This window comes from Pygocentrus nattereri, chromosome 12 (genome assembly GCF_015220715.1).
Source record: "Pygocentrus nattereri isolate fPygNat1 chromosome 12, fPygNat1.pri, whole genome shotgun sequence".
In the NCBI taxonomy this organism is placed as follows: domain Eukaryota; kingdom Metazoa; phylum Chordata; class Actinopteri; order Characiformes; family Serrasalmidae; genus Pygocentrus; species Pygocentrus nattereri.
The window spans coordinates 34,097,867-34,169,955 of NC_051222.1; the positions used below are offsets into that span (position 1 = coordinate 34,097,867).

General features: G+C 39.2%; 5 protein-coding genes across 6 annotated transcripts in view; 2 read left to right on the forward strand and 3 right to left on the reverse strand.

Annotated features, from left to right (window-relative positions):
• The window catches only part of LOC119264673 (GTPase IMAP family member 4-like), a 3,977-nt gene extending 1,528 nt beyond the window's left edge, over positions 1-2,449 (reverse strand). The window contains exon 1 of the mRNA XM_037543296.1: positions 1,634-2,449. Coding sequence (XP_037399193.1) covers positions 1,634-2,449 — 816 coding nt within the window. The remainder of the gene's footprint in view (positions 1-1,633) is intronic.
• A 1,163-nt stretch (positions 2,450-3,612) lies between these two features.
• LOC108416174 (GTPase IMAP family member 9-like) lies at positions 3,613-14,198 on the reverse strand. Its single transcript, XM_017689207.1, has 4 exons — positions 14,135-14,198; positions 11,493-11,540; positions 7,110-7,148; positions 3,613-4,775 (listed from the first exon to the last, which is right to left on the reverse strand). Exons 1-4 carry the CDS (start codon positions 14,163-14,165, stop codon positions 3,961-3,963), a joined length of 933 nt encoding a protein of 310 aa, XP_017544696.1. The 5' UTR covers positions 14,166-14,198; the 3' UTR covers positions 3,613-3,960.
• A 7,668-nt stretch (positions 14,199-21,866) lies between these two features.
• On the forward strand, positions 21,867-32,039 carry LOC108414724 (GTPase IMAP family member 8-like). The gene is made up of 3 exons (XM_017687622.1): positions 21,867-21,969; positions 26,362-27,558; positions 30,589-32,039. The coding sequence occupies exons 1-3, from the start codon at positions 21,951-21,953 to the stop codon at positions 31,197-31,199; spliced, it is 1,827 nt and encodes a 608-aa protein (XP_017543111.1). The 5' UTR covers positions 21,867-21,950; the 3' UTR covers positions 31,200-32,039.
• Positions 32,040-34,498: 2,459 nt separating this feature from the next.
• On the forward strand, positions 34,499-43,293 carry LOC108414725 (GTPase IMAP family member 4-like). 2 transcript variants are annotated; one of them, XM_017687623.2, is made up of 2 exons: positions 34,499-34,584; positions 41,564-43,293. In XM_017687623.2, exons 1-2 carry the CDS (start codon positions 34,551-34,553, stop codon positions 42,463-42,465), a joined length of 936 nt encoding a protein of 311 aa, XP_017543112.2. In that variant the 5' UTR covers positions 34,499-34,550; the 3' UTR covers positions 42,466-43,293. The 2 variants fall into 2 exon arrangements, with proteins under 2 accessions (XP_017543112.2, XP_017543113.2); XM_017687624.2 differs by lacking the exon at positions 34,499-34,584 and adding an exon at positions 39,101-39,137.
• Positions 43,294-44,632: 1,339 nt separating this feature from the next.
• LOC108414726 (subtilisin-like protease 1) lies at positions 44,633-49,926 on the reverse strand. The gene is made up of 5 exons (XM_017687625.2): positions 49,871-49,926; positions 45,650-45,839; positions 45,185-45,346; positions 44,971-45,037; positions 44,633-44,799 (listed from the first exon to the last, which is right to left on the reverse strand). The coding sequence occupies exons 2-4, from the start codon at positions 45,767-45,769 to the stop codon at positions 45,002-45,004; spliced, it is 318 nt and encodes a 105-aa protein (XP_017543114.2). The 5' UTR covers positions 45,770-45,839; positions 49,871-49,926; the 3' UTR covers positions 44,633-44,799; positions 44,971-45,001.
• Positions 49,927-72,089: the final 22,163 nt, after the last annotated feature.

Sequence of the window (72,089 nt, forward strand, 5' to 3'; positions counted from 1 at the left end):
AACATGCTCAATAACCCAGTAAACGGCAGCTACTCTGGCTTAGCCTGGATTGGACTGTATGATGATCTGGAGATGGTCTCTGGATGATGATAGTTTCTACATGGAGGGAGAGAGAGATTACAGAGGGTGGCCTCATCAGCCTGACAGCAAAGGTGGAAATGAGTTGTGTGTTGTCATGTTTGGAGCAGGGGCATAGCTTGATGTTTCCTGTGACAGCGCATGATGGTAAGATGGAACATGCCCACATTTCCCTCTAGTTATGAGATATATGATAGCCTGGGAAAGGGTCAATGGACACTGAAAACACACACACACACACACACACACACACACACACACACACACACACGCACACACACACACTTTCACTGAATAGGATGGTACATTTCTGCTAAGTTGTTCCAACTACACTACAAGGCTAAGCACTGATATAGAGAGCTGATTGTTAGCCTTTATGTTTACTATCTGATGTCTTTTCTTCGCAGTCTTTGCAATTCACCACTTCATGGTCTTAAATAGTCTTCAATTATCCCCTCCTTAGGTAAAGATAATACATATTTTAATGTCTTCACTGGAAAGAACTGGACAGAGGCTCAGAGCTTCTGTAGAACATATTACACTGATCTGGTCAGTGTGAGGAAGGAGACAGAACTACAAGAAATACAGAGAGTCTCAAATGGGCATTCAGTATGGATCGGTCTGTATAGACGCCGACTGTGGTCAGATCAGAGCAGCTCCACTCTCGCATACTGGAGACCCACTGTTCAGTCGGCATATGCACAACCTGACAATGGTAGATGGCAATCTGTAGAACAGCAATGTACAGCTGTGGATCGATGGGCCGACGAGGACTGCTTTGCCAGGTTCCCTTTCATCTGCTATAGTGGTAAGGCGGACACATAGAATTGATCCTGAGGTGTCTTTACACTCATCTTGTATTTGTTATTTCATTTTATACGTAAAGTCAGATTCTCTATTTTTGTGTGTGCTCTGTTGAAGGCCTCATTCCTCCGTATGAAAGGGAGTGAATCTATATAATGGTGTGCCGGGGATACCTGATAGCCTTTCCAGATGTTTCCTTATGGCAAGCGCACACTCAGCTTAAAAAGCTAAGCCACTTCAGACAGGGAGAGATCCCACATTGGCCTTAGGGACTCTCACAGGTCTTCAGCGCTATCTTTTAATTTGAAATAAAGTTGTTCATGTTTAAATCCAGATAGTGTCTACAGAGATTTCGTCTCCACACCTACACAGCTGAGAATAAACAACAATCCCCCTGTTACTGAAATAGATAATTACTGTCTTACCGATTCATTTTTACTGTCATTGATCCATATTAGTCCAGTTCAACGAGAATATTTTGGAAGGGGTTTATATTCATTGAAAAACTAAGGAGGATGAAGGAGGAACAAAAGACTAGACTAGACACAGAAGTAAAGCAGGAGAGATAAGGGAGAGGAGAGGGAGACAGTGCGACGGCCTTCGTTTACATTGATAGATCTTTACATTGACTAACATTAGAAGTAAAGAACGTCGTCTATTTTGGAGATATTTGTGTTACGTTGGACAGTAAATAGTCTGACTGGTGTGAAACACACTTTCACTGTCTTCCCATTCTTTGATAAAATCTCACAGCACATGTTACTAATGCCATTAAAAAAAGGATATACCCTGCTGTCCCTGCTAATAGTAACCCTAGTGCTGCAGTTCCTAACCCCACTCCAGCAAGAGCTGAACATACTCTATCTTCAAGAAACTGCTTTGGATTCTCCATTATTCTTCTAATCCACCCAGTGATACCAGACTTTTCCTCTTCTTCTTTCTTTCTTCTCTCCTCCATCTCTCTGAGATCCTTCTGGGCCTGCTGGTAGAGCTCATTGTTGTAGAAATGTTCCCCATTCCTCTCTAACAGCAGATCAATCTTCTCCAGTAGCTCTGTGACCTGAGAGCCATTTTCCCTGTCTTCATTATTTAATACATGAAATCTCCCACCACAGCTGTTTATGACTTTATTAAGCTCTATACTTTCTGTAATGTAATCCTCCACTCTTTTACCCTTCAGCTGATCAGCATGGGTGAGCAGAACGATGGAGCAGATTGAAGCATATTCTCCAAAGTTCTCCAGAATCCACTTCACAGTGTTCCTCTCCTCCTCTGAGAATCTAGTGGCCAAACTGATGACCAGTAGGAAGACGCAGGGTCCAGGACCACCCATACTGATACATTTCTCTACTTCAGCTTTCAGCTCTTCTTTAGTCATTGAGGTGTCAAAGATCCCAGGAGTGTCGATCACTGAGATACATGTTCCTTCCCTCTCAACCACATGCTCCTTGCACTGTGCTGTGACAGATTTTGGTGAAACGTCTTCTACGAACACTTTGCTGCCGAGGATGGTGTTTCCTGCTGAACTCTTTCCTGATCCAGTTTTACCCAGCAGCACAATCCTCATGTCCGAGCAAAGGAATCGACCTGTGGAAAAAAACACATGTACAAATACAAATACAAGCCTTGTTGCACTTTGCATCATCTAAAATACTGCCTTAACCTTCCACTGTTCCTGCAACTGAGCACATAGATCCTTTTACTATCCCAGTTTCAGGAAAGTGAAACTGATCCATGTTCTAGTGGATTTGAATACATTACTGCAGCTAACATGGGCAAAAATGTACATTTGGTGTAGAGCCAGCCTCAAGTATATGCTGTGTATATGCTTTATGATGTACTCTTTCACAAACAAATGAGACTAATGTGTAGTTTACCAATGTTTACCCATTCGGAAATGTCCAGCCACACTTATGCAGAGTCAATGGTAACTCTTGTGTTGTTGTTTTTGTGTTGCCATTAATCCAGTTATTGGAGGAATTTACATATTGTCTGCAATAAATGTGTGGTTGGTTAGTGTAGTGGTTAACACCTCTGCCTTCTACACTGTAGACTGGGCTTCAATCCCCCACCTGGGTAAGCTCCCTACATTATACCAATAAGAGTCCTTGGGCAAGACTCCCAACACCACCTTCGCCTACTTGTGTAAAATGATCAAACTGTAAGTTGCTCTGGATAAGGGCGTCAAATAAATGTAATGTAAATGATAAATAACAGACCAATTTAAAACAGCAAATTATTCTGATGTCACAGCTGACAACTTGTTTAGTAACAAAAATATACTATCAATTTGATTAACTTCGTGTTCTCATATATTTACGGTATTTGGCTGACGCTCTATATACTGACTCAGGTCACTGCATTGAAGTCTAATGCTAATGTTCATACCCATCCAAATAAAGCAACATTCATACCAAATAAGTTTTATGAAGTAAGCTATTAAACATAACAGGAATATTTGGTGAAAAAATGGCATAGATTTAAAATTCAATTAAATCATGTTCTTTTGGGGTTTACTTGAATTTTGGTCCCAAAATATTGAAAGTGGGTCATTTTCAGATTAATTACTGTGAAGCCTTTTCACTTTACAATAAACAATGCTGTTCAGAAAACAGAGCATTACGTGAACTTAGTTCAAGACAAATCAGTTTATTAATAGAATGTTCAGTGGACAAAGGTACAAGTTATAATTCATTAATATTATATATTAATATGATGCTACAAAACAGAATCACACTACTAAATTCGACTTAATGCATACTTTGTTTTATCTGGGAAAGAGATGGACAACAAGAATGAAACTTAAAACACAAGACCCAGACTCATCAATCAAAAGTAGTCACATGTTGGAAGCCTCCCCAGACATCACCAGCAGTGGGTAATATTGCTTTGTTTCAGGCAAAATTAAGAAAAAAAAACCTGTAATCATACATTATCATATATATTCTACTGGACAGAATAAACAGTTTGTAACAGCCTGGCAAAAATAGAAGCAATTGACCATAAAAGGATATTCAGTGAATGATTTTGTATTCGTCTTAATTGTTCTGCCTCCTTAAGTGATTCCACCTTCAATGTTCACTCTGTTGACTTTTTGACCTTATCATAAATAAACTTTGCTGCTGTTCCCACTATAAGTGTTCCTCCAGCTACAACTCCTACTACTGGCAGTGCAACAGCTCCTGTGACTCCCAAAGCCACTCCTCCTGCCACCACTCCTCCTACTCCTGCTGCTGTTCCTGCTCCCAATAGAGCTTCTTTCCATTTTCCGTTGTTTTTCCTTCTCTCCTCTTCCTGGGCTTTTAGAAACATCTCATTTGTATAATGACTTCCTCCATTTCTCTCCACCATTGCATCTATCTTCTTCAGCAGCTGTGGGACCTGATCTTGGTTCTCTTTACTGTCATTGCTGAATCCATGATATCTACCACCACAACGGTCAATAAGCTTCAGAAGATCTCTGCTTTCTTTGATATACTTTTCCAGAGGTTTGCCCTTCAGCTGATCAACATGAGTGAAGAGAACAATGGTGAAGAGTGAGGCATCTTCACCAAAGTTCTCCTGAATCCACTCCACAGCTTTTTTCTCCTCCTCTGTGAATCTCCCAATTTTGATCACTAGCAGGAACGCGTGAGGTCCAGGAAGTGACATGTGGACACAGTCTTTTATTTGTTTTTCCATGTCTTCTGGATTGAATGAACCAAATAACCCGGGTGTGTCAACCACACAGATTTTCCTGCTGTCATGGTTTGTAGACCCTGACTTGCATTCCTTTGTTATTGACACAGGTGAGGCTTCTTCTTCAAAGAAGCTCTTTCTGCCCAGGATGGTGTTTCCAGTTGCACTCTTTCCTGCTCCAGTTTTACCCACCAGAACAATTCTCACGTCAGACTCTGTGAACCAATAAATATCTTATAGTTTCAAATAGAAATACATCCGTTTAAAGCAGGGTAATGCAATTAAGTGGTGACTTTACCTTAAATTAAAAATAAAACCTGCACTTTGCAATAACAAAAACTACTGTCTTGTTTAGGCATTTGCAGACAGCAACACTTTGAAAGAGTCTGAAACTTTTTTGAAAAGCTTAATGATTATAAGGTACTGTTTAAAAGTGAGAAACTACTTATTATTTCTTTCATTTCCAGTCAAATGAGTCATTCTAACCTTAAGGCCATTTTGCCCAATTGTTTTGGTATTTTGGTCTATTACAATGAACAATATTTAGATGAGACAGTCACACATGCCACATGTCATTATGTTCAGGAGGATCTGTTTTACTCAGATATGTCATTATTTGACATCAATGCTAACAGAATTTTGATATTTTTGAGATTGCAATTTGTTGATTAAAATTGACCAAGCTACACCTAATTGTGTATAATCGTATTTAGTTCAGCTTCCTTCTCCTGGTCCACATCTTGGTTGCCATTCCTGCTACTTCTGCTCGCCATCAACCCCTCCCTCTATCATCCCATCAACTCCCTCCTGTGTCATCCTCCCTTATGGCCCACATCAATCTGGCCATATCAGTTCCTTGTTCACTCTCTCCACCACCACTGTCGAACTGTTCCAAAAGTAGAACATCTCTACTTATTAAAGTAGCCTGGACCTGGAAATGTACTGTCACATGCTTGAAGGTTGAATTGCTCTCTCTTGAATTGTGTTAGTGCCCCTCTCATCCCACTTCTTCCTGCTCCTTACTCCTCTTTTCTCTTCACACCAGCCTCTTGCTCCACACCTCCTGCAAGCATGCTTTGTGCCTGACCGCCCAAGGCTCCCGAGATGGCCAAGGCTGCCTTGATGACAAATTGAATTGGGCTAGTTGTTTCATTCCTTTGTGCAAATTGTTGAATGACTCTGTGAACTTTGTTTTTGGCTCCATCTCCTTCATCACCAGAATGGGATCTCTTGATTCTATGAGGATGTCATCTCTGATCAAAAGAATCTGTGGTTTTATCATCATGGGTGCTTTGGCAGCAGTCATTGACCTGCCTCATCCTGGCCTGCCAAACTCCTCAGTTGTTCATTTTGGTCTGATGAATCTTCCCAATCTATGAACTCCATCCCCTCATTTTGGGGGCAGAAATGGTCAGGAAAAGAAATGTAGCCATCCCAGAACTTCTGCCCAAGCAACTTTGGGAGAAGGACCACACCCAAACCTCCTCCTCCTCCTCTACCTTCTACAACCTAGACATTCTCCTCTCTCCCTTGTTATCTGTGACAAAAACTTAGCATCTCACCACCACCCCGTCTCCTCCAATTGTTCCATCACCGCTTTCTCTTGCTGAAGGTCAAGGGGTCCTATAGTTTCCTCGATCTCAGCAAGCTGCCCCAGTCAGTATATTGTACTGAGAACACTTATTGTTTGATTTCTTCTATTTTAACAATTTTCTTGTGTTTTTAGTTACAGCTACAAGCTACACATCCTTTCAGAGCCAGAGTACCGAGTCATCTTCTCACAGTAAAAGTAAGAATAGGTTTTTATTTTTTTTTTCCAGATCAGTGGCGCTTGATTGTCTCCTCACTCAAAGATGAAAACAGCAAATGCTGTTAATCTGATGGAGACAATCTTGGTGATCTACCAGGCCTTGCATGGTTGGGTGTTTTAATTTATTCTTCATTAATCCCTTCTCCTTCATTTCTTCCTTCCCATATTTATTCTCCCCAGAAATATCTCCTGACAAATGAGTATTTTGTACTTAATGGCCACTTAATGAGTGACTTGTACTTAATTTGACTGGAAATTATATAAAGGTTAGTCTTTTTTAAGCATTTCCATGTTTCTTGTTGTCTTGGCAGGCAAAAGCCCTTGACCATTTGCAGTCCTACAGAGACTCTATGGATGTAGTTCTCAAAATAGATGTGCATTCTCTTCTGTATTATTATTATTATTATTATTATTATTATAAATAATAAAACTAAATTAACTGGCTTTTTCAAGCCAACTTAAAGTTCGTTCACAAACTTTCCCTTTCTAGTTATTATTACTATTATATTTCATCATTTACATTGACTATATCTAAAAAATTGCTTTACATTTCTCATACATTTTGCATATACATATTATATGTTACAAATGGACAAAACAATAAAATGGATCAGAGGTATCTTATATGCTTACATGCTGCCTTCGTTGTTCCATTTGTGACAATGACCACAAAAAAACACACATATATCTTTAAAATTAATTTTTAACATTTCTTTTCAGAAAAATTCTCACAACTTACCAGAAGAGATAGGACGGAGCTCATGGGTCTCATAGGGGACTGCAAAGAAACAGCCATTTAGGTTAAGGTATTTGAGTAATTCTCAGGGTTTTTCTTTTACAACCTCACTTCCAAAAAATTGGGTTGCTATGCAGAATGCAAATAAAAATAGAATGCAATGATATGAAAATCATGTAAACCATATTTTTAAAGGAAAGTAGTACAAAGACAACATGCCAAATGTTGAAACTAAGAAATTGTCTTGTTTTTTGAAAAATATATGCCCATTTTGAATATGATGTCAGTAACACATTCCAAAAAAAAGTTGGGACGGGGGCATTTTTACCACTATGTTTCATCACCTCTTCTTTTAGCAACACTCTGTAAGAGTTTTGGAACTGAGGCGACCAACTGCTGTAGTTTTGGTATAGCAGTTCAGCTGCTTAACAGTTCCGGGGTATCCTTTGTCATATTTTTAATTTCATAACCCCTCAAATGTTATCAGTGGGTGACAGGTCTGGACTGCAGGCAGGTCAATTTAGTAGCCAGACTCTTTTACTATGGAGAAAAGCTGTTGTAATACATGCAGAAAGTCATTTGACATTGTCTTGCTGAAATGATGAAGGACTTCCCTGAAAAAGACGTCATCTGGATGGCAGCAAATGTTACCAAAATGTATATATTGTTCAGCATTAATGGTGTCTTCACAGATCACCATGTCACCCATGCTATGCACACTAATGCACCCCTATACCATCATGAATACTGGCTTTTGAACTGTTCACTGACAACAAGCTGAGTGGTACTTTAGCCTGGAGGACACAGTGTCCATGATTTCCTAAAACTATTTCAAATGTTGATTTTCACAGACAACAGGACACTTCACTATTTCAGTCCATTTTAAATGAGATTGGGTCCAGAGAAGGTGGCAGCATTTCTGGATCCTGTTTATGTACAATTTGTTCTTTGCATTTTAGAGAACTTGTGTTTGTGGATGCATTGACCAACTGTTTACACAGACAGCAGTTTTCAGAAGTGTTTCTAAGCGTACGCAGTGATTTCCACTGCAGAATTGTGTCTGTTTTTAATGCAGTGCCACCTAAAGGCCCAAAGCTAATGGCCAGCAAATACTGCTTTTCAGCCTTGTCCCTTGTGTACAGAGATTTCTTTAGATTCTCTGAAACGTTTAACACTAATCTTCCACGAGCTACGAAAATTTTCGTAAGGGAAACCAGCGACCATGTAGCCCACTCCCCTGCTGTGAAGCGATTAACGCCCATTGTCTTGGTAATGATATGGAGTGCGGTGGAAGTGGAAACCCCCCATGCCCACCTCGAGCTCATACAACTCCCAAAGCAACGAACATGATACAACTTCAAGGTAAACTTGAAGTTACAAGTGGACTGTATATGTTACCGATCCTACAACAAGCGGCAGAAAATTTGTAGACCCGTGTTTCAAAAGTTAAAATTCAAGCGCACGTAGCAGCAGACGTAGAGACGACTGTTTCACTAATGAATCCCGCTAAACAATAAAAAAACCTACAGTTTGAATCTCGCTCTTTGTACATTTCTTTTACTATAATATATAATGATATTTTTCGTCATCGAACACTTTCGGTTCTGCGTTTCAATTCGTGTAAGCGCTGTTTATTCTATTTTATGCTGTACTGCATCCAACAACAATTGTAAAGCTATTCTCGACAGAATCGCTGGTAATTTCATAAGTACAGGAGAGTTCCTCCCCCCCCATTGGACTCACAGCTGTCCACGTTGGTAAGGATAGCCAAAACCTCTTTAGCGGTGTACGTCCTCTGGCTTGCCATAGTGCTTTCAGTCTTCTCCACACAGGATAGTAGGGAAAATGTAATTCACCTGCATTTGTGTTTCTGCTTTTATCATAACTCTGAAGAACACGCCCACAGCAGCTCATACTAATGTAAATCCGTGGCGCTTCATACATAACGCCAATACTGCGCTAATGACATGCACATCCGGCAACAATATGAAAGGCAATAATATGGACCCGTGATAATGGTTCACTGATGTAAATGTGTGGCGCTAATGACATGCATAAACAAGAAAATCTGTGGCTCCATACCTCTAGCTGAAAAGAAAAATTGAATCTATCTATCTATCTATCTATCTATCTATCTATCTATCTATCTATCTATCTATCTATCTATCTATCTATCTATCTATCTAATTCAATTGCACGTAGCAGATGACGTACAGACGACTATTTTACTAATGAGTCCCACTAAATAACAAAATAAACTACAGTTTGAAGCTACTCTAGACAGAATATACTCAATAAAGGCAATAAGAGGATGAAACAAATACATGTAGTGCTAAACAACATTATTCTGATCAAATCAGATACAAAAAAAAATAATCTGATATACAACAAACATTTAGCAGAATATTATATATTTGCAGAGGATATTAGTAGTAGTATTAGACTTTCTGTGTGCACCACAGAGCTGCTGTCTCAGTCCTCCTCTGTGAATTAACATAATAAAGGGTGATGTATGGTCCTGCTAATTGCTGGCAAGAAGGAGGGGTGATGTCCTGAGGATCTTGAAATCTCAGGAGGGCTAGTGTTAATGATATAATGTAATGTAAATTCCTGTGCTATTTTACATTAAGAATGCTCAAAAAACACCTGTTTGGAACGTTCCACAGGTGAACAGGTTAATTGGAAACAGGTGAGTGTCATGATTGGGTATAAAGGGAGCATCCCTGAAAGGCTCAGTCGTTCACAAGCAAGGACGGGCGAGGTTCACCACTTTGTGAACAACTGCTTGAGCAAATAGTCCAACAGTTTAAGAACAACGTTTCTCAACGTGCAACTGCAAGGAATTTAGGGGATTTCATCATCTACAGTCCATAATATCATCAAAAGATTCAGAGAATCTGGAGAAATCTCTGCAAGTAAGCAGCAAGGCAGAAAACCAACATTGAATGCCCGTGACCGTCGATCCCTCAGGCGGCGCTGCATTAAAAACCAACATCATTCTGTAACGGATATTCCCACATGGGCTCAGGAACACTTCAGAAAACCACTGTCAGTGAACTCAGTTCGTCGCTCCATCTACAAGTGCAAGTTAAAACTCTGCCATGCAAAGCGAAGCCAGATATCAACACCACCCAGAAACGCCGCCGGCTTCTCTGGGCTTGAGCTCATCTGAGATGGACTGACGCAAAGTGGAAAAGTGTCCTGTGGCCTGATGCGTCCACATTTCACACTGTTTCTGGAAATCATGGACGTCGTGTCCTCCGGGCCAAAGAGGAAAAGGACTGTCTAGATTGTTTTCAGCGCAAAGTTCAAAAGCCAGCATCTCTGATGGTGTGGGGGTGTGTTAGTGCCCATGGCAGGGGTAACTTGCACATCTGTGAAGGCATCATTAATGCTGAAAGGTACATACAGGTTTTGGAGCAACATCTGCTGCCATCCAAGCAGCGTCTTTTTCAGGGACGTCCTGCTTATTTCAGCAAGACAACACCAAGCCACATTCTGCACGTGTTACAACAGCGTGGCTTCATAGTAAAAGGGTACGGGTACTAGACTGGCCTGCCTGCAGTCCAGACCGTCTCCCATTGAAAATGTGAAGCGCATTATGAAGCACAAAACACGACAGCGGAGACCCCGGACTGCTGAGCAACTGAAGCTGTACATCAAGCAAGAATGGGAAAGAATTCCACCTACAAAGCTTCAACAATCAGTGTCCTCAGTTCCCAAACTCTTATTGAGTGTTAAAAGGAAAGATGATGTAACACAGTGGGAAACACGCCCCTGTCCCAACTTCTTTGGAACGTGTTGCAGGCATCAAATTCAAAATGAGTGAATATTTGCAAAAAACAATAAAGTTTATCTGTTTGAACATTAAATATCTCGTCTTTGTAGTGTATTCAATTGAATGTAGGTTGAAAAGGATTGTATTCTGTTTTTATTTATGTTTTACACAATGTCCCAACTTCATTGGAATTGGGGTTGTACAAACAGTAAAATTGTTACATCTAAGGGTCATTTTTATTTAGATGGCAGGGGCACTGTCACCCTCAGTAATGGTCAGTGTAGGTCGCAGTTCCTTTTCCTTGCCAGTAGGTGGCAATTTTGCCATAAGCTTTTATTTAATATGCTGCACAGTAAGCAGGAATTTATAGTTTTGTGTTGTGCTGTGTGAGGGTAAGATGTTATGTGCAGCATTCAGATTAAACTGATATTGTTTTCAGAGTTTGACTAAAAATGCTGTGAAATGTAGTTTGACACACAAAGAGTATTTTGTTCCTTTTGAGAAAAAAAAATGTTATTTTCTCAGATGTAGTAAAATATACATCAGCAGAGGCAGTCACATTAACAAGCATGGTTATGAGGTATTTCGTTGTGTAGAATAAAACTCACCAGGAGAGGAAGGAGGGGACACCCCAGTCTTAAATCCAAGTAGGGGCGCTGTAAAGAAACAACCATTTAGTTGAAGGTTATTTGAGTCATTCTCAGGGTTTTGCTTTTAACAGTACGACACTACCAATTTACAAGGTACAGCTCTTCATCTTGCACTGGATTGCACTGTGTAATTGGAGAACACTCTACAGACCACTGCACATCTTAATGCACAGTCTGTTTATGTGTTTATTATGACATGCATGTCATAGGTGTGGTGTTGTAGAGGGACTGTCCTGAGTACAAAGTCAACAAAAGAAGTGTTTTACATGTTGAAATATTTAGAAAATATATCAATTAAAGAGCTATATTGCTAAGTAAGTAAAAGTAAAATTTATTTATACAGCTCTTTTCACAGGCACAATCCACAAAGTCTCATATATATTTTAAATATATATATATTTAAAAGTGTCTATTATGCATTGATTATTTACAAGGTAGTACACTGCCCTCACTAAACATTACAGACAGGCTAATTCTACTTGGTGGAATGGATGACTACTGAAATTAGTAGTGAGCACTCGAGTGATGCAGCGTGTGCACTTTCTCAAGAGCTTTTGGCCAATCACAGGATGACCATACGGGAAGCCCAGCGCCAACCACAAGCTTGAGGGTGAGGAAGTTGCTGAAAGCAGATCAGTCAATGCAACTATCACAACTCATGCTGCAGCTCTGAGCAGTTCAGTCCACATGATTTCTATCTGCCCCTTTCCAATTTCTGCTTGTTTTACATATTTTGCCACACCTGAATGTTTCAGATCATTGATAGACATAAAGACATAAAAGACAAAGAGAACAAGAAAACACAAAATTGTAACGTTCGTGAGCGATGATGAAGCGGACACATACGCTGAGATATGTGAGATTTATTCGGGGCAAATCCAGGGTCGTGGTCATACCAGTCCAGGGTCGTATAGCCAACACGGATCGAACGGGAATTAGACATAGTACACAATTAGACATAGTACATGGAAACAGACAAACACTATACGAGAATCTCGTAAATCAAACATACAACCTAAAAATACGGCATCAACACATCATAGAAACAAAGACCAGCAAACACAAGGGGCCAACACAGGGATAGTGACAGAAAACATGACACAGGTGGAAAACAGGTGTAACCAATTAGGGGCGCAGTCAAGAAAACAAGGGGGCATGACAAAGAACCCAAAACAAAGAAGCATGTGGATGATTGGGAAGTAAACACAAGCACATGGATGTCTGCGAATGGCCAATCGTGACAAATATGCTGTTTTTAAATGATGATTTCATGTACTGAAGGAAATATTAGCTACTAAATCAACCAGTTGACCAAATTCATGACCCTTTTGTTCAGTTTATTTACATAATTATAGCCAGTCCTGTTTAATCCAAACACCACTTCAATAGAACTTATCTGGGAAAGTGAAGCAGGCTAGCAGGTCTCATTGCTAAGATCCTAGGACTCGAGCAAACCATGGGTAAGGCCATTATCCAAAAACAGAACTTGGAACAGTGGTGAACCTTCCCAGGAGTGGTCAGCTTACCAAAATTTCACCGACAGCACACTGATGACACAGCCAGGAGGTCACCAATGAACCCAGATGAACATCTAAAGAACTGCAGGCCTCACATGCCTCAATTAAGGTCGACGTACATAATGCCATCCATGAGAAAGTTGCACAAATGACCAAAAATTACACAAAGGCTTGTCTTCAAACATCTAGATGGCCCCCAAGACTTTTAGAATAATATTCTGTGGGCTAATGAGTCGAAGGTTTAACTTTTTGGACGACATGGGTCCCGTTACATCTGCTGTAAAGCTAACATTGCATCCCACCATAAGAACATCATACAGTCGGCTTTTCACATGAGTGACATAGCTTTGGATACATCTTTACTTTCAGTAAATGTAATTACTCATCAAAGCTGTATTTGTGTTGTTGTCATCTCATTTTAAAATGAATTAGATGATCTCAAACATTAAAATGTGACAAACATCGCTTCAGTTCTAACAGTTCTAGTCCAATTTCCCATTTGAGTGGGAGGGAAACAGGATCTAATCTAACCGGGTGTTTGAGTGAGAGGAAGACCAATAAGCAGGCCTTGCAAATGCATCTCATTCAGTTCCGTTCATGTGAGAACAAGATACTTTTCTAGTAATGCATATTAGTTGCATCTTTTGTGATGCCCAATCCACGTTCTGGAGATCTACCACCCTGTGTAATTGAACTAAACTCTCCAGTGGGGTAGATCTCCAGGACCAGCATCAGGCACCTCTGTTTCAGGGCATTAAACAGAAGAAAGAAAACACACTTGGCCCTAAAAAAAAATAAATAAATAAACCAAAATGGCATTTTCAGCCAGCAGGCTGGAGAACACAGACAGAAATGCTGTTTATAAAAGATATTTTTGAAACAATATCATTAAATTTGTGCTTTTACATTGATCTAGTGTTTCAACATCTATGTCACATTATCATTATCTCTATATTTCACCCGCTACCAAAACTTCAAAACCTTATTTGTCAGTAAGAAACATTTGAATATGTTCCCCAAAGTCTGGATATTTTATGTAAATAAATGTACAACAGAACTGTGTATAAAATGTTATCTACTCACCACGATCACCTGTCTTCTTTTTCATTTTCATGCACAAATGTAATTCCTTCACCTTGTACCACCAGTTGTGCAGTTAAATCTCTAAGATGAAGCAACACTAGAGCTCAAGTCACACTGAAACCTGAAACAAAGCACAATTAGAGCTAAAGTCAGCTAAAATGTACTTCCCCAAAAGCTTTCAACCAATCAGAAGAGGTTGTGGGTGGCAGCGTTATTAAAATGGATGCATAGAACTGAAACCAAAACTGCTGCAGCCTCCAAGAAACTTAATTTTACACTTCAAATAATTCCATATTCATTGAAGTAAACATATTATATAAAACAATCCAGCACATACACTAGCCTGAACACGTTCTTAAGAACTTTAATTCTTCAAAATGTGCACATGCATAGACAATAATTCAGGAGAACGAGGAAACCTATATAGAAAACTTTTTATTTATTTATTTTTACAGTATCTGAAGTTTCATTTCTATTAGATGATAAATATGCGAGTGATTGGCATTAAGAAAAGATAATTGCAGAAAAAAATGCATCTAAGCTTATGGCTCAGAACCGGTGTCAAGGCAGAACATGGATAGGCTTAGAACACCCTTGGAACATGTTCTGAAAGTGCACGCTAGCCCAATTCAAGGGCCACTTTATTTCCTTAGTCTTCGACTCAACAATTAGCAACCATTGCTCAATCAGTCTTTCAGTTCATTAAAAGTCTGTAGCAGGATAGATGATCGATTTAGAGGCTATATTTCAGATTTGAAGCCAGAGATGTGGTAAGTTTAGTTTGTCATTAGTTCACAGCTTAATTATTTATTAACTGTGTACTAACCGCTGCTTATTAAACTGATAACAGACTGATGTGTGTGTGTGTGTGTGTGTGTGTGTGTGTGTGTGTTAACCCATATCATCTCAAGCTCAAGCTTGATCAGATGAGATGGAAAACAAATGAAAACTAAGTAAAAGAGCCAAGTAAGAAAACCAAAGATCTTAGAAATCTAATTATTTACTAAAGTAGCACAGAAAAAGAATTCAAAACAAAGCAGATTTTATTTTCCCATTTACATCTGTGGAGAAACATGAAGATGGCAGGTGTCAGGCATTCGGCCTCATCTGGAAAGGAAACAGACTTCATCTCCCAGAGTGCTCTGGGAGATCAGGTGACAGAACATCTACACTCAGACTTTATCTTAGGAGAGGACTTCAATACCCAGGATTCTGTACAATCCCACATGAATTCATGGCTCCTATCAGCGCTCACAATCACCTGACTACTAACAATCTCCACCTGTGTATGTCTGGTCATCTGACTGTAGTTTAGAGTACTTAAGCCCAGGCTTTTCAAGGATTCAAGGATTCAAGGAGATTTTATTGTCATTCGCATCACATGGTACATGAGGTGGAACGAAATTAAGATCTCATGGTCCAGTTTACACCCAAGAGCTGTTATTAAAATAGATAAATATAAGCAAATAGATACAAAAAAACACAAAATAGAAAAGTACACAAGAGAGGGAGAGTAGGAGAGTAGGCAGTTAGCAGCAATATGAAGTCCAGAGTGCAAGTTTGCTATAGCAGCATGATATTGAATTAGAGCAGTAGATAAAGTGTCTAGATAAAGTGTCTCAGTGCGGTTTAAAGTGACAGGGTTTGTAACAGTACTTGTTCTTGTAAGTGTCAGTTGGAATTTAAGAGCCTTACAGCGTCTGGTATGAAGCTGTTTCTGAGTCTGGTTGTTTTGCACTTGATGCTCCGCAGCCTCCTGCCTGAGGGGAGCGGGACAAAAAGTGCGTGTGCTGGGTGGGTGGGATCCTTCCTGATGCAGGTAGCCCTTTTCCTGCATCTGGAGGTGTAAATGTCTGTGGTGCTGGGGAGGCTGACCCCAACAATCCTCTGTGCAGCCTTCACCACCCTCTGCAGTGCTTTCCTATCTGCAGCAGAGCAGCTTCCATGCCACACGTTGATGCTGGAGCACACGACGCTCTCCACCACACATCTGTAGAAGGAGGTGAGGACTGCCCTTCCGAGTCCAGCTCGTCTCAGCCTCCTGAGGAAGTAGAGCCGCTGATGTGCCTTCCTGACCAGAGTGGAAGTGTTGTTGCTCCAGGTGAGGTTGCTGCTCAGGTGCACACCCAAGTACCTGTAGCTGTTGACCACTTCCACCTCAGAACCTCCAATGTGCAGAGGGAGGTGGTCATGATGGCCCCTTCTGAAGTCCACAATCATCTCCTTCGTCTTCTTTACGTTGATGCAGAGGTTGTTCTCTCTGCACCAACCCTCCAGGTGTTCCACCTCCTGCCTGTAGTTGGACTCATCCCTGTTTGTGATGCATCCAACCACTGCTGTGTCGTCCGCAAACTTCACAATATGACAGCCTGGATGGATAGTTGAGCAGTCATATGTGAGCAGTGTAAACAGGAGGGGGCTCAACACACAGCCCTGAGGGGAGCCAGTGCTGAGGGTTATGGTGGGGGAGGAGATGTTGTGGATCCTCACAGACTCCGGCCTGTTGGTCAGGAAGTCTAGGACCCAGTTGCACATGGAAGAGCTCAGTCCAAGTGAGGAGAGTTTTGTTATCAGGGTCTGAGGAGTCATGGTGTTGAAAGCAGATGTGAAGTCCACAAAGAGCATACGAACATAGGAATCCTTCTGCTCCAGGTGGGTGAGGGCGGTGTGGACCACAGAGGAGATGGCATCCTCTGTGGATCGATTCCTCCTGTACGCATACTGGTGTGGATCCACAGTGACGTTGATTGTGGCTTTGATGTGGGTCTGAACCAGTCTTTCAAAGCACTTTGTTACTATCGGCGTGAGGGCCACTGGCCGGTAGTCATTCAGACCCGTCACTGCAGAGCTCTTGGGGACCGGGATGATGGTGGCAGTCTTCATGCAAGTGGGGACTGCTGCCTGGATGAGGGAGGCGTTAAAGATGTCCGCCAGGACGTCCGAGAGCTGGTCGGCGCAGTCTCTTAGCACCCTTCCGGGGATGTTGTCCGGGCCAGCAGCTTTCCGGGGGTTGATCCTCCTCAGCGTCCTCCTTACTTCTGCTGGTGTCACGCTGAGGGGCTCCTCTCCTGGTGAGTGTGTGAGTTTGGTGCTGGGGGGGGTGTCAGGATTCTCAAAGCGGGCGTAGAACTTGTTGAGAGCCTCAGGCAGGGATGGGTCTTTGGAGCTTTGTGCAACGTTGGATTTGTAGTCCGTGATGCACTTGATGCCCCTCCACATACTCTGTGGATCCTGGGAGGAAAAGTGTCCCTGGATTTTCAGAGCATATGCTGCTTTTGCCCTCTTGACTCCAACAGTCAGCTCTCTTCTAGCCCTCCTGAGTTCACCTGAGTCCCCAGACCTGAAGGCAGCATCCCTGGCTTTCAGCAGAGAACGCACCTCTGCGTTCAGCCAGGGCTTCTGGTTCGGGTAGCAAGTCACAGTCTTGGTGGTAGTGACATCCTCCGTGCACTTGCTGATGTACCCGAGAACAGCAGATGTGTACTCCTCCAGGTCCAGCTCCCCCTCACACTCAGCAGCCTCCCTGAAGACCTGCCAGTCTGTGCAGCCGAAGCAGTCCTGCAGCACAGCGTCGCCGTCACTGGGCCACACAGTGATGGTCTTCTGTGTGGGTTTGGAGTGACGCAGTGGGGGGTGGTATGCAGGGGCCAGCATGATGGAGATGTGGTCGGAGAGCCCGAGGTGGGGGCAGGGGAAGGCTCTGTACGCATCCCTCACGTTGGTGTAAACACGGTCCAGCATGTTATTACCTTGCGTTGGGATGTTGACGTGTTGGTAAAACCTCGGCAGGGTGTTCTTCAGTTCTATGTGGTTAAAATCCCCCGCTACCACGTAGAACGCCTCCGGATGCTTGTTCTGAAGCGAGCTGATGTTGTCATAAAGCTCCTTCAGCGCGTTGTTAGCATTAGCATCCGGTGCTATGTAAACAGCAATCAAAAACACCGCCGAATACTCACGAGGCAGATAGTGAGGCTGACACTTCACAGTCAGCTGTTCTGTCGCCTCGGAGCAGTGGCTGTTTAACAACACGCAGTTTGTGCACCAACCTTTGTTTATGTAGACGCACAAGCCGCCCCCCCGGGCTTTCCTGGATAACCGGTTGCGGTCCGCTCGGAAGAGCTGCCGGCCGGCGAGCTGGAAGGCTGAGTCCGGCATGGTGTGGTTCAGCCAGGTTTCCGTGAGACAAATCACAGCGCAGTTCCTCATCTCCTCAGAAACACTCATCCTCAGCCGCAGCAGGTCCAGATTTTGATAGAGACTTTCTGAAGTATTGTCTCAATGAGGCTACTGAGCGTTTACTACTTCTTGTATTTGCTCACCGTGTATTTTGACCTTTTGCTACGTTTCTCCCATTTATGATTTCCGCTTCATCCCTCCGTACCTTCATCTGTTTGGTTTGATCTGTGTTTTGACCTTTTGGATTGGACGTTGACGGTTTGTGATTTGCCCCTTTTGACTGGTCAGTTGGTGTTTATTAAACAACCTTCTCAACGTCTCCAAGCATCTGGTACATTGTTGCCGCATTACAGCCGGTCGCAGATGTAAACGGGTAAATGAAATCAAACATGCCTCTAAAGCCTTCGTTACACTGCTCTATTTTATTTTCATTTAATTCACTTTTTATTGGAACTGCTTTGAGATCAATTCTTTTTCTATGCAATTTTAATAAATTGATTTCTAAGATCTTTAGTTTTCTTACTTGACTCTTTTACTTAGTTTCAGTTTAGCTTGAGCTTGAGATGATCTGCTCGGAAGAAAGGAATAAACTGGCCAAATCCAGGTGTGCAAATATTGTAGAGACATATTCAAGAAGCCTTGCAGATACAGGGAGTCTCTCCATCCGGCAACATTTTACAACTACATGTTAGATTTAAGTTGAAATCCAACGTTTTCAAAAATGATCTCTATTTGCCACTTTTGTCTTGTAACCACAATTAGTTTCAATGGGTTTCCTTGTACTCAGATAGAAATAGAAGAGACAATGACTTAAGTCTTGCTTGTAGTAGAAGTCACTGGCCAGGTGCTGAGCTTTACAAGGGAACATTTTAAATACCTGACTATATAGTGTGAATTTAAAACTAAATCCATTAAAATGAGTGTAGAAAATGTCAATACCGGACCAAAGTAATACCAATCTGATCTTACAACAGTTTATTATACGTTCCAACACTGCAGCAACAGAGGATATAGTTTCAGTTTCACTTTCCATTTCCTGGTAGCCACATAGATCAGACAGAAACTGTGCTTCCACTCACACCAATATGCTACCATACCCTCTGCAAGGTTAATTATACAGATTCAAAGCATAACATCTAAATATCTTTGAGTGAAAAAAATCACAGAAGTGTTCTACCAAAATTTGTCATGTTTCATAGAAATGTTTAATTGTGGAATTCAGCAGCTGCCTAATGATGTTACTTAAATGTCACGTTCGAGTTACCATGTTTTCTGTTACTTTATAAGTATGAAAAAATCATATCAACATTATTATCTGTAGTAATTGACTATAAACTGTAAATACAGTACACTGAGATTCTCATTCAAGCATTGAGAACATTCAAGCATTGATTCACATGAGAACTCATTTGAGGATTATACTAAATTTAGTATACCTGCTGTGGTGTATGCACAAATGTATGATTATCAGCAATCAGCAGAAAATGAGCAGAAATATGTCAGTTAATTTTTCATTTTGTTTTAATTAGCACTGAGAATGTCACAAAGCATGTTTAGAAGTGTATTTTATATGTTCTTGGATCTTTGTGCACTGTAAAACAAAGAGGTTCATGTATCCACTACTGTGGATACATGAAACCTGCCAAACCAGCCAGTCTGGTTCAAGAGCTCAGGGCATTTCCAACATAGCAGTATCTATAATCATGTGACCGAACACAGGATAAATGATATTATCTGAGAGGATTAATCTTACCGTGACACAGAGACAGAACACAGCACCAGGTGAGATGCTTATCATTAATCTGATAGCGTTTTTCAATGCTACACCTCTCCTGCTTGTTTTAGTGCTTTCCTGCTCCAACATGAGGCTCACGACCTCATACAGGGTTTGATAATGAGCAGATGAGTCGAGTCAGGCATGTTAAAGTAGGATAATCCTAAAACATGAGGAGTGGATAAGTTAAATAATGCTTACACATTTGTATACAAAACTCATTCAGCCTTGCATTAAAGGAGAGCATGGCAAGGAGTTGCTGGTCACTATGGATGCTTTAGGGATGGTGGTCGGACAAGAAAACAATAGCCAGCAGAAACGTCAGGAGGACCAGTAACACCAACAATGGCTACAGTGACTGCAGTTTTGATTTGATTAATAGCTGCAGTGGTCAAAGAACCTTCGGAATGCAGCAGCCACAGGAACATGCAAGACAGGCTGGACAAGACGGAGGCCATGGATAAATGTCTGGAAGTAAGCAATGCAGGGGCGCTGGGAGCCGTAGTCATGGTGATCCTGCAGCTGGTGGTGGCCGAGTCAGTGATGCTGGGGGTTTTCAAAGACACTGTAGTGATGAAAAAGCTGTTCAGCTACCTCTGCAGCTTTTCCGGCCTTGTGAGCGCCGCCCTGCTGCTCTGGATCCTGCGCTGGGCTGGAGGTTATGCTGCATCCGTGGCAGTGGACATGTTTGGTGTGGAGGGCGTAGCTGCTGGTGGGGTGGCAGCAGCTGCTGGAGCTACAGTAGCCGGACTAGTAGTAGCAGTTGTAGCAGGACGGGCAGCCAGAAGAGCCAGGGAAGAGACTCTTGCCTGGCTTACTGAAGCAGTGAGCACAACTATGTATATAACACAACTAACTGTGTTGATGATTATCCTGTGTGTCATTCTCTGCTGAAACCTGGACTGGAGCTGCAACTGTTGGATTCTAGCAAATATTATATGAAAATTGTATCAAATATTACCTACATGTGTGCAATTCAGAGCTTATCTGTGTGCTCAATTATTTCTGAATAAAGAATATTTACATGGTTTGAGGAATTCAGTGTCTAGTACAGCATGTAATTAGGCTCAAAGAAGCATTTGAGTGCATAAATGGTCCTTCGCCTTGTTAAATGGTTGTCTAGATAGAGCTGGATAGAGCACTTGATGCATAAAGTCCAAAAAGACATTGTTCTTCATAGAACTCAGTTTGTGTGTAACTACATATAAAAATATCAAAGCTTATTGCAAATCACATTAAAAGGCACATACAATGACCTCCACATATATTGGCACCCAGCAAAATGGACCACGAAATTCTATAATACACACACACACACACACACACACACACATATATATATATATATATATATATATATATATATATATATATATATATATATGTGTGTGTAAGAATCAAAAGCATTTTATTCAGTAGCCTAGTGACATTCCCAAAATCCCTTTTTTTCCAGAAGCTTAAAGTTTACATTACTTTGATCAATTCTCAAAACTCCCCTTATGCTTATGGCTGAATTAAGAATGATTTAAAATGCTGCCAGTACACCCAGCAGATCTGCCCTTTCCCAGAGACTTTTACTCTACAACAGGACAGCACATGACACAGACAACATACACCAGGAATAACCTGAATAACGAAAGCTCAAATTTCACGGGAAGAGATTTATTTATTTATTTATTTGTATTCATGTCAGAGGTGGACATGCGCACTTACCGACCATTAAGGGGTGTGGTTTAAAGCGGATGTTGCTAAAGTCTCAAACGGGAGTTAGTTCATCAGCTCATTTGTATTCCACCTGAGGGGGTTTCACTGAGACAACAAAGAAAGCAATATTCCAGCAGGGGGAAAAGGTGAATTTGAAGAAAAATGACATCCGTTTATGCAGGTGAGTAAACCATAAAAGACAAAGAACCACAAGCAACTGAATAACAATGGATGATCTGATCAAAATGTAGGTGTTGTGAAGGATTACGTAGCTGTTTTGTATTGGTGATATACATGTTTATCATGCTATATTGAGATTATTATTATTTCTTTTGTAAACTGTTCGCACACAAAAGAAAGTGCATGAAACAGAAAGTGAAAATAAGACACATTTACTCTGTGGTTACAAGCTAGGACTTGTTACGGTGCATTCAGAAGTAGATGGTTTGCTAATTTACAATTACAAAGTAAGCTGAACTCTAAGGGCTCTGTTTTTTATGTTCTTAGCTGCAAGTGGAAAAATACAGCACAACATCACACCGCTGGTGCATGTGGGTGTGTCAGATATATTTCTGGTACCTTCCCGACCAGCAGTGCAGGCTGTAACCTGGAGCAGAGCAGCACACCTATAAACAGGGGTGGAGATTGTATACAACAGCAAAATGCACAGTTAAGCATACTACAGTGACAGCTAATCAGATCAACCCTTGTTATTCACTTAAAGACGTAAACCAAATGAGGACTGACTGCAGCACAGTCATACCGTCCTAAAAGCAGAATATCACTGCATTCCTTCAAAACCTCAGCATGTCTTCATTTAACGGATAGAGAAAAATGTTATGTGTGCTATTTCTAAAGTCTCAAATGACTTCTTACTTTGATGCCATTATAACAAATGAATAAACAAGAAACATATTATTATTATTACTAATAGTAGTAGTAGTAGGATAAGTACTAGTAGTAGTAGCAGTAGTAGTAATAGTAGTAGAAGTAGTAGTAGCAGTAGTAGTAGTAATAGTAGTAGAAGTAGTAGTAGCAGTAGTAGCAGTAGTAGTAGTAGCAGTAGTAGTAGTAGTAGAAGTAGTAGTAGTAGTAGAAGTAGTAGTAGTAGCAGTAGTAGTAGTAGCAGAAGTAGTAGTATTAGTATTAGTAGCAGTAGTAGTAATAGTAGTAGAAGTAGTAGTAGTAGCAGTAGTAGTAGTAGTAGTAACAGTAGTAGTAATAGTAGTAGTAGCAGTAGTAGTAGTAGTAGTAGTAGTAACAGTAGTAGTAATAGTAGTAGAAGTAGTAGTAGTAGTAGTAACAGTAGTAGTAATAGTAGTAGTAGTAGTAGTAGTAGTAGTAGTAGTAGTAGTAACAGTAGTAGTAATAGTAGTAGTAGTAGCAGTAGTAGTAGTAATAGTAGTAGAAGTAGTAGTAGTAGTAGTAGCAGTAGTAGTAATAGTAGTAGAAGTATTAGTAGTAGCAGTAGTAGAAGTAGTAGTAGTAGCAGTAGTAGAAGTATTAGTAGTAGTAGTAGTAGAAGTAGTAGTAGTAGCAGTAGTAGTAGTAGCAGAAGTAGTAGTATTAGTAGTAGTAGCAGTAGTAGTAATAGTAGTAGAAGTAGTCGTAGTAGCAGTAGTAGTAGTAGTAGTAGTAACAATAGTAGTAGTAGTAGTAACAGTAGTAGTAATAGTAGTAGCAGTAGTAGAAGTAGTAGTAGTAGCAGTAGTAGAAGTAGTAGTAGTAGCAGTAGTAGAAGTATTAGTAGTAGCAGTAGTAGAAGTAGTAGTAGTAGCAGTAGTAGAAGTAGTAATAGTAGTAGTATTGTTAAAACAACAACAATAATAATAACAATAATAATAATGCTTATTTGAGAAAGAATAAAATAAAAAACAGCAATTGTACTTAGTCAGTAAGATTCAAGATACTTTTATTATCATAACTCCGTGATGAAGCCAAGGGAGACATGAGACCATGGGCGAGAGGGGATGGGTAATGGATGGAGCAGACCTGCCATCATAGTTTCGCTCTGAGGAGGAGAAGGAGAGGCAGTGTGTAAAGAAGGTGCTAGTAGCTTCTGGTTATAATCAGACTGCTGAGAAAACACTGCCCCTTGGCCGTGCCCATGCCTCTCAGAGGCATACACTTCCACTGGACTCCACTGAAACAACCCCACACTCTTTTTGTGAGGAAGTGGGCTGTGTGTTCATCTTGTTTCTTGCTGTAGATGAGAATGTTATACAAATAAATGAATAAGTAATGATTAAGCACCTCCCTCAGAACCTCATTAAAGTAGTGCTGGACTACAGCTAGGGCATTCATCAGTCCGAGTGGCATAACTAAATATTCAAAGTGGCCCGATGGGGTGATGAAAACTGTCTTCCATTCATTCCCCTCCTTAACTCTGATTAGGTTTTAGGCACTGCACAGGTCCAGCTTGGTGATGATGGATGCCTGTTGCAGTGCTTCAAAGGCAGAGAACATGAGAAACAAGGGGCAGTGCTCCTTAATCAGGAACTTATTGAGTCCCCAGTAATCAATACAAGGGTGAAGACCCCCATTTTCTTGCCTATGAAGGAGAAATCTGCTTCCGCTGGGGAGGTCAATGACAGGATGATATCTAGTGCCAAGGACTTCTGGATATAATACTCCATGGCCTTACATTTTGGGTCAGACTGGGAAAATAGTCAGCCCTGAGGGGAACCAGTGCCTGATAACAATTATATGGCAATATCATCAGGGCAATATCAAGGCAGATGGAGGGGCAGGAGCAGGGCCTTTTTGCTGAAAACCCCCGGGATGTCCCAGCATTCTGAGGGTCCTCAAGAAAAGTCAAGAGATTCTGGATCTGAGCGCTGGGAATTTACACTATGCAAAGCACTAGGACCTGAAAACAGGATGTCTGGAACAGAGCATCCCATGAAAGGATGGACTGGTTCTGCCACTCCAGACAAGGACTGTGGTGCTGCAGCCAGGGAAAGCCCAGCACTAACTGCACAATGGAGGCATTAATCAGGTATAAAGAGACCTGCTCAGTGTGTTGTCCAATGTGCAGTGTGAGTGGTTTGGTTTGCTAATAGACTGCCCTGACTTGAGAGATTGCCCATTGATGGCCAAGACAGGTAGGGCCTGGTCTAGAGCAATCAAAGGCAACTTCAGAGACCTGGCTAGTGCTGCAATAATGAAATTCCCTGCTGCCCCTGAGTCGACAAAGGCCCTGAGGTGCTCCTCTCTGGCTTGCCCCCATGAGATGACAGCATTGAGGAACATGGTAGTTCTGGACAAATGAATGATTGTGGAGCCCATGATGGATGCAGCTAGCTCAGTTAGGTCCTTGAAAGCAGAAGGAGGGTCACAAGGGGTCAGCTCATCCTTGAGCTCCTTTCTCAGGCCTTGTTGAAAGACAGCCATTAGTGCAGAAGAATCCCAATCACTTTTTGCTGCTAAAGTGCAGAATTTGATGGCATAATCAGCCAATGACTGCGTTCCCTAATGCATGCTCAGGAGAAGTTAGCCAATATTTCCTTCGCAGACAGGATGGGGACACGAAGCAGCCATAAACAGGTCTGCAGAAGCACACATATCATGTTGGTTCTCTCATACAGGAGTTGCCCAAGCGGGGGCCCAACCCAAGAGAAGAGAAATTATGAACACCACTTTAGCCCTTTCTGAGGGAAACCCTAAAGGGCTGCTGTAAGTAAGCATTGAAGGAAGACATCTCTACGTCCTCCAGGATCCCCCATATAGCATTCTGGCTGTGGCAACTAAGGCTCTGCAGATGAGAGACCTTTCACCATTTTTCTTTGTTTACTTGCTGTATTTTTTGTACTCTTTTCATTGGCTGGTGCAGGAAGCCATTCAGATTGAGTCCTTGACCAGTATACACTACTAGATTATGCTCAGAGTTGAGAAATGTTTGATAAATACTGACTAGTCTGAAATGAGATTGTGACAGAAAAATTCTTTTAAATAATCAGCCTGAGATCACCGATGTCTTTGAAGTCTTTATTCTTGCAGCAAGGGAGCAGTTACACACAGAACAAATTCTAGATGCAAATGCTCAAAGTATGCTTGGCAAAGTGTACGGCTAGAATAGGGGAGCATTAAAGGTCATTACACTAATGTTTGTAAGTGGTTACAACATTGATATAATGCTGATCATAAACAGAATACAATCCTGAATAACATAGAGTATAATACTGATTTTTCTAACAGATCGCAAGGCCATAAACCTGAGTCTGTTCCCCTTGCACACTACTCCACCCTCTCTCCAACTCTCAACTTCAACTGACCCAAAAATCTGCAGACTAGAGCCGACCAGCTGACACTCAGGAGTGTGATAGGAGTAAATAGTTGCATAGGGTAACCTTGTTTACCGGCTAAATATTTACTTTTGAAAGCCAAACCCCTAGCTGCACCACTCCACCCACATCATTGCAAGTGCTATCTGAGCATCAAAATAGCAAATGAGATTACATTCAACCAAATCAGTAATACACAGACATCCTACTAGACTACTCTTGCAATAACAATAAAATAGAGCTGAAAACAATGTACATTGTCTCAAACTGTCATATTGTTGTTTTCCAAGCATGTGATGCAGCTTCTGATTCACCAGAGCTGAGGATGGTGCTTCTGGGTAACACTGGTGTTGGAAAAAGTGCAACAGGCAACGCAATATTAGGAAGAGAAGCTTTCAGAGAAACTGAAACTACAGAGTGTGAGATACAGAGAGGAAGAGTGGAGGACAGAAACATCTCAGTCATCGACACTCCGGCAATCAACACCACAACTCTCAGTACAGACCGGCTGAAGACTGAACTGGAGAGGTGTATCTCACTGTCTTCCCCTGGTCCTCATGTGTTCCTGCTGGTGATCAGAGTGAGAAGATTCACAGAAGAAGAGAGGAACACTGTGAAGTGGATTCAGGAGAACTTTGGAGAAGAAGCTCTGAAGTTCACCATGGTGCTCTTCACTGGAAAAGAAGAATTGACCAGCAGACAATGGAAGATGTTTTTTGAGGAACAACATATTCAACACTTTAGTGAACAGTTTGGAGGTGGGTATAGTTTGATAAACAGTAAGAAAGAGGTTAGTCCTGCTCAAATCACAAAACTGCTGGAGAAGATCGATGAAATGGTCAAGCAGAACAGAGGACAACATTACAGCAATGAAATGTACAAGGTGATGCAAAAGAAGAAAGTAGAAGAAGCCACCAAAGCTGAAGAAGAAGAGAAGAAAATAGAGAAAGAATTACTAAAGCAACATCAAGAAAAAGAGAGGGAAGAACAGGAGAAAAAAAGAAGAGACGGAATCAAAAAACAGCAGGGCCAAGAAGCAAAGATGCAAAAAAAGGAGTGGAAAAGAAAGGATGAGAGAAGAGACAATGACATTGCTCAAGAAAGTGAGACTAAGGCAGCAGAAGAAGAAGAAGTGGAGAAGATTAAAGAAGAACAGACAGTGCTGGTTACACTGCTCAATACTGCAGATAGCAGAGCACCAGAGACAAAGGAAAGACTGAAGAACTCTAACAAAAGGCTACAAAATAGACAGAGCATGGAGACCACAACACTAGATGAAGGGATGAGGACTGAAGATGGGGTGGGGGAAGAGCAGTCCAAAGAAAGAAAAGAGGAGTCGGTTAAATATCTAAGTAAGGCAGACAGAGAGAAAGAGAGAGAAAGATGCACAAGAGAAGATCTCAGAAGACAAGAGGAGAGTCGGAGGGAGAGGGAAAGAATAAAGTGGGAACAGGAGCAGGCAGTGATGGAAGGAGTATCTGAGAGAGGTGAGTAATGCAGACGATTTTAATAGATAAAATTATTTGAAATGTTATCAAAATAAAAACAGCATATATATATATATATATATATATATATATATATGATGTCTCATACTAAGTCACTAGTTGACATACTCGGAGAAAACACTGTTGAACAATGCAATAATTCCCCAGGAAAAGCAGCAGGCTGTGTTGTACATTTCTAAAAGTTTCCCAAATTTTCCCAACTCTACCAATATAAGGATAATACATCATGAAAAAAGCACATTAATTGAAACCAAGATGCCAGTGGTTGTCTAAAAGCCATTGGTTGGTGTAGTGGGTAAGACCTTTGCCTTCTACACTGTAGACTGGGGTTCAATCCCCTGCCTGGGTAAGCTCCCTACACTATACCAATAAGGGTCCTTGGGCAAGACTCCTAACACCACCTTCCATTTCCAGTGTAAAACAATCAAATTGTACTTCGCTCTGGATAAGAGCGTCGGCCAAATGCCATAAATAAATGGTTAATGTGCTTGTAACAAAATTACTGCTTCACAGAAGTTCAAAGTTTACATTATTTTTTATTAATTCTCAAAAATGACCTATCAATAGCAATTCAAAATGCTGCCAACATATCCAGCAGCCTAAACACAGAAAGATCAAATTTCATTTCAAGGTATTTTAATAACACCTTATTTTGAGTTGTCCTTTGGGGCTGATTAATAAACTCTTAACAGGGTATCTGTAACACATTAACAACATATGAGTGAAGTAGCAGTAGTGAAACATCTGAATACGTTAAAGTAAATGTCTTGTAGATGTTCTGTTGCCACATTACTTACATTGAGTAGATGTTCTGTTAAGATGTTACTTTTATACAAAACCTAACCTTCCACAAATCCTAAGCCTAACCCTCACAATGGCCCTAATCCTAACCCTAACCTTAACATCAACCCAAAACGTACTTATAACCATCATCTCAGCCCTAATCCCAACCTTAACCTCAACCCAAAACTTAATGCTAATCCTCAACCTGGCTTTAATCCTAACTTTAACCTTAACCCAAAACCTAATCCTAACCAAGTCCTAATCCTGTGAAGCTCTAGGTACAGGATGGTGTCAGTATGTTTATATCAGCTTGTTGAGGATATTGAGATGGTCAATATTAAACCAGTTACTTGTTCAGCTCCTCTCAGATAAACATCTATTGATCTGAACTTGGACTCCAAATAAAGTGAAAAACAACTGAATTCAGCAGATTATGAACTAATTTTATTTACAGTGTCAATTAAAAGTCTCTGGATTATCTACTGAATGTGTACTGCTGCTAAATCATTGAACTTTCACCAAAGGGAAGCTTGCTTTGAGTATCTCCAGCAGTACCAACACCTACTGTTGAACCTATAGAACCTATACCTTATTATTATTATTTGATTATTTTATTATTATTACTTTATTATTTTAATGGTCTACCTGAACACTCATATATGCTAGAACAGGACATATTAGTTGATAAACAATATCAATAAATATTACTATTCATCCTGCCTTGAGGCCGTCATTTGTGGCCGGAGACCAGAACTTATTCATTTATTTTTCACTAAGGCAAAAACAAACATTGCAAAAAGCAAATGATCACACTGTGAGATAACTTTACATTAAGGGCAGGAAAAATGATGTTTATCTGATGTTTGTTAACAACAGTGGTGGACAGTATCTGAGTAAATGTAATTTGTTACTTTACTTAAGTATTTTTTGGTGTATCTGTACTTAAGTTTCTCCATTACTGGGCGACTTTCTCCTTTCACTCCACTACATTTCAGAGTCTAATATCCGACTTTTTCCTCCTACACTTTGAGAAATCTGTCGTTCCTTTTGGTTTCTGTGTGTATAAAAACGTAACATGTCAAAACGAAAGAAGCGCAAAGCCAGAGCACCAATCAGGGCCCAGCGGTCACTTTGTTTAGAGCTGGTTTTGACCTGTTGGTCATACCGACCCAGTGCAGCACGCGGTTCAACGTCAGCGCAGCAGCGTCAAACTTTGGGAGAGTCTGTTCAACATAAATGATGAACTAACCTAACTTTGTGTAAATAGAGCTCAATATAGAAATATGTCCACATATGCAGTCGAGACTGACGCGGCTTTTTCCTGAATTTCTACAAACACCATTTCATTTTATAGTAAATGAGTTTGGGCTGGTTTATGTTTATGAACAGACGTCTACAGATCAACATAGTAAAGGAGCTCATCTGTGATCCTGAGTTTAAAGCCAGTTTTTATTCAACTTAAACTTGGAACTAAGTTGTAAATAAATCTGAAACTGAAACTTTGCTTGTGTGTAAAAAGTGATTTCAGAGCCACTCGGTTCTCCCTGATGGAAACTGTTTACCTTCAGTGTTTTGTGCTTCTGATCATTTTAATAGACGTCAGCGTCACTAATTAATGACGTTCTATTAAAAGACTGGTTTACCAAGAGAGACGCTGGAGGACTTTCACCTGAAATGAGTTCATGAAGCCAGTCTGGTTATAAAAATGATAACAGGACATCAGAGCCAGAATTACTCTTTTAGTACTTTTACTTTATACTTAAGTACATTTGAAGGTAAATACTTTAGTACTTTTACTCAAGTGGAGGTCTAAAGGGAGGAACTTCTACTTTTACTGGAGGAATATTTTACCTTGGGGGTCTCGACTTTAACATAAGTACATGGTTTGTGTACTTCGTCCACCTCTGGTTAACAACACCATTAGGAGGCGTTTGTGAGTAATGCTTGTTTATTTGATATTTATTAGTAACACATTAACTGTCATTCAATAAAATTCATGTTGTTCCCAAAATATTATTCAAGTAAAACAGTATTACAGTTCACTTTTTACAATTTATTTGTTTAATTTTGTGGATTTATTTTTATTTTATTAAACTAACAAAATATATATTATGACATATGATTTATGCAAAGTTTATATAACTTTATATAAGTTTATAATGACTTTTTTTCAGAATGTGAAGCATAATCAGTGCAGTGATCTCCTGCCTGTGTTCTGTTTTGCAGAATCTGATGTGAGGATTGTTCTTTTAGGTAGACCTCACGCAGGAAGGAGTGCAACAGGAAACACTATTCTGGGCAGAGAAGCTTTCGGAAAGGACTTAATTAAATCACCCTCTGCCACAATTTGTAAAAGACAGGATGGAATGGTGGGAAATAAGTCTGTCACTGTAATCGACACTGAATGTAACAGAAGTCGCCTGAATCATTCTGAGTTTGAAGAGTGCATGCGCCTCTGTTCTCCTGGACCTCATGCGTTCCTGCTTGTGATACGTTCTCCCACCTTTGCGCGGGTAAATGAAACATTTTATCCACTAAAGAATCATTTTGGAGATGAATTCCTAAAGCGGAGCGTAGTCCTGATCACCCGTGGAGACAAATGGGGGAGAGTCGAGCACAAGGACTTGCATTATAGCTTGGGGCAATTTGTGGACAGCTGTGGAGGAGCTTTTCATGTCTTCAACAATGAGGAGCAAGTGGACCGCACTCAGGTCACAGAGCTGATGGAGAAGATTGAGGCTGTGGTGGAGAGGAATGGAGGACAGCACTACACTAATGAGATGTACCAGGAGGTTCAGAGAAAGAGAAATGAAGAGTGGAGCTGTTCTGTGTCCTAAATGATATCATTTGAGCCATGTTTCAACCTCTGTTGATAAGATCCGTGATGAATATTAGTGCAATGTTTTCAAAAATGTAGAGGATGCTGTACAATTTTACAACTGCAGCATTTATCAGAAAATTACATGAAATGTGTTGTGATTAAAATGTTTTTACAATCAAAATTGAAGGCACCAGTACCCCATCTGTAACGGCTGGGAGCGTAGAGGCGGACACGTGTGCGGAGGCAAGCGAGATTTATTATTAATTGCAAATCCAAAATCAGGGTCAGAACAGTCCATGGTCATGGACAGACATGATAAAAGAACACAGAACTCCAAACAGGCCAGAAATAAACAAAACTTCTTCAAACAGAACATACACTTCAAACACAAACCTTATATCAGACATACATCTCAAACAAAGACCTGCAACCACACAGGGGAAAACACAGGGCTTAAATACATGAGGGACAGGTGGAAACACAGGTGGAGACAGTCAGGGATGGTGGCACAAAACAATGGGGTTGGACTGAAAACCAAAACGAAGAAGCACATGGACAGGACTAGGAAGTAAACACAACACAAGCGCATGGACAGGGCTGGGAGGGGCCAATCGTGACACCGTCAAGCCCCCTTTGGGGTCTCTCTGTACATATACTCATTTACAGGATGTCATTTAAAGATGGGAAGGAATACCTTGCACATGATCTTTCTCTCATATATAATGGTTGGAACTGTGGAGGATTACACCTTATTTTTATATTATTCTTGTGCTGTCCAACTTATAACAACGTTCTTTCTCACTACCTCTGACCTCAACCCCATCCAACACCTCTGGGATGAACAGGGATTGTGAGCCAGGCCCTCTCGTCCAACGTCAGTGTCTGACCTCACAAATGCTCTTCTGGATGAATGGGCTAAAATTCCCACAGACACACACTGAATCTTGTAGAAAGCTTCCCAGAAGAGTGGAAGGTGGAGTGGAAGGGAACAGCTGCTAGCAGAGTTTCATCAACAGATATTAATAAAAGTGTCACAAACACATCCATGACCATGCCTTTGGAATAGGATGTGCAGAGAGAAAGTCAGAATTAAAGTTTCTTAGTTTGTTTTAAGCCTCCGTAAAACACTATAAAACTTGTGCTTCATTATCACGGACATTTCCTACTTTCACTTGGCTGTGTTTCAAGGTAACTGGATCTTTAAACTACTGAAAAATCGCTAAGTCTCTTAGTTGAGGACACACTACAGCTCCCTCAGATGGCCAATCTGTGCAATTTACTTTCATTTTAGCTACAGTTCAGCATGAGTCTCAACACAGGAAGAGAAACAATAGAGGCAATGTAATTTCAACTATAATTATTTTTGTTATTCTCTGTCCATTCCACATAGTACAGTGTGAAATAGGTAAATAATTAGTTTTTATTAGTACAAATTTACATTTCAAGACTTTTTGACATTTCACATTTTAATGAGACATATTTGACTAAGAAACAAATTTGAAAGTCTGTTAATTTTTGGAAATAAAAAAGCAGAAAAGCATCCGTAAGAATGTCTATATTCTATTTTGAAGTTTCATTACTGCATTAATTTAAATATACTTAAATGGACTGTTAGTTAAACCTGACTTCTATATTTTCCATTGCCAGCAGAGGCAATTTAGGAATCAGAATTTATCAGGGCAGAGATAATGTTCATTATGATTGAAAATCAATCAGAAATCATTATGTAAATATGTATTTTTTAGAGGTTCATGGATTTTAATACTACCATACAAACACTCCTATGTCATTGGAATAATATGTAGAAGCAGAAAGGAGCAATTTCAAAATAAAAAAATTATCTCTTAGATTATTCAAATATAAAATATAAATATCAATAAGCATTCATATTATTATCAGGTGCATTTCTTTATTTCACACAGCCTTTTCCAGAGGTAACTAAATAGAAGTAAAGAAAGGTATTTGTGCTCCACCATGTGGGAAAACTGTGAAATTTCACTTTATGCTAGCTACAGTTTAGTGTTAGTCTAATCGCAGTGCTTCACAGGACAAAAGAACACAAACAAAAGAAAAAAAACAATAAACTAGAAAGAATATATATATATATATATATATATATATATATATATATATATATATATATATATATATATATATATATATTTGTAGTTTTGCACATGGAAACTTTGTCCATTCTTGCTTGATTCAAGACTTCTGCTGCTCCAGATCTGGACTGCAAGCAGGCCAGCCAAGCACACTCTGTCTATGAAGAAATGTTGTTGCATCGCAGGCCGAATGATACTTGGCATTATCATGCTGAAATAACCACGGACTTCCTTGGAAAATGTGTCATCTTGGTGGCAACGTATTTTTCTCTAAAATCCCATTACAAATGCCTGCATCAGCCGTACCTTCGCAAATATAAATATACCCTTTTCATAGACACTGATGCAGCCCATACCATGGCAGATGTTGGCTATAGTGTCTTTTACTAATAAAAGTCTGGATGATTCCTTTCATCTTTGGCGTGGATAACTCAAAATCCATTTTCCCAGCGAACACACATCACCATGTACACTTCCACTGCCACTTTTCAGTTCTAAGTGCAGCAGTGGACTGTATTAACTGACAAATTCCGTAAGTACTCCTGAGAGCATGTGGCTATATTTAACACAGGAGCATTATGCTTTCTGGTGCAGTGTCTTCTGAGGGTTTGAAGGTCATGTGTATTCAACAGCGGTTTCAGGCCTTGTGCTACAGATTTCTCCAGATTTTCATTTCTGAAATTTCATTGTCTGCTAGATGGTGAGACATAAATACATTGCAATGCATTAAGACTGTTTTTGTGAACTTTTTGAACTGTTTGACAATTCTCTCCCAAGGTTTGGCTCAAAGGGCTGAGCCACATCCCATCTTATCCCATCCCACCTTTTCACTCTTATTCTGGCATTAAATTCATTTTTTATACTCACGTAACATGATCAGGTTGGTCAGCCAAAACATTAAAATAAATTTCTTTGCAAGTTGATTATTAATAAACATTATTTAACTCAAGAGTATTAAAAATCACTGATTTGTTTTTTATTACTTTTTAACAAATTGTCCCAACTTTTCTAATGACAGAAAGAACGAGATCGCGAGTTTCCTCCGCAGGGTGTCTGGACTCTCCCTTAGAGATAGGGTGAGAAGTTCGGTCATCCGGGAGGGACTCTGAGTAGAGCCGCTGCTTCTCCACGTCGAGAGGAGCCAGCTGAGGTAGTTCAGGCATCTTGTTAGGATGCCTCCTCGACACCACCGGTAGACCCCGGGGAAGACCCAGGACACACTGGTTCCGCGATCCGAACCCCGGAGAAGCAGAAGATGATGGATGGATGGATGGTCCCAACTTTTCCAAAATAGAGGTTTGTATCATATTTAGTTAAAGGTGATGAAATGGCAAACAGTGTCAGTGCAATTACTATGATGTGCCATCATAGCTGGGATAAACCACTCTTTTGTCATGATTGGCCCCTCCCAGTCCTGTACATGTTTGTGTTTTGGTACAGTCCACCTGCATCTTTGTTTTGGTATCCATAGTCCTGCCCCTTGTTTGGTTACTCTGCCCCTGATTGTTTTCACCTGTCCCTCGTCTTTCCAGTGTCGTATTCAAGTATTCTACTTGTTCTGTTGTATTCTGGTTTATGTCATGTCTGGTCCCCGATCTATCCGTATTGACTCATTGACCCTGGACTGTCTCGACCCTGATTTTGGATTTGCCCTTAATAAATCTCGCTTATCTCAGCACATGCGTCCGCCTCCTCGCTCCCCGTTACATCTTTACAGATGAAATTCATGGACATGGTCACAGAATGGCTAAGTGTTCTACAGCCCCAATTCCAAAAAGTTGGGATGTTGTGTAAAATGATAAATACAGATGAAAATAGAATGCAATAATTTGCAAATCTGACCCACATTTTATTCTATTCACAGTAAGACATAAAACACATATCAGATATTGAATGCGAGCCATTTTACCATTTCATTAAAAATATTAACTCATTTAGAGCTTGATGGCAGCAATGCATCTCAAAAAAGTTGATGTCTACCATTGTATAGCATCCTCTCTTTTAACAACAGTCTGTAAAGGTCTGGGAAGTGAGGAGACCAACTGCTGGAGTTTTGGGAGAAGAATGTTGTCCCATTCTTGTCTGATGTATGATTCTAGCTGCTCAGCCGTCCTGGTCTTCTTACCTGGATTTTTGTTACATGATGTGCCAAATGTTGGTGAAAGGTCTGGAAAGGCCAGTTCAGCCCTCAGACACTTCTGTGAAGCCATGCTATTGTGATGGATGCAGTGTGTGGTTTAGAACTGTCTTGCTGAAATATGCAAAGCCTTCCCTGATGTGGAGCTGATACTGCATAATAATCAAATTCCAGATCTGCAGCTATCTGCACATGCTAAAAGAACTTTCTCTGTGTGACTCTTGGAGAGTTTGCACTTAGTTGCGAAATGGTTTAAGCCATTGTGCTGTTCATGGAATCATGCAAAAAATATAGCCTGTTAACAAACCACATTGCTTGAAGGATTATTTATTAGAATTATTGTCAATGATTAATTATATAATTTATTTAACATTGATGGATTTTGTCATTATATTTTTAACACACCCAATGCTACATCTGACAGATATTTTACCATGATTAAGTGAATTTTACTTCTCTTCATTTTATGCCTAACAACATCCCTTACTGGTGTAGCACTGTAATGTGCAGCCTCTTGTGTTTTATTGCTTTAGTAAAGCACATCAATGTTTGTTACTATACAACCTTATTTGAACAGTGTTAACAGTACATGGGCTCCTGTAGTAGTTTCCTCTTTTACAGGAGGTACTCTGTGATTGCATTCACATCCAGATCTGCATTTTTCTCTCCCTCCTCCCCTGAGAAAATTACATGCCAAAATGCCTACGTACTTTCACTCATCATTTTGGCCTTGCTGGAATCGACACCTCTGTCATTTTCCAGACAGATGTTGGTTTGCATTTGATAAAGGGGGTTTGACTGCTCCTACTCACCCTATTTAGCCTGCTAGTGCATATATATACTAAATACTTTACAAATCACAAAACAATACATGGAACTGTCTTTGGACCATTTGTTTCCATGCTTTCTACACTGGAAGAATATTAGGAGGCAAAAGAAGTAAAGAAAAAAGAGGTCTTGCAGGCTGATTAGAGGAGTCAATATGATGATGGCAAGTGTAGTTACAAAGCATTAATTTACGTAAAAACTAATCAACAAGCTTTTAGTTTTCTACGATCTGATTACTACGTGTGAACCTCGCTTGTCTTGTCCTGTGGTCATTTCATTGCTGTTCAGATTTGAGTTTTATCACAGAGGAGATGTGTGAAAACTCACCTTCAGATCAATGTATCACAATACATTCATGTATTTTTACACCACTAACCAGTTTACTAGTGAACCAGTAAAGATTTCTCAGTGATTACTGCACACATGTGTGCTGTTGGACAAGCTTTACCCAATGCTGGTAAAAATCCCTGGAGATTAGAATTACAACACTGAGATGGACAGTGTTGTCATAGATAACTGAAATTAAGCTGATTTTCATCACTTATATTCAAAAGACTAATTACCAAATGATGGATTCTTTGGAAAAAGGATCAAACATATTTAACAGAAAGTGACACAGAAGCCCAAACAACTAAATCTAATATATTTTGCAGTATTTAGTGTGTCATTTTCTTTGTCCCCCAGCTTTGGAAGCCTGTTTTGTTTGTTTGTTTTCCACCTATGTTCCTTTGACATTGCTCTTGTACAAATGGATTATCTAATCACGCCCCAAAATGCCTTTCAAACATGAATAAGCTTAATGGCTGTTTTAACTGTAAATAAATAATAAATAAATAATTGAAATGAGGTGTAAAGCATAGTGTCTGTTATTAGGAATATGATTTAAACATTTTAACAGAAGAGCATGTACATTACTTCATACATGCAGACATTCTTTAGCTCTATGTATCATATTGTTTCTTTTCAGTTATCGCTGTAACAGCACAGATTAAATCAGACGCTCACGGTAAAATGAACAAGAAAGGCTTTACTGATAGAGACATAATCCGAGCTCATAGTCACAAAGAAGGCATGGGTCAAAACCAAAAACCTCAGCCAGAAAACAAACATAACCATAAACAAACAATCCAAAGGGTTAAGCAAAAGGCGTATTCGGAATAAACAGGCAAGAAGGTCATAAACAAGAAGGCAGATACACAATGAAAATGCTCAGTAGGTCGATGATGGGCTAAATACTATTGGCTATTGCTTAGTATAAATTATTGTGCTTGCTTTAATAGTAATAGTATAATAATTGACTTATGCAATGTCATTAATATAATTAATTTATATTTTAAGTGTCGATTATGCTGTCATTTGCCTTTTGTCATAGAGTATTGCAAACAGGATAATTAGTACATGTATTAAGAAGCCTCTATTTAATTCATTTGAAACATGAGGCAAGAGTTGTAAGCATCTCAACTTCATGGAACAAGTTTCCTGAAACAGCCAAACAAAAAGAATAATACAACATGAGACCACATAAAACAACATACTTTCAAACCATTTTCACCAGGTCAGTGAAACATGAAGTCAAAGATGGCTTATTGAGGAGCTGATTAGATTCGATTCGATTAGATTAACTTTATGGAAACTTTATGTGGAAATTTGCCTGGGTTTAAATGCAGATGGGCAAATAAAATGCAAATACATTAAATACATGAATGATTTTTAAAACATACAAACCAAGTTTCTGTTAAAGTTGGAACATTTGGTAAAACGCAATAAAAACAAGAATCTGTGTTTATTCAAATCTTTTCTTTCTTTATTTAAATCACAAAAGAACAAAGAAGTTACTTTTGATGTTTAGGCTGACCAACATGATAGTAAACATAAAGAAATTGTGAATTTGATACATGCAGCATACTCAAAAAGGTTGGACATGGGCAAAATAGTAGTGCAAAGTTTATTCAATTTTCACCGTTTTGAAACCACAATAAGCAGGTAAATTGGTAAAGGGTGAGGGTATCATGACACGGTATGAAACAAACATCCACCAGAGGCTCAACGTTACCAAGTACATATGGGTCATGGCTCAGTAATTTGTGCCAAATTGTCAAACAGCTCAAAAAGAACATTTCTCAACATAATTTCACTTATGATTTTGTCAGTTATGTAGTTCAAGGGAATTAACAAATCATAGATTCTTGTTTTATTGCATTTTGCAAAATGTCCCAACTTTACCAGAACTAAGGTTTGTATTATTATTATTATTATTATAATGAAATGAATGTTGGTTCTAATCACCAATGTGTCCAGCTTAGGACACATTATGCTGTTTTTAGCACATCTATTTTAAGAGTCTGAAGAGTTACCTACGTTTCTTTCTATTGTCAGTAGCTCATGCATTTTAAAAGGACAATGAATAAAGCGGCCAAGCCAGCTGTCTTATCAAAAAGCATACTTCACATCAAACCTCTCGGAACATCATTTAGATGCTGGTATGTTCTTTTAAGACCAGCCTAGTTACATTCATAATCACCATGGAAACAGGGTCATTGCACTTTCACTAGCAGGATAAGATTGAGCAGAAATACTTTTTGGAGAGTTTATTTACTGGATATTTACATTTATTAATGCAAAAATATGAAGACTCTTTTTTTAATATCCCATTGACATGGACACAACGAGGAGATGGGATGGGCTTTCCTTTGTGAAGAGCTGATAAAACGCATGATATCACCAAAACGTTTGGCCCTTTCTGTGGTGAAGGTGTGGTCTTGTTGTGATACAGGAATAGCACTGAAAACAAATAAACACCTGGGCGGCTTCAGCTTTATTGGACAGAAGTTCCTTTCAGACCTCACTGCACGTCTCTTTTAAGCCATCGCTTTTACATCATAAAGTAAGTACCTGAACCCCTGTTCATTAATTTGATAACTGAAAGCAAGTCTCCCAAAACAAATAGAAGCTGTAGGAAAGATAAAGAACTAAATACTAAAATTGATTTTCTAGTTTTGATTCTGAAAAATGAATGAATTTGTACTCAAATAAATGAGAGGTGGTCTCTATTTCATTAGAGATATTGAGGGAGTCAAACATTACCATGTAGATTTGCTATGATCAATGATCAATCAATAATCGTTCAATCAAAGTTCAGCAAATAATCAGCCAATAATTATTTTCAGTGAACTTGCCACTCAGTACATTTCCATAGGTTATGTCTATGTCTGCCTGAGAAGAAGGAATAGACACAATGCTACATTAATAGATTAAATGAATAATAGTGTAGTGTGCTTAAGAAATGATTTTATTCAATGAGGTTATTCTGATAAGGACTCTTATTGTGAATGTTAGGCTAATTTTCCCTGGGGGGATATTTGTAAGAGCAGGGAGAACTGAGCATCAGTCCAGAGCTGACATCTGAGATAATAAGGCATTGCTTAGGCTTAGAGGGAACTGTTATGCTAAGCATACACTAGAAGACTTTTAAACGTCTTTTAAAAGACTAAAGTCTTTAAAAGACACTGTGATGGTTTTTAGTCACAGGCTATGATTTTGCAAAGACTGGGGATCTTGCAGTGTCACTGTTTACAGGACTGCAACTCGATTTTTTGAGATTATTCCCCATCCTGCTCCTGACAGAAGTGTATGCTTTCTATTATGATAATGTTTATTATTACAATAGAAATAACATTTATTTATTATTCCCCTTCATTGCATGTCAGGATTTGCGTGAGTGACTTAAAACGTATGATAATATTAAACACAGTTGATTTTGTCGCGGCATCAAGATAAGAAAAAGGTGCATTTAAGATGCCCATCTTGACCACCTCACACTAATGATCGAGATGATGCGAGTATGACACGACTCTCATGATTTTATTCTGACACTGGACATTTGCCTGCGACAGTGAAATCGCTTGAAAAGTCATTTGGTGTAAGGCCGGCATCAGAGAAAAATCGGTGTATGTATGGCATGGTGGTGGTCAACAACAGCTGGAGAATAAAGCACCATGACTTGTGCAAAAGCTCTTTTAGTAGTGATGAGCACGATGGTATGTTGCTCTTTGATTTCGGTGTCTTACCGTTCTTTTAATTCACGGTCTGTGCAGAACCTGTAACCCTGATCAATATGAATATTATTGCTACAGTAATGTTTCCACTTTTTCCATATTAATAAATAATGGGGGCTAATGTACATGCTTTTGTAATTGCTTGCTGTGTCCATCATATGCAAATATTTTTGGTGATTTTGTAAGTGGAAGTAAATTAACACGTTCTACAGAGAAGAGTCTTAAATATCAATCTTGTAATATACACTTTCTATTTATTTGCTCTAGTTTAACAAACATACAAAGCAAGACGAGCCTCAGGCCACTTATGCTTCATTTTGTCCAGTATGTTAAATTCAGTGAATGAACAGTAATTGTGTATTAACATGTACAGAACTGTGTTCTCTGTAGAGGAAGTTGTTACTTATTTTCACTTACAAAATCAACAAACTATGACATTTGGCAAACTTCTGCATACAACTGTAGTTCAGGGACTACAGAAAGACCAGAGTACAGTGGGTTTCAGCTTGAACGCTGAGGCATTTTATCTTTTTGATCATTTTATCAAGACAATCACTACTGACTCTGCCCAGGAGGTGTTAAATGAACAGAGAAAGAATGCAGTTGGTAGAAATGTTGTGTTCTGTTCTCACAGGGAAGTTCACAAGTTTAATTTAACTGCTACTTGAATCACTTACTGACATATTTGAAAGTTTTGCTCTCCATTGGCCAGAATGTAAAGTTTGTTCATCAGGCTAATCTGTGTAATGACATTCATTTCACTGTGTACAGAATATTTTTGATTTTCAGACAAAACCTATAAAAAACAAATAACAAATGCACATAAAATTGTATATAAGCCTCATGAATTATTCAAATAATAAGCATGTGATAATTAAAAAGACTGCATTAGATGATGTTCATATTGTTTTGTAAAAGCTTTTATTCACAGCTTATATTCTGGTCATCTTACAGATATAGGCAACTGCAGCACTAAGATTCTTGCCAACCAATATTGATATAGCATGGTGGGTTTGCCTGGGTGGGGAATTAAACCCCAGCCTGCATATGAAGGGCAGTGATATTACTTATCACTGTTATCATATCATCTGTTGTCTACTACATTTGAGACTAGTAACATGTAAAAAGCATGAGTGAACATAGTGGTACACTTACATGGTGCTTATCCTTTATTAATGTCACTGGCAGAGTTTCTATGTTAATCCTTTGTTAGTTTAGTTGTGCTGTATATAACGTATTTAATGCCTCTCCACAGTGTCAGCTTTAAGGATTGTTCTCCTGGGTGAGGATGGAGCAGAAAAACATTCCGCTGGAAACACCATCCTGGGCAGAGAGGCATTTGTGGATCATCTCTCCACTAAATCTGTAAGCAGTAGGTGTGAGAAACATGAAGGAACAGTGGAGGGCAGAAAGATCTCAGTCATCAGCACTCCAGCACTCTTCAATACATCAAGAAGTGAAGGGAAGCTGAAAGCTGAAATAGATCAATGTGACAGGGTCTCACTGTCAGCTCCTGGTCCTCACGTGTTCCTGCTGGTGGTCAGAGTGGGGAGATTTACAGACAAAGAGAAGAATGCTGGGAAGTGGATTCAGGAGAACTTTGGAAAAGAAGCGCTGAAGTTCACAATGGTGCTCTTCACTGGTGGTCTTCATCCAGTAGAGATGAAGAATAAGAATGCTGAAATCCAAAATCTGATGGAAAAATGCAGAGCAGGGTACCATGTCTTTAGAAACAATGAGAAATATGAGCGAGTTCAGGTCTCAGAGCTGCTAGAGAAGATAGACAGACTGGTAGAGAAGAATGGAAGACAGCATTACACTACTAAGATGTACCATAGAAAGGTCAGCAAGGAGGAGAAGAGATGGAGAGAAGATGAAAGGAATGGGAAAGCAGAGCTGGTCATTAAAAAAGTAGGGAAGTTTCTTCTAAAACTCTCAGAGGTAATAATGAAAGCACTGTTGGCTGAACTATGTGCGATATTCAGATCAGCTCTGAAGGGTTTTGGAGTTGGGGTGGTCATTATTGTAGTACTTTCTTTAATAGGGACTTTGGCTCATTCATGGACGTGTTTTTGTTTGAAGGCTTTGATCCTCTGGAGTGGCGGTACCATTGGCGCACTAATTGGATTGTATTCGGACACTGAAATGGACAGATAGTCTTCAGTCCATCAGAGGGTGTTTTAATTGATGCTCTGTAAAACATGAGATCACTCATCCTGCTATGATAACACGTTATTCAGACAATAAATGTAATAGTAATGAAGGTAATACTACTCATTGGGTGGATGATCAGGTGGTGCAGACATCAGATATGATTGCTTTGCTTGATCTTTTCGTGTACATGATCATTATTAAAAAAAATCAACTGCAGACAACTGCTCATCTACCATTTCTTCTGAAATCAAGGGTAAGAATCTTTGCTGCTATTACAGCCATTGCTTCTCTGTGAAGACTCTACATTAGAGATTGGAACATTGCTGTTATGATTTAATTGCATGCAGCCCCAAGAGCATTAGTGGGGTCAGGTACTGATGTTTGATAATTCATTCTGGATCACAAATGTCACTCCACCTCATTCTGAAGGTATGGGATGGATCTCCATCACTCCAGAGAACATAGTTCCATTGATCCACAGCCCAATGCTGTGGGGCTTTATATCCCTCTAACTCACAGTTTGCATTTGGCATAGTGACCTTGGAGGTCTGGACCTGTTTGGTCCAGATTGTATTATGTATGTTGTATTTTTGTTTATCTGTAAAGCACTTTGAGTTGCCACCAGTATAAAAATGTATCAGGACCAATACAAAACAAAGCAATTCCTTGATGATCACCTTTTTTGATTATGCCTAATGCATTCATGTGATTGTGCATATAAAGTTTAGACATCTTTTCTTGAAAGAGATTGGACACAATTTTATATGGGCATTTATGACCATCTGAAAGGGTAAAAACTTAAGTAAATAAACTCACATGTCTAGTTAAGGACAGAATGTGTTGGGTTTTTTTTTGTCTGTTGTAAGAGTGCAAAAAGGTTCCAAACATCCATCTGGTTCATTTGATCGTCAACTGTCTTTCTTTTGTCTTCAGATAATGCATGCTCACTTTGCTGTTTTGCATGTCTTGCTCTGGAACACTTTCACTCACTTTCAGTTTGTGTTCTTCCTTCTCTCTGTTTTCTCTGACCTCTCTTATCCTCTCTTTCCATTTTTTCCTCTGTGTTGGTAAAATCCTCACTAGGGTTTGTACCAACACTCTTACGCTGTTCTGGATGAATGGGCTCCAGATTCCAGTGGCAGTCTGCTTTTCCCCCACACCATCTGAAGCATGGCATTATGCTTTTTGATCTTAGGCTTTCTTGAAGCTCCCACCGTGCAGTTCTTTTGCTGATGTTGCTTCCAGAGGTAATTTGGAACTTCTTAGTGAGTTATTCAAAAGGGGACAGGCACTATACATTTCCCCACTCAGCGGCCCAACTCTGTGAGTTTGCGTGATCTACTGCTTCTTGGCTAAGCTGTTATTGCTCATAGGTGCATCTATTTCCGAATAATAGCAGTATAATAGCATAACAGGGGCAGTCATGGGCTGGAGGTTAGGGAACCAGCCCTGTGACCGGAAGGTTGCTGGTTCGGTCCCCTGAGCCGACAGCAAGTAACTGAATTGCACTTGAGCAAACCACCTAACCCCCAACTACTCCCCTGGCGTTGTGGATGGGGCTGCCCACTGCTCTGGACAAGAGTGCTTATTGCCCCACTCCAGTGTTTGTGTCCACTTGTGTGTATGTGGTGTTTCACCTCACGGATGGGTTAAATGCAGAGGTGAAATTTCCCCGTTGTGGGACTAATAAGGGTCACTTAATCTAATCTCAGATCTAGCAGGGCAGAAATTTCACAAAATGACTTGTGGTGGATGCGGCATCCCATTGCATTGCCACATGTAAAGTCACTGAGCTCATCAGTTTGAGCCAGTGTTTGTCTTCAGAGACTGCAGGGCTATGTGCTTAATTTGATCCATCTGTTAGCAATAAATGTGGCTGAAATACTTGAACTCAATAATTAGGAGGGGTGTCCTAATACTTTTGTCCATATAGTGTGGATATAATGGTTTAAGAGGACTGGTCATTTTAAATGGTAAGAGTTGCTACTTCCAGTTCAGACTTTTCTTTTTTTAATTCTGTTGTTTTACATAAATCAGATAAAAATTGATCATGTTAAAAGTGCCATGCAAAACAATGTTGTGCAGGTCCAGTTGACAGTGATTTTGGATTAAAATTAAAGGAAAATAATTAGTTTTACTGGGCATTTTGTGACAAAGACTGTTAAATTGGTTGTTGTTTCAGACAGTAGTTTTATTAATCTTTTAAACAGAAATTCATAATTTCCCAGAGAAAATGCTTTGTATGATCGTGGAATAGTGATGCTTTCCAGCTGCTCTCCACCTTCTATGGACTGCTACACTCTCCAGCCATGAAAAAAGATGAAAGTCCATGTCCTCCTGCAAAAACGTTAAAGAGAAGACAAAACAAGACAAGAAACAAAAGTTACAGAAGGTATAGTTAAGTGATACCAGAGATGTTCAATGAACTAAACATTTTAAATTTGCATGCCAAATTTAGACGAAGTAAGTCAGAAAACTTTATAGTGAAAATTGCTGTTTGACAGAGACCTGGAGTGACAATCATGGGGAATGCTGTTCTCTAGTTCTCCTGTCTTCCAGTGCCTCCAGGTGGCTGCTGGGGAGATGACAGGGGAGAAATTTGCACAGAAGACAAAACATAAATAATAGGCAAGAGAGAGAAGGTACAAGGTACAGTTAAACAATACGAGATGTTTAAGGTAGGCAGGGATGCTTTATAGCGAAATTTTTCTTTGGCAGAGACCTGGTTGGGTTGTTGTGGCAAAGCCTGCTCCGGTGAGGCCTTCTGGTTCACCAGTCTTCCAGGATCCTCCAACCATTGGGGAGCAGGGAAGTCTATGTCTTCCTGCAAAGGACGTCTTTCATTGGGCCCTGCTCTCCTCCCTGGAGGTCCTTGCTCCCCTGGCTGATCCATGGGAGAGCAAAAGTGAAAGCACTGCAGCGTAGTATAGCAAGAAACATATGCAGAAACCAATATTGTGATAATTCCCCCAGTAATTTAATAACCAGGGGCATTTCATCTATGATGGCATTGGGGAGGAATCCTACTATGAGCCAAAAACAAGAAATTGCCATGTTAATATGTATCAATACTTTTCTACTAAATACTTGTTTTTGTTTGATACATTATATGGCCAAAGTAGTTGGGCACCTGACCAACACATCTAGGCAGGGATGCTTTATGGTGAAATTCTTTTTTGGCAGAGACCTGATTGGGTTGTTGTGGCAAAGCCTGCTCTGGTGAGGCCTCCTGGTTCGCCAGTCTTCCAGGATCCTCCAACCATTGGGGAGCAGGGAAGTCTGTCTTCCTGCAAAGGACGTCTTTCATTGGGCCCTGCTCTCCTCCCTGGAGGTCCTTGCTGCCCTGGCTGATCCATGGGAGGGCAAAAGTGAAAGCCCTGCAGCGTAGTATAGCAAGAAAGATGTGTAAGATAAGGCTTTATTGTCATTCGCATCACACGTGGTACATGAGGTGGAACAAAATAATATACTCAAGGTCCCAGTTAACTCCAAAGAATAAAAGTAATAATAAACAATAAATATTAAGGTGCAAATAACAGCAGCATGAGTACGAGGGAGAAAGTGTACATCTTAACACTGATAATGTATAAAGTGACATGTGTAGGGGTGATAAAGTGGAGGGGTGATATAGTGGGGACACTGGTTCAGTAAGGCATCAGAGATAAATAAGTGGACATGAAGTGCCATTGCAGTGATGTCTAATTGGAATTTAAGAGTCTTACGGCTTCAGGGAAGAAGCTGTTTCTCAGTCTGGTTGTTTTACTCTTAATGCTTCTCAACCTGCTGATGTGCCTTCCTGATCGGGCTGGAAGTGTTATTACTCCAGGTAAGATTGTTACTAGTTACTAGTGTTACTACACTATCCTCTGATGTGTAGGGGGAGGGGAGAGATGGTGTTGCCCCTTCTGAAATCCACAATCATCTCCTTTGTTTTCTTCACATTGGTGCAGTTCTCACTGCACCAACTCTCCAGGTGTTCCACCTCCCGCCTATAGCCAGACTCATCACTATTTGTGATGCATCCAACCGCTGCCGTGTCTTCCGCAAACTTTACAATATGACAGCCTGAATGGATGGCTGAGCAGTCATATGTGAGCAGTGTAAGGGGGGCTCAGCACACAGCCCTGAGGGGAGCCGGTGCTGAGGATGATGGTGGAGGAGGAGGAGATGTTGTCAACTGAAAAAGTTGTTTCAATTCAAAATGTCAAATTTCAGTCCGGCTTCTGACCTCACCACAGTACTGAAACTGCTCATGCTCAAGAGTTGCATGACCGTCTACTGTACCTCTGCTTGACTGAGAGATACTGTTCTGCATATAATATCGTAGGAGAGGGCCCTGCGTATGAATGCAATATTTTTCAGACCTGCACACATCTGTTTATTCATTTTTTCATCACTCCATTCCATTCCATTCATTTTCACCCCAGACAACCTGTATTATCTCCTTTTCCTGACAGCCTCCAAACTGCATGTACTGGCAGGTCCTCAAACTCTACTGCACATGCATACTGACCTGCACTCCTCCTTGTGTCATTTTTTCATCCCTCATTCCTCCCATAGACTCCTGTTAACTTTAAACAAGACCTAGCAACGACTTGGCAGGCCCTTCAAAACTGTTCAGGAAATATCACGTACATCATGGCAACTTCCTAGCAACATCTAAGCAACCAATCCTTATGTCATAGCGACCACATAGCAACATGTTAGCAACCATCTAGCAACAAGCTTAAGCTGCACAATCATTGCATTTTCTTCAGGAAATGCACTTTTCTATTGTTATCTGATTATATATGTATTCTTTCTTCTTTTTATTTTCATGCCAGCTTTTATTGTCCACTAACTTGTCCTACAGTTTTTGAGATACACATTTTTTGTACAGTAATTGTTGAAGGATGCTTGAGATTTGTGATTTTTCCTTAGCCACACATTACTAACCATGTGGGTTACCATTGCAACTACCTTGAAACACCCTAGCAATCACCATGGGCAACCACATAGCAGTTCCTTAAGAACCAGCCTCACATGATATTTCAGAATATGACTTCAACCATGACATCTGTATTCTAACAGGTAAGGTGGGGTGCTTATTATGAGATTAGTTTGGAACCAAAGACAATTATAACAACACAGTCTAAGTTGTTCAAATGCCTTAAACATTAGTGGACATCATACTATAGTCAAACGCAAGTGACTCAGTAGTGAATCATTACTAAAAAAAACTCTGCCCTGAAGGATATTACAGTCTCACCCACACATTTAATGCAGATGCTATTACCTGTTTAGCAGGTTTGCTTGGCTTTGTTGTTCATAATGCCTTGGATAGACGCAGCAGAATAATATGCAGAGGTGGACGAAGTACACAAATCATGTACTTGAGTTAAAGTCGAGACCCCCCAAGGTAAAATATCACTCCAGTAAAAGTAGAAGTTCCTCCCTTTAGACCTCCACTTGAGTAAAAGTACTAAAGTATCTACCTCCAAATGTACTTAAGTATAAAGTAAAAGTACTAAAAGAGGAATTCTGGCTCTGATGTCCTGTTATCATTTTTATAACCAGACTGGCTTCATGAACTCATTTCAGGTGAAAGTCCTCCAGCGTCTCTCTTGGTAAACCAGTCTTTTAATAGAACGTCATTAATTAGTGACGCTGACGTCTATTAAAATGATCAGAAGCACAAAACACTGAAGGTAAACAGTTTCCATCAGGGAGAACCGAGTGGCTCTGAAATCACTTTTTACACACAAGCAAAGTTTCAGTTTCAGATTTATTTACAACTTAGTTCCAAGTTTAAGTTGAATAAAAACTGGCTTTAAACTCAGGATCACAGATGAGCTCCTTTACTATGTTGATCTGTAGGCGTCTGTTCATAAACATAAACCAGCCCAAACTCATTTACTATAAAATGAAATGGTGTTTGTAGAAATTCAGAAAAAGGCCGCGTCAGTCTCGACTGCATATGTGGACATATTTCTATATTGAGCTCTATTTACACAAAGTTAGGTTAGTTCATCATTTATGTTGAACAGACTCTCCCAAAGTTTTACGCTGCTGCGCTGACGTTGAACCGCGTGCTGCACTGGGTCGGTATGACCAACAGGTCAAAACCAGCTCTAAACAAAGTGACCGCTGGGCCCTGATTGGCGCTCTGGCTTTGTGCTTCTTTCGTTTTGACATGTTACGTTTTTATACACACAGAAACCAAAAGGAACGACAGATTTCTCAGAATGTAGGAGGAAAAAGTCGGATATTAGACTCTGAAATGTAGTGGAGTGAAAGGAGAAAGTCGCCCAGTAATGGAGAAACTTAAGTACAGATACACCAAAAAATACTAAAGTACAGAAACCAATTACATTTACTCAGTTACTCAGTTACTGTCCACCACTGATGATATGATTATCTGACAACTCTTAGTATGCCTTTTCAGTCTGTGTTTCATGGTAAAAAGCATAATCTAACAGAGAAATAAGTCATTTTGAGGATATGATTAAAGCAAATGTCATTTAGAACCACTGTAGAATAAACAGATATCATAAAATCAGCATCAAATAACTACATTTTGAGAAGCCTAGGTTGTATCGCTGCACCAATGTTGTTTTCATGTCTTAAGGCAGATACTGCTGCCTCTATTCATTAGAAATGAAACTCAATGGAAAAACTGTACCCAGAGTGAGAGATATGCAAATATGCCTAGTCCAGCATCATATCTTCTTGGAATCTGCACAAAACAACTTAGAGTGAAACTGAAAGAGTAAAATAAAACATAATTCTGCCTGATAAATACAGCAGAATGGCACTGGGCTCTTCAACATATGACTGTATCTGATTTAAACAGCTTGGCCATCTAATCACTTCTCAGGAAACAGTGTGATGTTCTTTATTCAATGATTCATCCAAATCAGCTGCAAATGACTGACAAGACTTTATTACTAAAGTTTTATTTTAACCAGTTTAAATGAACAAAAAAAATGTCGCTCACCTAGAATAAAATGCTGAACTGAGTTTTGATGTACTGGCCAGTTAAAAGATGATTTTCTCAACAGAAGAAAAGCCATTCAATGAAAAGTAAAACAGGCGCTACCTGGTTAACCTGTGTACATCCACTTTCTTCAGAGCTTCTTTATGCTCAGTTAATATTACCGTGTCCAGCAAGGTACTAAATCTACAGTAGATTTTTATTGTTGTAATGTGGGAGATATTTCCCAGAATGCATTTAAAATCTAAAGCTACTTACTATAGATATATTCTACAGCCAAACACTGTTGAGCGTACAGTAAAAATCCTGTTGAAACCACAAAAATGTGCATTTACACCGTACAAAATAAACCAATTTTTTCTAGTTTTTCTATAACATGAACATTGTATATCTTGAAAAATTATTCCATTGAATATTGTTCATTCAGGTACTTACTTTAGGATGTCGAGGAGATGAATAAAGTCTGTAATAGGATGTGGATGGCACTTCTGTCAGGTAAAGATGAAGTCAATAAGGAATTTGGCTTATATTATCAGTCTTATATCGAAGTCAAATTAAGACCACACCTTCAACATTAAAAGGGCTGGTTTTAGTGATGTCATGTTTCATTACCTCTTCACAAATGAACCTCGTCATGCTTTGCATAGTGTACATATTTTGCATTGCTTTGCATCTCATAAAACAGTGCAAATGAGCACAGACTGATCTGCTTCACATATGACTTCAAATTCAAGTTCAAAGTGTTTATTGTCATATGTACAGAGGAAACAGGTTTCCTTATATACAATGAAAAGCTTACTTTGCTCCTCGCTAAGAATGCCAGATATAACATTAAAAATACAAAAGAGTATATATACAACCATATATATTAATCAAGAAACAGTGCAATGTATAAATTACAGTGGTATGGATGGATAGTGCTGTGCCTTGCCGGGAACATGATTATCTGCATCATATCTTGCTTTGGTTGCTTTGCAGGTTGCTACAGGTTATTCTGGTTTTAAACAGTGCTGCAGATGTTTTATTACCATTTATAACCATTTATAACCATTGCCGTATTGTGTTGGTCCTCTACTTGCAATCATTGCCCTGTTGAAAGGTGAAGTTTCTCAACTTTATTTATTTTTTTAGGAGACAGGGTGGATGTCTTGCAGTATCTCCCTGTATTTTACAACATACACAATGTGTGTTTTCCATGTTTTTTTCTTCAGTAATGTCTCCATGTTTTCCAGACAAATCTGATTACTGTAAAGGTGGTGGAATACGTCTGAAAGACACGGACAGGTAAAAAACACTGAATTTTTCATTCTCACAATTAGAAGATGTTAGCTAGCTTGATGTCAGCATCAGACTGCTGTTATTATTATTATTATTATTATTATTATTATTATTATTATTATTATGTAAAACATTCATCAACTGTTCAAATCAATCAAGTTACCTTAGAAAATAAATCTGTGTTCTCAACGACTTTGTTTGATAACTAATTTCAGAATTTCTCCTGCTAGGTCATGAACGAATCCTTGATGAAAGATTTATCTAGCTCTCCAGCTAGATCTATACTGTGATAATAGCATATCTAACATATCTATCAGACTCTAAGACTAAACTAATTCCCTCTCCCTGCCTTTTTTCCGAGTATATAACCACCCACATGTCTGAATTCCACTTTTCTGGAATTCTGTGAAGCTGCTTTACATTTACATTTATGGCATTTGGCTGACGCTCTTATCCAGAGCGACTTACAATTGGATCATTTTACACAGGGAGGCCAAGGCTGTGTTGGGAGTCTTGCCCAAGGACTCTTATTGGTATAGTGTAGGGTGTTTACCCAGGTGGGGATTGAATCCCAGTCTACAGTGTAGAAGGCAGAGGTGTTACCCACTACACTAACCAACCACATCCGCCACAAATAAATTTGATCTGATTTGATTTGATCAGCCTCTAAGATGCTTCTATACGGTACATTCTGTGCAGGTCTATACCCGTGCTCTAAATATGGAGCGATATGCTGTGACTGCAAAGGAAAGTTCACGAATGCAAATGTACTTCCCGTCAAACAAGCTTAAACAAGGCAGAAACTCATGAAAGCTTTTTATTTGTCTGTTATCTGGTAGGGCTCATCATATTATGACTATATTGTATCACTATACTATGTATGAGCATAAAGTAGCTTTTAGAGAAAAACTATTTAGAACAATAAAGGCTGTTGATTACTCGAGACTTGGTGGTTCTACAGCTGTGAAAAGTTTCCTTCATATCAACTCGTCTTCATGGCTACACACAAGTGGTTCACATATTGGAAAATTCCATATATGGAAAATAAACTGCAAGAACAGCCAGTTTTAAATTAACTGTTTTGTGAGATCACAAAAGTCAATATATTTACCTGTGTCCTCCTACTCAGCCCACAACTGCTTAGTCCCACCTTCTAATGTTCAAATTATAAGGAGGGGCATATTGCTTTTCAAAGGAGGCCAAAAAAAAAATGAACTAATAAGAAAAAAAACTAATTTTTAAAAACCAGTATTGATAAATTGACGGCTCAAGGTTTAATTGTTGAAATAATAAAGTGTAACCGTAACATGTTGTAATATATCTGTAAACATTAGTGACGTCAACACGAATGTTTGTGTGGAATGGTCTACCTGCCATTTATTAAACATGACCACTGACTAGCCTGTTCAGTCCTAATGAATTGAGATGATTGTTATATGTTCATATTCTTTACTTAAGACGTCACAAAATAATAACAATGCCAGCTTTTGTTATACCGAGCAAGTTTTTCAACCTCCCAGTGAAAAGAGAAATTGGTATGTTAGGGGGAAGAACAGGTTCTGCTGACTCTGACTCATTTCATGTGGCTGAGCTGCTGTCGTTCCCAATCGCTTCCACTTAGTTATAATCCCACTGACAGTTGACTGTGGAATATTTAGTAGTGAGGAAATTTCACGACTGGACTTGCTGCACAGGTGGCGTCCGGTCACGGTACCACGCTGGAATTCACTGAGCTCCTGAGAGTGACCCATTCTTTCACTAATGTCTGTAGAAGCAGTCTGAAGGCCGAGGGGCTCGGCTTTACACACCTGTGGCCACGGAAATGACATTTTATTGGTTCTCTTCAGCTTGAGCAGCTATTCTTCATCTCCAGCCCAGAGTGCTCACTACAGTGGACTAGTGAATTTGATGTGAACCAAAAAAAATAAAAATACTATGCATGTTTAGCCAATTTTTGCATGTGAAAACATATTTTCCTTTTTCTAAATGATTCATCATATTAATTTAATGATTGAAGCTTTTCTCATGATTAAACACCAAGTAATAAATAGTAATGTTCTTGTGCTTTCATGTTAACTCTTTGTCACATGAGCCTACAGCAGAAGGTGAATATGTACTGCACTGATGCCAGGAGATCTACAGAGAATTCCAAAAGTCTGAGACCACATTAGGATTTATTTAAACCTGGAAATTAAATTTAAGTTGGAGTGTAGATGATGATGATTCTCCGATGAGCTCAAATAAACTTTTCATTCAATCGGTTATGTTAATAATGTCATTTGTAATGAAACAACTTCTACCATATTGGAAAAGAAGGCAAAATAGTTCTACTTTTTATCGCCCATAAAACAATTAAAACATGTTTTAATTGTAGCAATAATCTAAATCTAACAAACTGCATATAACATATATATGAGAACACAAGCATTTAGTCAGTATTTGTGGGATAAGAGCCGTCTAGCTCTTCCAGCGTATAGACAGTTATATTTTTACATTTGGTGTTTAAAGTGAAACTACAGTGAAGTTGAGAGATGCAAATTTTATTTCCTTCTTGCTTCTCAGTTTACTCACCTCAGATCATGTGATAAGACAATGTTTTCTGAATAACTGCACTGAAATTATGACTTAATTATATGACTGAATTATAATGATGTATATTTTTTTTTGTAGGCCCACCTACAAAGATGTGATGAGGTAAATATATGGAGCTTACACAAAATCATGAAAAATGCAACATCACATGTTTCTTTTCTGTTACCTGTTAAGAAAGCACTGCTGCTCTTTTATAAATCCCAGCAATCAAAAATGAATGAGAAAGAAAGAAAAAACACCATGTGTGTTTTATACAGCATGTTTTTGGATTTGTACTATAGATACTGTTATGTTACCATTTAATTACTGATTTTTTAGAATTAAAGATAAAACTAAGATAAAACTAGAAACTCGGAGACATGAGCAGACGTTAGAATTATCATAGAGGCTGTTTTTTCCTCATGTTTTCAATCTGTTTTGACTTTTATGACTTGAAAGCCAAGCTCTAGTAGTCACAGTTCACAATAGTTCCTAGTATTCCTTTTGTGGTGGTGTGAACAAAATAGGCCATACTTTTCAATATTAATAATGCACTTCACACAAGGGTGTCAGCACATTCACTAGCCTGGCAACTGTTGTACATCCCAAAACATCTAAATCACACTTGAAACCCGGTACGCTGGCGACCTCTCCAGGTCAAATTGGTATAAATGCAGCATAAGAAATCTAAGTAAAAACCCACAAAACTCAATGATTTAGTTTATTTCATATTTTTAAATGTAAGTGGTGCAGATGAACCTGAATTTATAAATATAGATAATAATAATCTTTATCACCTAAAAGATGGAGTTTTTGAATAAACATTCCCTTAATCAGTAATCAAATAAAGTAGATATTGTAATCAGTAACCAAATAGGAGATTCTAGACACTGGAAAGCCCCTGAGTTCACAAACAGGCTTGTATGTACCGACATCTATTAAGAACTTAAAGCAATTATTAGTGAAAGTGTTCAGCTGGTATTGAAAGGTATTTAAAACAGAGCTCAGAGTCGAAGATCATATCCAGGTTTTGTACTGCAGATTTGGTGTAGGAAGCTAAAGAACCAATGAGAAATATCTGACACACAGCTGGTCAGTCTGTCTACAGAGTCTTGATCTTCAGAAGGAAGAGAAATAGCTGGGTGTCATCAGCATAACTATGAAAATGTATACTATGCTTCCTCATGACATCACCTAGAGGTACCATGTACAAAGAGAAAACGCAAAAGGCCTTAAAACTTAACCTTGAGGGACTCCACAAGAAATGCTAGATCTTTTTGATGACTGATTTCCAAGTAAACAATGAACTGCATATTATTTCTAGATGATTTAGAGAGGCCAACACAACATTCAAGACGCTAGATGAAAATCTTGTGGGCGTGGCTGGGCTTCTGGGTAAAGCTGCCCACGTGCTGCTTCAAATCAAATATCTCTAGAAGTCTCATGAATTCTAATGCACTACTATCTGAAGGATTATCGGTATTTAAGTCCCCAGAGAGAAGGATCTTATTGTGGTTTGCGCTACTGATAATTCTGCAATTTCTAACAAAAATGTACTATGTAGCCCTGCGATGGACTGGCGACCTGTCCAGGGTGTATCCTGCCTTTCGCCCGAAGACTGCTGGGATAGGCTCCAGCACCCCCCCCCCCCCCGCGACCCTGACGGAGAAGCGGCTTAGAAAATGGATGGATGGATGGAAGTACTATGTAAAATGTGCTATGCTATTATCACTAAGCCACATTTCTGACAGAAATGGTGCTTAAGCACTTTATTCATGATCTTGAATCAGAAGTGTTTTGTTATTTAGTGACCTTAAGTTGAGTAGTAGTGAGGTTTAATTTTCTGCTAGTTACACTGTGTTTGGGGGGCACTGGTCTTTTTAAAGTTTATGCAAATTAAATTACTGGGGTCATGACTGTTTTTATTTGATTTTTTGATTACGCAGGGTTAGATGCCTCTTATGACGTTATTGGAGCTAGAAGCTTTAGTGTTGAGACAGCAAAGATGGAGGGGAATGGTAGCAATTAACCTTCTTGATATCCTCTGACAAGATAAGAAATTATGTTATCTTGGTGCAGTCCATCCATATGCTAAAATTCCAGAAAACACTTCAGTTGCTCATGTAGCCGAGGCCATTGTTCTTACACTGTAACTGTTTCTCAGGAAAACCAAGACCCAATTACACGGGGTGGTGCTGATTCCCACATCACCGAGCTTGGTGACCAGCCTGGTATGGAAAACTGTATTGAAGGTGGAGCTGAAGTCAATGAACAGCAACTGATGAGTGACTACTGCTTAAAGAATAGTTAGTGTATAAATGAGCATGTAATGACTTATTAGCATCTAATAATTTGCAACCCTTAATGTAAAGCGGTACAAAATGTAAATATTAAGATTTTAACATTTTTCTAAATTTGTTTTAACATTAAACTCTGACATGTTGCTAAAAAATGATCTAAATTAATAAACAGAAGTTAAGTTTTTTCTTAATTAGCTGTTTTTTTCTTGTTGTCAGTGGCCTGTAAAGCACCCAGGTTTGCCGTTAAGTAGATTATATTCATATTAAGTCTAAAAGTTGTTTTAGATTGGTCACTAGCTTGTTGTCTCTGGCTCTTAAGTTACAAAATAAATCAATGGTTACAGCAGTGGGAGGGGCCAGTGTGACACTCTGTGTCAAGTAAGCTAAACTGAATTACAGTGATATTTTCCCTTAAGTTGTACTCATAAAGTAGACCGTGTTCTTTAATGTCATTAGTCACAGGTTAATGATCATTGCCATATTAAAGGAACAATAACTGATTCCAACTGATTGTTCGCTTGAAATCCAACAACACTCAACATTTTAATGGTCTCTCTAGTTTCTTTTTTCAGAACATCAGTAAATGGATGTGTATGGTAATATTATTATTATTATTATAATAATATAGATTCTTTTCCTAATCTAACAGTAACATTATTGTTAAAGCAGCATTTTGAGGTATTAAGGTAACTTGAACAAAACACCAGGATTAACTGATGCTTGTGTAACTGCTGTGTAAATCATGAAAACTTGAATGAACAAATTCTATTCATGAGTAAAAGTACACAGTCCCAAACATGCACAACTTGTTTATGATTCATTACTGCTGATGTGTGTAGTTCGGTAAAGATACAGGAAAAGTAATAATGGTAGTAATACTGGCTTTTTTTATAATAGAGACTGATGACACTAAGGGGCGTGTCTACCACAAACACTTCATCATCAGCAGCACAGACACTAAGCCGTCAGTAGGAGCTTCGGCAGCAGCTGCATTCAGGTAGGCTCTCGTTTCGCATTAGGAGTTGGTGACTGACACATGTAGGCAGGATCAGCAAAACCAGGTTTTCTGACCTTTAAGTTTTCCTGTAAGATGTTCACATTGATGGAATTTTAAGGTTAAATTCAAAGCACAGTTTCTACTTTGATCCCTGAAGTTTTGAGATATAGGTGTTGTGTAGTCCTCGCTTAACCACATGCATCTTTATTCAGTGTCTAAAGAAAAATAAACTAAATTCGCTTTCCAGTGGATTTTAAAGTAGACGTTTTATTAAATGTCATCCCTTGAAAACGTTTTGGATGGAGAGAAATTTTAATGTTGACATTCTGTGGATTGGTTTGGCAGCTAACAGTTCAAATAGGATGCAAGGGTCTCTGGCTTTAAACGGACACAGTGAGCCAGAGAGAAACGTAGGGGGCTGCCATAATGCATTGGGGTCTTGGATGCCAGTACAACTTTATTCTCAAAATATTATGACTTATTAGAAATATGACAGATGCAAAGACTACGATTTTTATTTTTATTAACAGTGCTGTCATACGAGCAGGACTTCATCATACGGAATCTTTTCTACATTACTATAGTAAACACAGTGATAAACTTTGTATTGAGGTACTCTATGTTCATCTGTTATGCATTCTGAGTAAGGCTGCTGTATGTATCTGGTGTGTACTATGTACTTACAGTGTACGTACAGAATCAAGTTAATGAAATACATCACTTTCATTGCATTAACGTTAATATTTTAGATCATAGAAAGTCAGAGTCGAAGTGACTGTAGTGTAAATACACCTGTACCTGGAAGATCCAGCTTCCCCTAAACTACACCATAAGGAGAAAAGAACACTCCAAGTAACACCCTGACAAGATGGTTGAAAAGCACAAGTCAAGGAAATGGATACAAGATCATACACGCCTATGAGATTCTCTCAGAGCACATTTAAATGAGTCACTAAGGAAACAGAAGAGCATGACACAGCTGGACGTGCACCAAGAACATGCCATCCACAAAAACTGAATGACTATCAAAGAAAGAGAACAGAGAGGGAGGCAATGTAAAGGCCTAGTGGACTGGACCTTCTTCATCCCACAGCTGTTGGGATCGTGTTTCACCAGTCAGCTTTTGGGGAAGCTGGTTCAGCAGCCAGACTTCACAGATGTGTAAGTCAGCCATGCCGTGTGCACTGATGCACCCCCTGCCTTCACGGATGCTGGCTTTGGAACTGTGCACTGATAACTAGTCGGATGATCCCTGTGGTGTTTAGCTTGGAGGAGGCCGTATCCATGATTATCAAAAGGAATTTCAGATTTTGATTTGTCCGACCACAGACCACTTTTCCACTTCCGTTTTATGGATTTTAATACTATAAAATGGTCACATGCTCACACTATGCCAAAGTGAAGAGAAGACTTCAGTGATCTGTTTGTCTTTTTATTGAAAAGAAGTGGAATCATCAAGGCCGCAATTTCACTTTGATGTTATACTTTATCACCACTTAAAAAAAAACACACACACACACACACAAAAAAACAGGTCTCTTATGTCAAAGCTTATAATAGTGAGTGGTTATAACAGACAGTACTACAGAACATTGGCTTATCTAACAGCACTGATCACTTTCAGCTACATAACTGTCCTGAAATGGAAATGGTTTGCACAGAATCCTTTGTTGCCATAGTAAGTGAGTGGGGCTTAATATTAGTTTGTACTACTACTAATACTACTACTACTACTACTACTACTACTACTACTACTACTACTACCACCACTACTACTACTAATAATAATACTAATACTACATGCTTTGTTTCTAAACCACAGACTTGCGACACTGAGGAAGTGTTGATTGAATACACTTTATCATAAGAGAAAGGAAAAGAAAACTCAGTAGCAGCTTTCAGTATTCAGGTAGGCTCTCACTTCATATTATCTGATGTTACATTATCTGTGTCATGTAATCAAAATATTTTACACACATTTAAAGAACAGTTACAGTACAAGAGCAAAGCAATATAAATGAGCAAAAACATTTAATATTTTATCATTTTCAAAGTATACTTTTTTTTGCAATATTAGTAATTTTGCAATTAGTTCAGCTTAGTTAACAATTCAGCTTAGTTTTTCATCTTCAGTTCATGTCAGTATTTGCTGAAAATGAGTTGGAGATTAACCAGATGTCCTTCTAGATCAATCCCAGTCTACATTTCAAGTAGATTACACAGTACATATGTCCACTGTCTCCCTCCATATAGAAACATGCAGAATGGCTTGCTGGTTATATTATCAGACCTGGCTCTCTGGTTATATTATCAGACCTGGTTATATTATCAGACCTGGCTCTCTGGTTATATTATCAGATCGGGCTCTCTGGTTATATTATCAGACCTGGCTCTCTGGTTATATTATCAGACCTGGTTATATTATCAGACCTGGTTCTCTGGTTATATTATCAGACCTGGCTCTCTGGTTATATTAGCAGACCTGGTTATATTATCAGACCTGGCTCTCTGGTTATATTATCAGATCGGGCTCTCTGGTTATAGCATCAGACCTGGCTCTCTGGTTATATTATCAGACCTGGTTATATTATCAGACCTGGTTCTCTGGTTATATTATCAGACTTGGCTCTCTGGATATATTAGCAGACCTGGTTATATTATCAGACCTGGCTCTCTAGTTATATTATCAGACCTGGTTATATTATCAGACCTGGTTCTCTGGTTATATTATCAGACGGGGCTCTCTGGTTATATTATCAGACCTGGCTCTCTGGTTATATTATCAGACCTGGTTATATTATCAGACCTGGCTCTCTGGTTATATTATCAGACCTGGTTATATTATCAGACCTGGTTATATTATCAGACCTGGCTCTCTGGTTATATTATCAGACCTGGTTATATTATCAGACCTGGCTCTCTGGTTATATTATCAGACCTGGCTCTCTGGTTATATTATCAGACCTGGTTATATTATCAGAGCTGACTCTCTGGTTATATTATCAGAACTGGCTCTCTGGTTATATTATCAGACCTGGCTCTCTGGTTATATTATCAGACCTGGCTCTCTGGTTATATTATCAGACCTGGTTATATTATCAGACCTGGCTCTCTGGTTATATTATCAGACCTGGTTATATTATCAGACCTGGCTCTCTGGTTATATTATCAGACCTGGTTATATTATCAGAGCTGGCTCTCTGGTTATATTATCAGAGCTGGCTCTCTGGTTATATTATCAGAGCTGGCTCTCTGGTTATATTATCAGAGCTGGCTCTCTGGTTATATTATCAGAGCTGGCTCTCTGGTTATGTTATCAGATGTGGTTATATTATCAGACCTGGCACTCTGGTTATATTAATAGATCTAGTTCTCTGGTTATATTAGTTAACAATTCAGCTTAGTTTTTCATCTTCAGTTCATGTCAGTACTTGCTGAAAATGAGTTGGAGATTAACCAGATGTCCTTCTAGATCAATCCCAGTCTACATTTCAAGTAGATTACACAGTACATATGTCCACTGTCTCCCTCCATATAGAAACATGCAGAATGGCTTGCTGGTTATATTATCAGACCTGGCTCTCTGGTTATATTATCAGACCTGGTTATATTATCAGACCTGGCTCTCTGGTTATATTATCAGATTGGGCTCTCTGGTTATATTATCAGACCTGGCTCTCTGGTTATATTACCAGACCTGGTTATATTATCAGACCTGGTTCTCTGGTTATATTATCAGACCTGGCTCTCTGGTTATATTATCAGACCTGGTTATATTATCAGACCTGGCTCTCTGGTTATATTATCAGACCTGGTTATATTATCAGACCTGGTTCTCTGGTTATATTATCAGACCGGGCTCTCTGGTTATATTATCAGACCGGGCTCTCTGGTTATATTATCAGACCTGGCTCTCTGGTTATATTATCAGACCTGGTTATATTATCAGACCTGGCTCTCTGGTTATATTATCAGACCGAGCTCTCTGGTTATATTATCAGACCGGGCTCTCTGGTTATATTATCAGACCTGGTTATATTATCAGACCTGGCTCTCTGGTTATGTTAATAGATCTAGTTCTCTGGTTATAATATCAGACCTGCCTCTCTGTTTATATTATCACACCTGGCTCTCTGGTTATATTTTCAGACCTGGCTCTCTGGTTATATTATCAGACCTGGTTATATTATCAGACCTGGCTCTCTGGTTATATTAATAGATCTAGTTCTCTGGTTATATTATCAGACCTGGTTCTCTGGTTATATTATCAGACCTGGCTCTCTGGTTATATTATCAGACCTGGCTCTCTGGTTATATTATCAGACTTGGTTATATTATCAGACCTGGCTCTCTGGTTATATTATCAGACCTGGTTATATTATCAGACCTGGCTCTCTGTTTATATTATCAGACCTGGCTCTCTGGTTATATGATCAGACCTGGTTATATTACCAGACCTGGCTCTCTGGTTATATTTTCAGACCTGGTTATATTATCAGACCTGGCTCTCTGGTTATATTAATAGATCTAGCTCTCTGGTTATATTATCAGTCCTGGCTCTCTGGTTATATGATCAGACCTGGTTATATTATCAGACCTTGCTCTCTGGTTATATTATCAGACCTGGCTCTCTGGTTATATGATCAGACCTGGTTATATTATCAGACCTGGCTCTCTGGTTATATTAATAGATCTAGTTCTCTGGTTATATTATCAGACCTGGCTCTCTGTTTATATTATCAGACCTGGTTATATTATCAGACCTGGCACTCTGGTTATATTAATAGATCTAGTTCTCTGGTTATATTATCAGACCGGGCTCTCTGGTTATATTATCAGACCTGGCTCTCTGGTTATATTATCAGACCTGGTTATATTATCAGACCTGGCACTCTGGTTATATTAATAGATCTAGTTCTCTGGTTATATTATCAGACCTGGCTCTCTGGTTATATTATCAGACCTGGCTCTCTGGTTATATTATCAGACTTGGTTATATTATCAGACCTGGCTCTCTGGTTATATTATCAGACCTGGTTATATTATCAGGCCTGGCTGTCTGGTTATATTATCAGACCTGGTTATATTATCAGACCTGGCTCTCTGTTTATATTATCAGACCTGGTTATATTATCAGACCTGGCTCTCTGGTTATATTAATAGATCTAGTTCTCTGGTTATATTATCAGACCTGGCTCTCTGGTTATATTATCAGACCTGCTTATATTATCAGACCTGGCTCTCTGTTTATATTATCACACCTGGCTCTCTGGTTATATTTTCAGACCTGGCTCTCTGGTTATATTATCAGACCTGGTTATATTATCAGACCTGGCTCTCTGGTTATATTAATAGATCTAGTTCTCTGGTTATGTTATCAGACCTGGCTCTCTGCTTATATTATCAGACCTGGCTCTCTGGTTATATTATCAGACCTGGCTCTCTAGTTATATTATCAGACTTGGTTATATTATCAGACCTGGCTCTCTGGTTATATTATCAGACCTGGTCATATTATCAGAGCTGGCTCTCTGGTTATATTATCAGAGCTGTCTCTCTGGTTATATTATCAGAGCTGGCTCTCTGGTTATATTATCAGAGCTGGCTCTCTGGTTATATTATCAGAGCTGGCTCTCTGGTTATATTATCAGACCTGGTTATATTATCAGACCTGGTTATATTATCAGACGTGGTTATATTATCAGACCTGGCTCTCTGGTTATATTATCAGACGTGGTTATATTATCAGACCTGGCTCTCTGGTTATATTATCAGACCTGGCTCTCTGGTTATATTATCAGACGTGGTTATATTATCAGACCTGGTTATATTATCAGACCTGGTTATATTATCAGACCTGGCTCTCTGGTTATATTATCAGAGCTGGCTCTCTGGTTATATTATCAGAGCTGGCTCTCTGGTTATATTATCAGACCTGGTTATATTATCAGACCTGGCACTCTGGTTATATTAATAGATCTAGTTCTCTGGTTATATTATCAGACCTGGCTCTCTGGTTATATTATCAGACCTGGCTCTCTGGTTATATTATCAGACCTGGTTATATTATCAGACCTGGCTCTCTGGTTATATTAATAAATCTAGTTCTCTTTTTATATTATCAGACCTGGCTCTCTGGTTATATTATCAGACCTGGTTATATTATCAGACCTGCCTCTCTTTTTATATTATCACACCTGGTTATATTATCAGACCTGGCACTCTGGTTATATTAATAGATCTAGTTCTCTGGTTATATTATCAGACCTGGCTCTCTGGTTTTATTATCAGACCTGGCTCTCTGGTTATATTATCAGACCTGGCTCTCTGTTTATATTATCAGACCTGGTTATATTATCAGACCTGGCTCTCTGGTTATATTAATAGATCTAGTTCTCTGGTTATATTATCAGACCTGCCTCTCTGTTTATATTATCACACCTGGCTCTCTGGTTATATTTTCAGACCTGGCTCTCTGGTTATATTATCAGACCTGGTTCTCTGGTTATATTATCAGACCTGGTTATATTATCAGACCTGGCTCTCTGTTTATATTATCAGACCTGGCTCTCTGGTTATATGATCAGACCTGGTTATATTACCAGACCTGGCTCTCTGGTTATATTTTCAGACCTGGTTATATTATCAGACCTGGCTCTCTGGTTATATTAATAGATCTAGCTCTCTGGTTATATTATCAGTCCTGGCTCTCTGGTTATATGATCAGACCTGGTTATATTATCAGACCTTGCTCTCTGGTTATATTATCAGACCTGGCTCTCTGGTTATATGATCAGACCTGGTTATATTATCAGACCTGGCTCTCTGGTTATATTAATAGATCTAGTTCTCTGGTTATATTATCAGACCTGGCTCTCTGGTTATATTCTCAGAGCTGGTTATATAAACCAGTCATAAAAAAGCAGATCCTAAGTAAGGTTCATTATTATTGCTTCACTGTTATTCACATGGACACACACAAGCCCACATTTTCTGTTTTCATGTTGGTAAATGTAACCATAACAGCTATTGCATGCCTGCAAAATTTCTGAACAATAAACAAACACCCACATGTGACAACTGGTCCACTTTAGCTGCTGCAGTGTAAACAAAACTGAGGTAAATAAAAAGAAACAATATAAAAAAAAAAAAACTCTGGCGCAAACTTTATAAAACTAACTGGGTATGAAGTCCACGGTCCAACAACCACTGACATGCAGGTTAATAGAGATGTGTTACTGGCATGATATGAGAGTTAATTAGTCGGTCAGTGTCTTTTTGTTATTGAGCCGACTGCACATTTATTTATTTATTTATTTATTTATTTATCGACACATGTACCTCTGTTCCAGTATTCACCTTCTTTAGATTTATGAATGAGGTAATGTCGTTTTAATACATCCAGGCCTCTAGGGAAGGCCAGTGCATCTAAAAGCACTCTTATTGTATCTTATAAAATGGACATGAAGTAGAAGTTAAGAAGCATGGTGACGCCTACAATATCTGGTGTTAAAGTCCCAGACTGCTCAATTTACGCAGTATTTTGTTTAAGGAACTTACCTTCCCCTTTCATCCAGTAAGTGTTTTTCCTGTGTAAAAACATTATGTAGGAGGTTTGTTGAGGCTAATACTAATGCTAAGGCTAATGTTAGGAGGCCATATTTTTCATTCAAATTTTTTTTTTTTTGCTTATGCATGAGGTAAAAAGAGGAACTTGAGAACAATGAAAGGAGTACATGGATGGATGTTCCATCGTGCATCTTCCTGCCATCTCCTTAGGATTCTCCTAAAAAAAGTGCTTTGGGACTTTTGAGTCAGGCCTCAGGCCAACATGGACTCAATTGGATCATTTGCTTCTTTCAGTTGTCATGTTTCGGCTGTGTTGTGATTTCTAATACGAAAAAAAAAATAATGACAAATGTCAGTGTTCATTACATGGACCTGGGCGATTGTTCCTGTTCTATACTGATGAGGCTAGTTTGAAGCTACGCAGACAGAACTTTATGAATCAGCTGTGCATGTTCCTGTTGCTTCTAATGATCTAACATCTGGAGCAGTTCTTTCACGGTCTGTCACTGGATGGCTCTTATGCCACCAATGCATTAACACATGCTTTTAGAAGTTATTGGATTTTGTGTGGCCTCCTCAATATATGTTAACATCTCATTCCGAGAATCTCCAAAAGCCAACCGCTCCATAATATTCCACATGAGAGTTTGGAGCGAAATGCTGAACTAAGTGAGCATTTCTACCTCTCTGAACAGGGAAACACACACGTCACACACGTCATTTTTTTCTTTCAATGACAAAATCACTTCATACTAGTAACACTGTGGTAGGAGTTGCAGAATAGAATACTTCTTCCAAAACTGCATCTAGAAGAAGAATTAAATAAAATAAAATAAAAGCATGTGCAGTTAATTGTTTAATAATCATATAGGTCAAACAGGATAATATGACTGCAATTGGTTTCATATGTGAATTAAAAATGTTTATCACTGTCATTTTTCATGTTAAAGGCACTTAATAATTGTTTTTTTAATTTTGACATTCTTCTGTTGTCAAATCTTTAGCAAAAATAAGTGTCCTTTATTGTTATTGTCAAAAACAAGCTTTTTAAAACTTTTAAGCATTTTAACTGTACAAAAACACCAACAGTGATACAACAAAAGAGCAGTAAAGAACAAAATATGTTATGTGCTGTATCTTGATGACATCCAGGGAGTGTCAAATAGCAAATACTTCCTCATTTTTAGACAAAGAGAAAGGAAAACGTGTAGCAGCATTGCAGCATCCAGGTAAGCTCTGTTTGTATTATTAATACATTACTTTATCAGAGTTTGAACTGTGGTAAAATGGGTAATATTTAGGGAAATTTAGAAGCAACTTTATTGAATAACAAAGCATAAATTCTTATTTCCTCTTCTCTGAATCTATGTGCAGTATTTTTTAGCATGTATTTCTTGTTAGTGTTTACTGAGACATATCTTCCCAGATCTTGGTAGGAAAATAATCTGTATTGAAATTTCAAGTGTTTGTAAAGTAGATTTATGGTTTGTGGGTTTTCTCTTCTACTTTGAAAGCATGTATAGACTAGAATGTTCTCTGGTTACAAAACTGTGCCTCTATTGTGAAAGAAAGAGTTTATGACACACGTTTATGTAAGGTCTGTAAAGTCTAATGTTCAGTGTGAGCTCTTGTCTCTAACAATAAGTGAGTTTAGCAGGTTTCTTCATTGAACTCCATTAAAAAAACAGTAATACTAATGATAGCTAATTTTTGTCATTTACTTTCACCTTTGTGGAGAATCATGAAAAAAGTAAAAAAAAAAAAAACAAAGAGAAAGATACTAATTTTCTAATGATTTGCGTGTCAGTTTATGACTTGCAGTACTGCAGGCATTCAACTACACATGGCTTATTCAGCTATTCAGTTGTTTCAAATCTATTTTCTACAAAGTGTAGGAAAAAAAAAAACAAAGACAGTCCAGGGTCCAGGAGCCAACTCGGAGAGATCGGGGAACAGACATAACGAGGAACACGAGAAACAATCCCATAAACTACAAACAATACATACATCAAACAAAGACCAACAAACACACAGGGGAAAACACAGGCCTTGTAACTTTTCCACGGATGCCATTTTTGCCCAGTGTCTTTCTTATTGTGGAATTGTGTACATTGACCTTAACTGAGGCATTTGAGGCCTGCAGTTCCTCATATGTTCAAGTAGGTTCTTTTGTAACCTCCTGAATGAGTCATCGATGCACACTTGGTGAAATTTTGATTGGCCGGCCACTCCTCGGAAGGTTCACCACGGTTCCAAGTTTTGTGGGTAATGACTCTCACTGTAGTTTGTGGGAGTCACAGAGCCTTCAGAATGGCTTTGTATCCCTTTCCAGACTAGCAGATTTTAATGACTTTGTTTCACATCTGTATTTGAATCTCTTTATGTGGCATCAGGTGCTGCTTTATGAGACTGTTTAGCTTGCTTCACATTGACAGGCAGGTTCTATTTAAGTGATGTTTAGATTCAACAGTTTTGTCACCCACTCCTAAACCTAACCTCAATGTAATGTTGTTGATGTTCAACCATCACCAGCAAATGTGTTAATAATTTAAGTATCAGTGAAACCTCTATAGCGGACCGTCCAACTAAAGTGTGATTATTATTGTTGTTGTTCTTATCTTTTTATTTTAATATGCCCATACCATAGACAGAGGACAAAGGACAACTAGATGACTGATTCTCCTAACAGTAAGCCTGAACATTTTAAATATAAAATATAAATACAACATACAAAAAAATAACATGCAAAAAAAAAATACTATTAATTCAAATTATGTTAAGCTATATTAGCATTTTACTGATTTTCCATATGCACTTATATGGTGCAAAGACAGTTTTAAGTGTGTCACCTTAGAATAGTTAGTTTGAATTTTTTATATATGCTGTTATTTTATCTTCCACACAGTGTCTGAGATTTTGAGGATTGTGCTGCTGGGTAATGCTGGTGTTGGAAAAAGTTCAACAGGCAACGCAATATTAAAAAGAGAAGTTTTCAGAGAGACTGAAACCACAGAGTGTGAGATACAGAGAGGAAGACTGGAGAACAGAAACATCTCAGTCATCGACACTCCAGCAATCAACACCACAACTCTCAGTACAGACCAGTTGAAGACTGAACTAGAGAGGTGTATCTCACTGTCTTCTCCTGGCCCTCATGTGTTCCTACTGGTGGTCAGAGTGAGGAGATTCACAGAGGAAGACAGGAACACTGTGAAGTGGATTCAGGAGAACTTTGGAGAAGAAGCTCTGAGGTTCACCATGGTGCTCTTCACTGGAAGAGAAGAAATGACAAACAGACAGTGGATGAAATTTTCCCAGGATGCTAAGATGCTTGACTTGACTAGTAACTGTGGAGCTGGTTATCATGTGATGAACAGTAAGAAAGAGGTGAAGCCTGCTCAGATCACTAAGCTCCTGGAGAAGATCAAGACCACGGTCCAACAGAACAGGGGTCAGTGTTACACCCATGACATGTACAAGGCTGTTCAGAAAATGAGACTCTTACAAGAAGAGTCAAGCGAGGAGGAAGGAATAAAGAGAGAGCAAGAGAGCTACAAGCAAAAACAGGAGAAAAAAGGAAGATGGGTGGAAAACTGGGAGACAGGAGAGGAGGACAAGAGTCCAAACATGGAGGAGACAGAGACAGAAGTGGAACTTCAACAGAGTACAGAAGATAAAACCCATCAAATGTTGGTATTAACAACTAGCACAAGAGATGATAGAACTCAGAGCAGTATGGAGCATCCAGAAACCCTAAGTAACCCAAAGACACTAACTAGAGACACAACATCACAGAATGAAGTGATCAAGACTGAAGATCAGAAGGGAGGGAAACAACTAGAAAAAGAGGTTCTGCAAAAGACATTGGAGAGCTCAGTGAAGTATTCAAAGAAGGGAGAAAAAGAGACTGAAGCCAAGTCTATAAAAGGGGAGATACAGAGAGAAGGGGAACAGAAGAAACATGAGGAGTTCAGAGGAGTAACAGGAAGAAATCTACATGAAACAGGTAGGTGCATTATTCTTGCATTGATACAAATGCACTGGTAAATACACAAAGGCTCTAATGTTATGCTCATAGGGCAAGTGGAAAAATAAGGTGCATGGTTCCATTTTTGTGCAAGCACAATTGTTATTTTGGCTGTGTAATGATGACATCACCTGTAATTCTCCTCATTGTTACTTCCTCACAGTTCCTTGTGGTGTGCGCTTTGAGTTACTGGGTGTTTCTTTGGAGATATTTAAATATGAAGTAGTAGTCTGCCTTGGGAATTGCTTCCTCCACTTTTTTCAACTGCCACTTTTGTAAGGATGGCAGCACTTGTGAAGGTGGTGTCATTCACAAGGGAGTGGAATGGTTAAGTGTATTGATTGTCCCAAAAGCATCACCATCATACTTGATTTCCAGGTTTCCTAAAGTGCTCATAGTTTATTAAAGCTTCACACACATAGAAATATTTATAGTTGTGAAAACATAAAAATTAAAAGCACAAAATAGTTTAATAATAGAATAACCTCACTAACCTACTGTAACGCCGGGGAACGAGGAGGTGGATGCATACGCTGAGATAAGTGACTTTTATTGTGAGCAAATCCAAAATCTGGGTCGAGAGAGTCCAGGGTCATAGAGCCATAGCCAACATGTAGAGATCGCAGGACAGACAGGACAATAGGAACACAGAATCTCAAACAGGACTAAAACACTTCAAAGAATACAAACAGCACGTCAAACATCAAAGACCAGCACTAGACTAATGAAAACACAGGGCTTAAATACAAGAGGGATAGTGAGGGTTCACAAGACACAGGTGAGAATAATCAGGGGAGGAATCACCAAAACAAGGGGCCGGACTAGGAAACCAAAACAAGGAACATGCGGACTAGACCAAAACGCAACTCAAACACATGGACAGGACTGGGAGGGGCCAATCGTGACACCTACAGATTAGTAACTGACCATTATTCATATGCTCTTAGACCCAAGATATACAAGTAGACATGAGTCTGGGACAGAACTTGTCCCACTTTCCTTCTTCTCTATTCCTTCATCTCTCTTTTAAGCAGCTCCTCCTTTCAACTTAGGATCTTGGTTGTACCAATCTTATACCTTGGGTGATATTAGAACAATAAAAAAAAATCACTATTCAGACACTACAGCAGAGCTCTGGACATCATAGTGTAATGGTGAAAGTGATGAGCCTGGATGCATGTGTGAGTTTGATGTAGGTTTTGATTTAAATCAGGTTTGATGTAAATCTGATTTTACAGAGTCCAAAAAGGGCTTTTAGAAGTTAAAATGTTGATGATGATATAAATAAAAGAACAGATTAAGGGCAGACAAACAGGGGATAAATAGAATTTAACTAGAAGAAAGACAAACCTGGACCGAAACATAATAAACCGGATTCTGATGTGACTCCATGCAGTCAAAAGGGCATGGTTATGAAAAGGTAGCAACCACTCGGCGCTCGGAACACTAAGTTCTTTGCCAGTATCCCACATTCGTATCCAAAATTGATATTTTTATTATTTGCTCAAGAAGGCAGAACAACAAGGTCTCTGTCTCTCTCAGCTCAGGTGCTGAGCAGCTTTCAAATGAGCAGATAGTCAAAAGAAACAAATAGCTCAAGTAATGTGATTCACAGCTAAATAGAATGAGCTAGTATGGTTTGGGAGACTTCTTGGGAAGCAGCTGGAAACTTGGATGTGAAAGAACCTCTAGAGAATTAACCTAAGTATGGACGTGTATAGCTATATGGGTGGATTTATCTATTAAGAGTTTTCTTATTAAATAAATTGGCATCAGAGCCCTGAGAGCAAAATGAAAGGAGCCTGTCTTGGATGTTGGATTTTAAGGAGGTGACATCAGGAGGGGTTGTCTAAGGACTGACTCAATCAAGGGGAACTCGCATGCTGTGCTGGTGGGAGTGTTTTTGCTGCCGCACGGGTGAATGCAGCTTTATTCAGTGGAACTTGGGCAGTATTTCAATAGTCAATCTGCTCATAGATTAATGCGTAGCTCTGGGTGAGATGCCAGAGTCTTCATGGCGTCAGAACTGCTGTAACTCCACTGGCAAGGTCTGGATTGCAGTCAGAGTTCTGAGGCTGTTGATACTAGCTTAACTACCTCTCTTTGGCTGAGCCAAAATGTGAATCAGTCCTCGCTGGCCAGATAAGAGACCTCTTCACTTTCCTTCTCTTTGGGTGGCTTAAACTTAAACGGACAGGCAAGTTACAAAGACAGACAAAGGTTTCATATCTGAAATTTAGTGGTCTTAAATTTCTGACCTATCTTTCTGTCCAAAGCCAGCACACAATTAAAAATCTTGTTAGTTGCTTCTTTCAATGCAGAACTCACTGAAAAATGCTATGCACTCAGGTTTTGCTTGGCTGTAGGCCCTACCCTTTGGAGGTCGAGCCAGAGCACTGATGGGTCCTTTTCTCCTTACATTTAATTAGCTATTCATTGTTTACAACTCTGATTGGTGGTGCACGATCTTGTGTGCGCCTCCCTAAGAATCACTCCCTCCCTTGTTTTAGTTGGATCTTGAAACATAAGAGAAGAAAAAAATATTCTAACATAAAGTAGGTTTAGGTAATCCCTGTAATCCTTCAAAACCAAGAAACTGAACAAAAGGAAAGGAAAAACACCTGCAGGATACATAATAAGTTTATAAGTGCTCTAAACCCACTTTCTTAACAGGTTACATCAGTAAATTAGTGCTATACTATGTATTTCTACCATCTAACATGAAAAAAGACTGTTGGATACATAACATACAAGTAATATTGCTTACAGATTATATAACTGTTGAGGAACATGCATACAATGTAAACAAGTTCTCTTGGGTCCTGTCTTTATAAGCAAATGTGTTTAAGGGGTTGGTGTGTTATGTCTCATTCTCACCACTTGGTGAAGCTATGGCTCCATATCAAAATTTAAATAAAAGCCAAAAAGGGGATAACTCTGTTATAAAGTCTCATAACAACCTCATTTTGGGGATTTCCAGTCTTGGATGAATGGTGCAGTGTGGAGTTGACACACACTTAAGAATTTTTTTTTTTTACTAAAAAAGTTGGAAACTGGATTCTAGGTAGGGTTTATTGATGTGTTGAATAACCTTTGGTGCAGAAGGTTGATATCCTCCCACAGTGTCCATGCTTGGTCCCAGGGTAACTTCCTTCTGAGCTGCAGAACTTGTTAGACAATTTATTCCTGTTCATGCCTCTTAGTCCAGACTTTGATGAGCCAAAGCTTTTAGTTTTGGGTGACATGAAAAGTTCTTGTAAAAACAGAATTGACTTTGGCTCAACTAGATGATGGTGCTCACTACACTACTATTACTGCTAGTACTACTATTACTACTACTATTACTGCTATCACTATTGCCACTATCAGTACTGTTATCACTGTCACTATTACTACTACTACTGATAATAATAATAATAATAATAATAATAATAATAGTTTTGATCTGGTGTGTTTTCTAGCGTAAACACGCTAAAAAGGTCTCTCAATACTCACAGCCATGGTGAAGCTCACTTCACAGTGCACAAAGTACAGTCCAACCGTCTACAGCCAATAAGATTAGTCATCATTAATATAAAAAATAAATCCAGAAATTTAGCTGTTTTCATAGAGATTTTTTCACAGCTTTTTCATAATAAATTAAATTGGAAGATTGAATATATCTTATTTATCCTGTGGCCACCACATATCACATTTCTGTGATGTCAAGTCTGTAAATACAGTGGTTCCTGCAACTTCCATTGACTGCACAGAGTAGAAAATTTCTTGATTTGTCATGTGTGTAGATATCAAAATGTATTATTATTATTATTATTATTATTATTATTATTATTATTATTATTATTACCACCTACAAAATTACTGATGTGTAAAGAAGATTTACTCTGTTTTCTCAGTGTCTGATCTGAGGAT

Coding starts and splice junctions, on each gene's coding strand:
- LOC108414724 (XM_017687622.1), top strand. Junction 27,559..30,588: donor GGAAGGAGTATCTGAGAGAG/GTGAGTAATGCA, acceptor TCTGTTTTGCAG/AATCTGATGTGAGGATTGTT.
- LOC108416174 (XM_017689207.1), bottom strand. CDS start 14,165: ATGAAAATGAAAAAGAAGACAGGTGATCGTG. Junction 11,541..14,134: donor AAAGAAGACAGGTGATCGTG/GTGAGTAGATAA, acceptor GTTTCTTTACAG/CGCCCCTACTTGGATTTAAG. Junction 4,776..7,109: donor GCTCCGTCCTATCTCTTCTG/GTAAGTTGTGAG, acceptor ATTGGTTCACAG/AGTCTGACGTGAGAATTGTT.
- LOC108414726 (XM_017687625.2), bottom strand. CDS start 45,769: ATGAAAGACGTCCTTTGCAGGAAGACAGACTTCCCTGCTCCCCAATGG. Junction 45,347..45,649: donor TGCCACAACAACCCAATCAG/GTCTCTGCCAAA, acceptor CCCATGGATCAG/CCAGGGGAGCAAGGACCTCC. Junction 45,038..45,184: donor TGCCACAACAACCCAACCAG/GTCTCTGCCAAA, acceptor TCATCTCCCCAG/CAGCCACCTGGAGGCACTGG.
- LOC108414725 (XM_017687623.2), top strand. CDS start 34,551: ATGGATGGATGGTCCCAACTTTTCCAAAATAGAG. Junction 34,585..41,563: donor CCAACTTTTCCAAAATAGAG/GTTTGTATCATA, acceptor GCCTCTCCACAG/TGTCAGCTTTAAGGATTGTT.